General features: G+C 38.0%; 1 protein-coding gene across 1 annotated transcript; it reads left to right on the top strand.

Annotated features, from left to right (window-relative positions):
- The first annotated feature begins 15010 nt into the window (after positions 1-15010).
- Positions 15011-59048, top strand: LOC100927735. Its single transcript, XM_031949251.1, has 11 exons — positions 15011-15047; positions 35267-35589; positions 36321-36357; positions 41348-44062; positions 45211-46932; positions 51341-51406; positions 52501-52601; positions 54095-54159; positions 54726-54913; positions 55463-55615; positions 57939-59048. The coding sequence occupies exons 1-11, from the start codon at positions 15011-15013 to the stop codon at positions 58277-58279; spliced, it is 5748 nt and encodes a 1915-aa protein (XP_031805111.1). The 3' UTR covers positions 58280-59048.
- The last annotated feature ends 13041 nt before the right edge of the window (positions 59049-72089 follow it).

Consider the following 72089-nt stretch of genomic DNA (forward strand, 5'->3'; position numbering starts at 1 on the left):
CAATCCAACAATTGTTTAAGCATTTATTAAATACCTATCATGTGTGAAGCATTGTGCTAGGTGCTGAAAAGCCAAAGACTAAAATGAAACAGACCCTGACCCAAAAGAACTTATGTTCTGCTAAAAGATTCATAATTTAAATAGATAAAATAATACAATATAATTAGAGAAGGAAGAAGCTGTTGACAAATAGAGGGTTAAGAAAGTTTTTTGTAGGATCCTAGATATAAACTGAACCTTGAAAGCAGTTCAAGGACCTTAATTAACTTTTCTGAATGATTCTAAGAGACAAAAGTGAGAACAAGCATATAGGGCATCTTGTCTAAAAGCAAAGAGGTAAAAGATGGCATACTAAATCTGGAAAATAGAAAGTAGGCTGATTTGGCTAGAATATACCATGTATGGAGGCGTGTATGGAGGCTGGAGACAGACTGTGTAATGCGTTAAACTTTAAGTTAAGGAATATGTATTTCATAAGGTGGGAAATTTGTATTTTAGAAGCAACAGTGAGCCAGTGAGGATTACTGAGTAGGAAAATGGGTATTGTCAGTAACCAAAGGAGTAATATGGTCAGTCTTGTGCTTTGGGAAGATTATTTTGGCACATAGGTGGAGGATATATTGGAGAAGGGATAGTCTAAAAGCTGGAAATACAATTATTTCTCACAATAGTTCAAATGTGAGATGATGAAAAACTGAATTAGAATGGTGGCTGTAAAAGTGGCAGGAAGAATACAGAAGGGAGAAATATTGTGGAATTTTTATCAATAAAACTTGGCAACTTCTTGGATATAGCAAGTGAGGCAGGAGAGAAAAGGTGACCAGATTTGCACCTATGGGTACTCAAACTAGAAGAGAAGTTAGAGGAAGTTTAAGATTGGGTGAATGAGTTCTGTTTTTGGAACTCTTGAGTTTGAGTTGCCAATAGAAAATTCAGTTAGAGATGATCGACAAGTGAGTTCTTTATTTAGACATAAAGAGTGGTATTATAAGCAAATTAGGAGAACATAGGATAGTTTATCTCTCAGATTTGTGGAGGAGAAAGGTATTTGTGACCAAAGAAGAAATGGAGATCATTATTGATCACAAAATAGATAATTTTGATTATATTAAGTTAAAAAGTTTTGTACAAACAAAACTAATGCAGACAAGATTAGAAGGGAAGCAACAAACTGGGAAGACATTTTTACATTCAAGGGTTCTGATAAAGGCCTCATTTCCAAAATCTAGAGAACTGACTCACATTTATAAGAATTCAAGCCATTCTCCAATTGATAAATGGTCAAAGGATATGGACAATTTTTAGATGAAGAAATTCAAACCCTTTCTAGTCATATGAAAAGGTGTTCTAAATCACTACTGATTTGAAACAGGACAGAGATAAGGGCTGGATATACATCTGGGAACCATTTGCTAAGAGTTGTCCATTGAACCCATAGAAGATGATGAAACTACCAAAAGTGGGTATAAAGACAGAAAAAAAAAAGACATGGATTACAATTCAGAAAATGTATCTTTAAAGAGACCATCCAGGTAGGATAAGAATCAGGGGGAAAAGTACTGTCAAGAAACTTGAGGGAAGAAAGTATCTAGTAGGAGGGAGCTGACATCAGTGCAGAAAGCTGTAGAGAGGACAAGGAGAAAGAATGAGAAAAGGCTATTGTAGTAAACAGCAAAAAGCTATTTTTCTTAATAACTTTATAGAGCAGTTCTTTTGAATAATAAAGTTTTAAGCCAGATTGCAAAAGATGTGGGAAGAAATAAAAGAGGAGGCAAGGAATATAAAATGCTTTTTTTGGGGTGGAGAGTTTGGTTATGAGAGGGAAGAGATATATGGGCCAATAGAGTGCTATTTTAAATAGTTATTCTTGTTAAGTTGTTGCTAGTTAGGACATGGGCTTGACTGACAAATGGGAACAGGATGCAGGACAATCTAGATACCCTTTTTTGCCTCCAATGACACTGTCTCTGACAACATCTAGCCTCTATCCTTTTTGCCTCTGAGATGGTAGTGGGTAAGATTCAGCAGAGGAGTTCTCTTGGTATCCTGACCCTGACAGAACCCCTCTGGGGTCTCATACTGGGAAGGAGCACATTGTAGAGGGATATGTGGGATCCCCCAGCACCTGTTCTGGCCCAAGCACAATAGTAATCCCCATTCTTGGGGAGGTTCAAGTAAGGGGAAGAATTCAAACTACAGATAGATGTTACAATACTTCTGGAGGCATCTATTGCCATCTCCCCAGCCATGGTCCAGGATTCCCAGAACCCAATGCAGGGATGGTGGGAAGAGGAATGTGGATAATCTGCCTGGACTCATATAAGAAAGAAATCTTGATAATAGGTGATGAAAGGCAGAGGGTACAATAGGCCTGTAACTGGAAGGTGGGTTTAATCCCTTGATTTCTCATTCTCTTCTTCCTGTGTCAACCACCTAGCTGGGCCTCAGAAGGAAAGTTTTGATTTTTTAAAATAATAATTGATTTTTATTTTTCAAAATACATGCAAAGAGTTTTCAACATTCACCCTTGCAAAACCTTGTGTTCCAAATTTTTCTCCTTCCCACTCCACCTCCTCCCTCCCCTAGACAGCAAGTAATCCAATATTGGTTAAACACGTGCGATTCTTCTAAACCTTAACAAAAAATCAGATCAAAGGGGGGGGGGGAATGAGAAAAAAACAAACAAACAAGCAAATGACAACACCAAAAAAGATGAGGTCCACATTCAGTCCCCTCTCTGGATGCAGATGAATCTCTCCAGAACAAGTCTATTGGAATTGCCTTAATAATCACCTCATTGTTGAAAAGTACCAAGTGCATCCCACAATTGATCGCCACATAATCTTGTTGTTCCCAACCGGGAAACATTTTGGAGACCACCTGGTCAGTTCCCTCATCCCACTTGGACTTAAGGCTACCTAGAGGAAAAGAGACTTCCTTTGAAGGCGGGTGAAGAGGAGCAGCTTTAATTCTCTTTGCTCCTCCTGATATTAGATTTAGGGACTGCAGCTGCTCCAGATTATGTGATGATCAACTGTGACACACTTGTCTCTTTTCAACAATGAGGTGATTCAAAGCAATTCCAATAGATTTGTGATGGAGAGAGCCATCTGCATCCAGAGAGGGGGCTGAATGTAGAGCTCACCGTTTTTGTTGTCGTTTGCTTGCTTGTTTTTTTATTTCTCATTTTTCCCTCTTTTGATCTGATTTTTCTTGTGCAGCATGATAGATGGAGAAATATGTTTGGAAGAATCGCACATGTTTAACCTATATTGGATTACTTGCTGTCTAGGGGAGGGAGGAGGTGGAGTGGGAAGGAGAAAATTTTGGAACACAAGGTTTTGCAAGGGTGAATGTTGAAAACTATCTTGCATGTATTTTGAAAAATAAAAAGCTATCATTATAAAAAACCAAAACTTTCCTTCTGGGGCCCAGCTAGGTGGTTGACACAGGAAGAGGAGAATGAGAAATCAAGGGATTGTCCCCACCTTCCAGCTATAGGCCTATTGTACCCTCTGCCTTTCATCATCTTTTATCAAGCTTTCAAGCTTTCTTTCCTTGTATGATGAATCAATTGTTTTGAAAAACTTAAGAGTACTATATAAGTGATAGTTATTACTGTTCTGAGGTATAACTCTAGTCATGAGGTCATATATTGATAGGTATTTGGTAGATGCCAAAGTTTTACAGTTTTAATTCAAATTTTAAAATTTTGTTAAACAAATACCATTTAAAAATTATTATTATCATTATCTAATTCTCTTTTTTGTTTGGATTCAGATAGAAACAGTCCTGGGGAAGTCACAATCTGATATTATTTTATAGATTATTGTGCAGGTTGATAGAGTTTAAGTATTTTGGGTAGCCTAATTAAAGTGTTCCAATAAGTATAAGTACAAGTTCATCTTTTGGAGACTCGTTGAATGTCTTCTTTGGTAAAACTCCAGTAGTATATTGGGCAGTTCATCTTATTCCCATACAATTTTGACCTTCTCTGTGAGATCTCTCTATTTGGAAAGTTTTCCAATCCATGGAGTAGGAGGAGGAAGAGGAAGATTTAATCTAGCAATATTTATTTAAAGCATTATTCTTAAATTTTCATGGATCAATATTAGATTCAGGTGATTATAGGCAACAATTGATTCTGACAATGGTCCAATCCCTGTAGTTTGTTGGCTAAATTCTCCAAAAGGTCGATTTTTATAGGATGAAAGAGGAGATTTCTGATACACCATTCTTCCCATTGTTCGTATTTTCTGAAATGCTACAATTTTATGTTTTGAAATTATGGGTTGCATGGTTCCTTCCATTTCCTTAAATAAACAACATTATTCACTAAATTTGGGCTGTCCAAGGTTAACCCTTCTATAGTTTCTGGTGGTGATGACTTGCAAATGTTGCACTATAAAATATTCTGTTTCCACAAACAAAGCTTCATGAGTTAACCATTTGTTGAACACTCCTTTGTTGACTGAGTTCATATGGTTGCCACTCCCAGAGGACCTTTTGATTTATTCTTAGATCTTAACCATTTCATAGGCTCCATCCAGAGGCATACCACATTTGGTTACATTCAACAAATCTAAGGGTGTGTACCTGCTATTATCATCAATTATCACTTCAATTAAAGTGATGTCTTCTTGTTCCAAAAGCATTTCTGTAAGTTTTTTTTTAAACCTGATTATCATGTCCTTGTATCCATCAACCATTTCCTCCCTCCATTTTGATGAAAAAGTATTTATCTTTCTTGAGCTTCATTATGGAGACAGACCTTATTTTTCATTATTATAATACAGATTTTTGTGAGTTTACTTTCTGAGATTGCTATGGTTCATTTTACAATTCTGAAAGTAAATACCATCAAATAATAACCTTTAAATAGTGCTTACTATGTGTAAGACACCATGTTATACAGCTAATGTCTGATTTAAATTCAGAAAGATGAATCTTTCTGACTCCAGGCTTGGCACTCTATTTACTGACCACATAGCTGTTTATGATTACTATTAATATTATTTGCTATCCCCTCTTCCTTATTGACTTGTTCTCATAAGATTATAAAGTTAGGGTGCTAGTTCCCCCTACCCTCCTATATTGGAGGCACTTGGCCTGCCCTGTTGCATTGGATTCATATCCTGGGACTTTGAGCCCTGATTTCACTTTATCTTGACTGGATTCAGATCACCTTGCCTCTTCCTGGCTATTTCTAAACCCTTTTATCTCCCAGTAAGGGTTTGCTGAAGGATTTTTAGGGCTGAGCTTCTACCTTTGGTGTTCTCCTAATTCACCCAACTCTCAGCTATGGCTCCAAAAAGCCATAGTACCCTACTAAGACCTTTTTGGCAGATGGGCTAATGTTACCACATTGAGTGTAAACTATAGGCTTTAAACTATCCGTGACTTAGTGGGGTGTCTACCCCAAGACTTCCTCCAAGGAAGGATAGATGGGAACAATTTGTTCCAGTAGCCATGAAAGCAGCTGAAGCAAGTGCTGTGGGGCACCCAAAGTTTGGTGGGACATCAAAGAAACAAGGTCATTCACTGTGTCCTGTACCTGACTTTTGTCCTGTATCTCAGCTTCCATGACTCAGGAAGATAAAGGGAGATTGGCTTGACTTTGTACAGCTCTATCTCACTTAAATCCAATTCACACACAAGTCAAGACATCACCCCGGGATGTCATCATTCCTTTTCTAAAACTAAGGACAAACAACAACAACAAAGTGACTATGGGCAAGTCCCTACATCTCTCTAGGCATCCACATCTCCACATGAAAGATGAGGGGGTTGGTTTCGTAGGCTTCTTGAGTCAATAAGATCACATTAAATGCTTTGGGAGAATTAGCTAATTACAGGGAATCCTTTTATAATTAGAAACATCTTTTTTGTAAGATAACTAATAATTTTATAATTTATAATATTTCTAAGGCCCTACAGGAGCTAAATCTTTGACCTTTTGTGTAAATATGAATTTCATATATCAAATTTGCTTAAAGTAAGGTATTCATGTACAGGGGTATTGTAGGAATGAAGTAATAATAGACAATGTGTGTGTGTGTGTGTGTGTGTGTGAACTTTGAGGCTTACAGTATACTTTACATCCATTATCATGTTATCTCACAACTACCCTGTGAAATAAATTATATTATTATACATATTTTACAGATGAGGAAATAAAGTAAGCACCACCCTACTTGTGTTGATATGAATCCAGCCCTTGCAGGATACCAAATCCAGAGTTCTATATCCATTATACTTAGTAATTTAATCTGGGGAGAGGGTGTAGTTTGTGTCCCTTTAAGGCAAATGTAAGGGGGAAAATGGCTCTGCAGTGATTCAATGATTCAAAGAAATAACAAATCCCGTTTTTTTTTTTTTTAACATTTTAACAGTTAAAACTTAAATACTATACTTAAAATACAGTGCAAAGACTCAGAGACAAGTTTTGTGCCACATCCATAAATGCTTTTGTAGGTCTCTGAAGTATTTTAATTTTTTAAAAGATATTGGTGATATAGTTTGACCCACTAATATCACTACTAGGTTTATAACCCAAAGACATCAAAGAAAGAGGAAAAGAATTCATGTGTACAAAAAATATTTACCATAGCTCTTTTTGTAGTAGCAGAAAACAGGAATGTAAGAAGATGCCTATTTGTTGCTATTGAGTCATTTTCATATATGTTCAACTCTTTGGGATTTCCTTGGCAAAGATAGTAGAGTGATTTGCCATTTCCTTCCATAGCTCATTTTATAGATGAGGAAATGGACAAAGGATGCTAAATGATTTATTTAGGGTCACACAGCTAGTAATATCTGAGGTCAGATTTAAACTCAGGAAACAGTCTTGTTGACCACAGGCATGACATTCTATCCATTTCATCACTTGCCTTTCCATCTATTGGAGAATAGCTAATTATGGTATATGGATGTAATGGAATATTGTTGTACCATAAGAAATGATGAAATAAAGAATTTTAGAGCAAACTGGGGAAGCCTGTATAAACTGATGCGAAGTAAAGTGATCAGAACCAAGAGAACTATTTATACAACATTAATAGAAAAGTAATTTGAAAAACGTGGAGTTTGATCCATGCAATGACAAATCATGATTCTAGCAAACTGAAGATGAAATAAGCTACCCACAACCTGACAGAGATGATGACTCAAGATGCAAAATGAGACATTCATGGCCAATGAAGGAATTTGCTTTGCTAGACTATATGTTTTTTACAATGGTTTTCTTTTTCTTTCTTTTAAAAAAAACAAAAAAGCTGTAAAAATGGAAGGAGGGAGAGAAAATAAGAATTTGTTAAGCATTTAAAAAAATTATGTTGGTAAATTCAATCTATCATCCTTTGATAGGCTGCCTTACCCTTCACTTTGATGTAGGCTTTTCTCTTTACTGAAAATTCTGTTGTAATCTTTTCTGATAATGATGTATTATTAAAGATAGGCTGTTGATAATCTAGTTAAGGCTAGGAGCTTGTTCTTCTGAAGTTATGAATAATTACCTCAGTATTTCACCAGGTTTTAGATGTTTAGATTGTTAGGCTCTCTATGAGTCATTGTGATATGATTTAATGGCAAGTTCCCTCCAGTTGTATTCTCTTTATCTCTAACTTATCCCCATCAAACAAATCAGGACTGGCAGTGTGGTGTTTTCCACCACAAAGTTGATGCAATGTAACACAATATACCTTTGGGCATCTTCTGAAATGAAATTTTTTGAATCCAAACTTTTTTTTTTTTTTTTTTTGCTGAGGCAGTTGGGGTTAAGTGACTTGCCCAGGGTCACACAGCTAAGCAGTGTTAAGTGTCTGAGATCAGATTTGAACTCAGATTCTCTTGACTTTAGGGCTGGTGCTCTATTCACTGTACCAAAAGCTGCCCTACCCAAACACAATATTTAAAAAGTCAGATGTCCTCTTTTTAGAGTTTTCTTTAGACATGCAAGGTTCTAATTCTAAGGTCCCAGAACTTATTTAAAAAATTATTTGATATCAGCTTTTCTAGGTAATAGGTTCCCTTCATAATTTTATCTATTTAATTTTGTTCATTTATTTACATTATTTCAAGAAGGGAACCATAGATTTCACCAGATTGTCCAAGGGATCCATAAGCAATGATTTTTTTCTTTCTCTTTTACATTTTCTAAACTCCTTTTTAAGAGGGAAATTTTTAGTCATGATCTGTAGAAGCTGACAACAAATTTTTATATTCCTAGGTTGTTCCACATCAAATACAATACTGATGTTCTTTTCTTAAATATTTTGCTAGAATTTGTAATTTCTCCAATACAAAATTCTTCACCATCATATTGATTTTCTTCCTGTTTTTTTCTCTCCTTGATCTTCTTATTCCTCTTTTTTCTTGCATGAACCAGTACCATGATTCCCTAGTTCTTTTTGAATATCCTTTTCTGTATCTGTGATATCAGGCTCTGACTTCTTTTAAGACCACCCTTTAACTTAAGTTCTTTTTAACTTTTAAGTTGCAATGATGGGGGTGAACCCTGAAACTGTTCTCTTTGACTTGGGGTGAGCTCTGAAACTCTCCTCTGACAGGGCAATTAACTGGTTTCATTAAGATTAGTCCAGGACCACTCCCTACTTAGCTGGAAATTAAGTGGTCTCATTCAGCTGGAGATCTGGACATGATACAACTTAAGTGGTCTCATTCAATTGGAAATCTAGGCCGGGGGGGCAGTGACAACATTGAAGGGATCTCATTCAATAGAAACCTCAGTGTCAGATCTCTTATAAAAACACAATTTTAAACTCATATCTTTGCAGAAGTCCGAAGTAGAATTATGCTTTGCCATGGGACCTCTCCTCTTGGCACAGCTGCCCACCAGGATCCCTGCCCACTGTGAAGAGACCCTCTTCTCAGTGATAACTTTTTGTTATTTCTCTTCCAGGACCTTATCACTAAAAAGTCTGCCTTCCTAGCAAATCTGGCTTCTCAGTGCCAACAGAATAAAACTTTCCTTTTGCCATTCAAACTTTTTGGGTTCATGAATTCTTTCACATTGGATCTGTGTCGACCAGAAGGGGTTCCCACAACTCTCTGCACTGCCACTAAGTGCATCAACAATAAAAACTGATCTGCAGTGTTTTCTTCATTTTAGCTTCCCCAATGAATTTTTCTTTGGTAATTTTTCAATTCTTCCTCTGTTTTCCATTTTATTAATGCCTCATGATTAGTGCTACTTCTTCCTGTTTTGATGTTCAGAGAAATGGCCACTCTTGCCAGGAGCCTATTCATTTTTTGGAAGCAAAGCAGATTCCTTGTTTTCAATACCCAAAGTACTCTTCAAAACACCATCATGGGTAAACTGGAAATATGTTTAGAAGAATTGCACGTGTTTAACCTGTATTGGATTGCTTGCCATCTAGGGGAGGAAAAGAAATTTGAAGCACAAGGTTGAGGGCTATCTTTGATGTATTTTGAAAAATAAAAAGCTTTTATCACTTTAAAAAGTTATTATGTTTGTTTTTTCTCTTCTTGTAAACTTTTTGTCTACTTTAAAAATATATATATTTGCTTCCCAATACATTTCTTCTTTTTAATGAACATCTCTAATTCACCTCAACAGGGTCAATATACAGGTCTGATGTCCTCTTTCACATGGTTTAATAACCAGCATTCCAGGGGGAAAAAATGTTCCCAGGACACACTTGTAAATTTAATTTTTATTAATATTTTCTCATTACTTTCTTAAGTCTAGACAATCAACACAATAAGAAAGTTCTCATTTTTAGCATTTGATTTTGGAGGTATAAATGTTCACACTGAAAGTTTCATAATCAGCTCAAATGAGCTGGTGGGAACTGGCTCCAGCACACCCTTATGATATGACATACAAAAAGGTTCTGGACCTTAATCAGCTGGAGCTCTCCAGCCTGATCGCTCATATCTGGCTGTTTTCAGAGGAATAAATGGTCTTTTTAAGGCCATACTTTAAATTCACAGGTCTTGAGAGAAAATAGTTTTAAAGTTCTTTCTCTGAGTATGGTTTAGCCTTACATGGGGCCAGGAATAGGTTCCAAAAGAAACTCAAAATAGATATGGTACTTTGAGGAACCAACTTCTCTGTCTGATCCCTGCTGTAGGCTAAGCCCACCTGGATAGGACAGAGGGCTCTGAATTTGCAGGGATATCATAGCCTTAAACATTCAAATCTCCCAAGTGAAAGGAGAAATGGATAAGTGTCAAGACCAAGGGTCTACAACCTGGATGGCTTAATACAATGAACAGAACATGTTTTTATAACACATACTATGTATCAGACACTGTGCTAAGTGTTTACAAATATGTTCTTATTTGATCCTTAAAAATTTTGACACATACTAGTTAATAATAATTATCTCATGCAATTTCAGAATCAGAATTCCAATTTAAATACACAGTCCCAAAATTTAAGGTGGCAGAAAACTACCTTTTCAAGTCTTTAAGTCTACAGGACTTTAAGAAAGTGTTGAGCTTTAGGATCCTGGGGGAGAGGTTTGGAGAAATTTGGATCCAAATGTCCTGCTGCAGGCCTGTGGCCCAGTTTCTAGCCCACCCTTCGTGCCAGAAATGCTGGGCGACCACATCAAAAGATATTGGGGCACCAGCACAAACCCCAAAAGAATCCAGACCAGCCAGAGACACCAGCCTAGCCAGGAAAAATTCCACAGATCTCTCCAAGGAAAATCCTGGAAAAGGCAGGGTTTCTTTCTTTCTTTTTTTTTTTCTTTTGCATTTTTTTCCTGTAAACTGGCCCTCAGAATACTTAAATTAGGCCTACTTAAAATTACAATAGAATAACTCAATATAGCCGACGGAAACAATGCCAAGCAATTTAAAACCTAGTCTCAAAAAACCCAGAATCTGCCAAAATGTTTTAGCAGTTCTATAACTTTAACCTTTCTGCAGACCCAAATTGGCCAATTCTAGGTCCACAGAAAGGTCAGTTTTTTATCTTTTTTTGGTGTGACAGTTAAAAACTTTCCCCATCTCAGAACAAGTCCTTCTCTCTAGCTAAAAGCTATTTGCATAAGTCTGATTATATACAAAACAAGTACTTTTAAAACCCAAATGGCTAGATCTTTTCTGCTGACTGAAACAGATGACAAAACAGATGCGCAGACAGACACACAAACTGCTTTTCTAAATCAATCAAGCTCCTATTCTAAGCCCCACTTTGGGTGAGAGAGAGGAGAGGAGAGTTCTTCTGGAGCAGAAACCCTGAGAGCTGGTATTAGTAGTGAAGGCTCCTTTGAATTTATACCCAGTCCTGGGGAGGGTAGGGAAGGGGAAGGGCAGCTTCTCTCTGGGGGCCTTTTAGTCCCTATTTTTAATCCCTATACATTTTGATATTTCATCCCAATTCTTTCTAAAGAGCCATCTTCCCAGGACACTAGATAGAGCCAGCTAGATTCTTCCTTTCCCAAGGTTCACAGTATCTTGTCCTCTGTAATAGAGGATTTACCCAATTTTGTCAGAGGAAAATGGGAGAATCCTTACAGAATCAAACTATTTAGAATTTCCCTAATATCAAGGGAAATGGGAGCTTTCTCCCAATCCCAATCCCAGTCACCCAGGCGGCTCACCAATTCTTGTTAGAGGAAAAGTATGGAGGACTCCTCCAATCTTACCAAGAGAAATGGACCTTTCCCAAGGTTCACAGTATCTTATCTTCTTTTTTAATCTCTCCCTCCTCGCCAGTTTCTCACCCAATTTATGTGACCAATTCAAAACTTTTTCTGCTGGCTTGTCTCCTGAGCTGAATTAATCCCTTATCTTTTCTAGCCCACTTCCATTTTTGCTTTCTCAGAGTGTCTCTCTTTGGGAGTGTGTCCAGTTGCAGTGGGAGTTCTGAAGCCAAGTCCAATGACCACCAGAGAACTTTCTGGGAAGGTACCTATTCAAGTATTCAGTATAGGAGAGACCCCTTACAAAGAGGAAATATTCCAGAACAAGCCCCCAAACTATGTGGGATTGTAGTTAGTGTCCATAAAAACAATTAGAGACTCTGGAGCTAAGAAAAAGCAAAAATGGACTTATTACCATCTTAGAAGAAAGAGCAACTCTTAACAAATAAGTTGTCTTCAGTAAAGGAAGTCAAAGCACAAACTGCAAAACACAAGATTTTATAGACCAGAAGCCCCCATCATCTTTTCCCCCACACATACCTTTACTCCCATTGGCTGGCTAGTTCTACACAGAGACTAAATATTGACCCCAGAATGTACTTTACCTGTTAAGTACTTAAATGCCAGTGAAAAGAGGGGGAGGGAGCAGGAGGGAAGAGAGACAGCAAGGAAATATTTGTTTATCTAAGATAATCAAACACTTGCAGCTTTCTAGCTCTAGCTCAATTTATCGATGCAGAGTCTCAAGGTCATATTCCCATGAGAGTCTTCACTTGGACTATCCCATACAAGCTCATTTTACAGATGAGGAAACTGAGGCAAACAAGGTTAAGTGACTTGCTTAGGGTCCCACAGCTAGTAAGTATTTGAGATTTGAGTTGAACTCGGGTCCTCCTGATTTCAGGCAGTAGTTGCCTTCACATGTATTTATTGTGTGCCTATTATATGGAATGAAGGATGCTTATTTAATGATTGATGGATCTATGAGTTCACAGAACCGAACTCATCCCTTCCCATCCTCAGAATTTTTGGTTATGTTGTTATTCAGTCATTTTTCAGTCATGTCTGACTCTTCACAATGCCTTTTGAGTTTTTGTTGTTGTTGTTGTTGTTGTTTTTTAGCAAAGATACTGGGCTGATTTGACATTTCTTTCTCCAGATCATTTTGCAGATGAGAAAACTGAGGCAAAGTGCTCCAGCCATGAAGGAACTAAACTGGGTCCCTCCCTCCAGGGGCCTTAAAAAAACAACCCAGAAACTGAACGACATTGACTTTGTCATTTGTTGGCAAGTGTCAGACTCCTGAAAGAACCTTTTGTATTCCATGCCTCCTCTTTATTTCTTCCCACTCACCAGGTTTGTGCAATCTGGCTTCCAACTCATTACTCAACCCAAGCTTCTCCCTTAAGTTGTCCAGGATGGCTTAGCTGTCTTCTCTCTGCACATTCTGACACTGGTGATCGCTCCTTCCTCCTGGACACTTTTTCCTCCCTCAATTTTCTCAACATTACTCTTTATTGGCTCTCCTTCTCTCTGTCTGATCACTTCCCAATTATCTTTTCTGGATTTCAATCAATGTCTTCTCTTCTGTTTGCAGTGAGAGACAGGCTGTATCTTGCACTATCCTTCTCTTTTGGTCTTAACATATTCAATTGAATAGCTCAAAACCTCAGTCTTACCTCCTAGAAATGGGATTCTTCATTGATACTAAAATGGACACTTTTATACTCACAGCCTTGGTATTTGCCCCTTCAGACCCTCATCTTTGTAGAAGTCTAAAATAGATAAGGTACATGCTTACCTTCCAAATAGCAAAAGGAGATAAATACATCCTAATGAATGGAATGCTGACTTAGCTTCAAATGCCACTTCTGGCATTTATTGTGTGATCATAGGCAAACTACTTGTCTAAGATAAATTACAAAAGGAGTTATGATACCATAAAAAAATCAATAGTTCAGTAAACATTTATTAGTCCTAGGTACAAAATGAAACTACTCAATCTAGTGAAATATAAAAAGAAACTGTTGTTTGTTAATGTGAATGGAGTTTTTAAAGTTTGCAATATGTTTTCCTGCCTTATTTCACTTTATTCTTTTTTTTTTTTTTTTTTTTTGAGGCTCATATCTCATCAACCTTAATTGCTTTTTTCTTTCCCTCTAAATGGAGGGCTGGTGGGCAAAGCAAGACTCCTCCCTTCCCTTTCCTCTATAAAGGACTCAAAATCCTGGGAATCTCTTCATTTACTACAAGCTCCTCAGCTTGCCTTTGATTCCATTATCATCATCATGCCTTTAAAGCTAGGTACCCACTAATATCATACCCCCCAGATTTTAATCTCTTTAAGGACAAAGATTCTTTTATTTTAAGCACAGTGCCAGGCATATAGTAAGTATTTAATAAATGTTTATTGCATCCAATGGCTGCATTGTGCAAAGTAATTTTTTCTTGAGCATCTCCCAGAGGGTTGTGCTGAATTTTCTTTGAAGAAGTTTAAAATTAAATTTCCAAACTAGAGAAAGAAATGGGGTAAATAAAATCCTTATAAGCTTCTTATTTTGAAACACCTATCTGAACAGAGGCCTCTGGGGGAAAGAATAAGGATTCCAGTCTCACCCCAAATTAACTAACTATTCACATTAGCTAAGGTGAGACTGGGGAGTAAAATTAGATAGGGTAGCTAAATGACTGAGGCCCCTTACAGGATAAATTTGTGATAATTTTCTGACCATTTGGTATCCTGAGAGCTTTTCTTGTCCTAGGAATGTAGAATGTAGAATTTGTGTGCAAGGGCTGTAGGTATGGGGGTAGAGGGTCAAATTTAATTCAGGCCTTCTTTCTTGTTCTTCTCAGGACAAAGTTCAGAGCTCTGGGAAATGGAAAGTGGGACCTTTCTGTATCCTATTAACCTACTGGGCTGAGATCCCAGGTATGCAAAGCTGCTTCCTATTACAACTGACTGGTACTGGATTCCCTCAAGCAGACCTTCAGGGCAGAATGTGGAAGTGTGGAATGTCGTTGGGGGTATTCCAGTCCTTAGTCCTTATCAGAGGAAGATAAAAATCTACAGTATTTCAAAAAGTCTTTTGCGAAAAACTGCTGGTATTCCAAGAAACCTAGTTCTGCTGGTTAGCAAATGGTAAATCTTTTGCCCCATCCCAGTCTACCAAATGAAAACAAGTACCTGATGTTTTGTACTTTTAATGCAGATCTTATAGAGGAAGCAGGAATGTGGGCAATGGAGGGTTCTGGCTGTTGTCCAGGGATCAAGTAGCTTAAAAAAAACATATTTCTCGTAACATGAATACTTGAATACTGGCATAGCTAAATGCCAAAGTCAACAAAAAAAGGTACAGGTGATAAGCGACACCATGGCAATGGATGGACACGAGGCCATTCTTAAGCAGGGTACAGAGAAAAGCAGAATGATTCAGGGAAATGAGTGCTTGATTTAGAGTCAGGAATTTTTGTTGTTCAGTCATTTTCAATTGTGTTCAATTCTTCAGTGATCCCATTTGGGATTTCCTTGGCAAAGATCCATGAGTGGTTTGCCATTTCCTTCTCCAGCTCATTTTACAGATGAGGAAACTGAGGCAAACAGGGGTAAGTGACTTGCCCAGGGTCACACAGCTAGTATCTGAGACCAGATTTGAGATCATGAAGATGAGACTTCCTAATTCCTGGCCCTGGGTTCAAATCCCAGCTCTATTCCTAAATACTTGTGTGATCATGGCCAAGGCACCTGACTTCTCCAGTCTTGGGATTCCTCTTTCATAAAATTTGGGGGTTGGGTGACAATAATAGCTCTCACATAGACAGATCTTTTGCAAAACACATTGCAGACAACAATCTCATTTTATCCTCACAATAATACTATGGTGCAGCTGCTGTTCTTGTCCCCATTTTACAAATAAGACATCTGATTGTTCAATTTACCCAGAATCACCCAGCTACTAAGTGTCTGAAGTGGACTTACCTGACCTAAAGTCCAGCACTCTTTCCACTTCACTCCTAGATAACCTCAAAAGTACCATCTAGATATGAATCTGTGATTTTTGGCCGGTTATTACAACTATGTTTTTAAACCAAAAGTTAGATGTAAGTAAATATGTAGAAGTCAGGGGAGCTCAGAGAAGGGATATGATGACTTTCCATTTGGGAACCATAGAAGGCAAAAGTTGATGCTGAAAATTGTGAATTCTCATTTGGAATTTACAAAAAATGATGGCCTTTGAGGTTTCTCATAGGTTAATCTGGGAAATTATTGAGGTCCTATTGAGGGTGTTTTATTATTTTGAAGGTAGAAGTTGGTTCAGTAGATAGAATGCTGGACCTGGAGTCAGGAAAACTTATCTTCCTGAATTTAAATCTGTCTCAGACACTTTCTAGTTGTGTGACCCTGGGCAAGGCACTTCACCCTGTTTTCCTCAGTTTCCTCATCTGTAAAAGGATCTAGGGAAGGAAATGGCCAACCACTCTGGTATCTTTGTCAAGAAAATTCCTAATGGGGTCACAAAGAGTCAGACATGACTAAACAATGACACTTTTGAGGCAGGGACCTGGTCCCCTGCTTATCATATAATCTCTTCAGGCACAAAAATTTGTAGGGAATAAATGAAACCTCTCTTCATTTTCTAAGTAGGAGTTGTCATACCAGAGTGATAATTTGTGTGAAAATCCAAATTGAAGAGGGTTGTTGACAGGTATGGTGGGAGGAAACAGGGACTCATACATAATTCTGTGTCTTTTTGAAAAGTTTAACTCTGTTACCTGATCAGAAGTAACATTTGCACTGATGTTTCTCTAGTAATTCCTGTTTCTGACTTCTCTGGAAACCTTACCAGGTTTAAAAAATGCTTCATCTAAATTCTCCTGATGTCATCTGATGTAGCAGATTCTTAAAAATAAAAGCAAGAAAAAGTTAATTCAGAAACAGGCTGTCTTGCTTGGTTCAGGGGTAGAGTAAAGAACTGGGAGGGGAGATTTTTCTCATTTCTTCCTGATGGGCCAGGTCATTACAAGAAATAGAAACCAAAGCAATGAAGGGAGGGGAGGGGAAAAGGAAAGGAACCATTATTGCAGAGAGAAAACATTACAAGGCTTAGTTCAGAATTAGCCCATTTTAGGATTTTAAAGATTCTTCTATCAAAAAGGCTTTACCCTGTATTCCTCTTGAGATCCAAAGATCTCTCTTCAGTCATAAACTATATTTCCCTTCCATCTATTAGAATATTTTGGCAAAAGCTCAAATTCCCCAAAATGTAGTTAGTATCTTATATCAGTCCTCTAATTTTCAATGTCATTTCAACTTTATGCAATTGAACATCCGGTTTTCTCTCTTGAATGTGATCAGAAAGTCATTTCTTAAGTGTCTATTATAGTTGGGCACAGTGTTGGGGGGCGGTGTTGGAAAGGGGGAGTCTCCTATTGGACACGAAAGCACAGAATAAGCAGACATTTGCCTTTTTCCAATTAAATTCAGCATTTATTATTGTGCTAGCCTAGGAATACAGAGAAGGAGAAGAGTTCTTGATCACTTGGGGAGAGAAATTAATACAAAGCATGTATAAAATAATGCAAAGTAATTTTACTGGGGAGGAAGAATTTACATCTAGGGGAGAGTGGGAAAGGTCTTAGACAGAAGACTGCACCTGAGCTGAGTTCTGAGGGAAACTAGGGGTTCCTCCAGAATACTCTCTAACCAGACCTTTCATTTCTCACCAGCCTGATATGAGAATTTGTTATGCTGGACTATACTGTATGATGAAGCATTTCTCCCTCCCTCCTTCCTTCCTTCCCTCCTTCCTTCCCTTCCCTTCCTTCCTTCCTTCCTTCCTTCCTTCCTTCCTTCCTTCCTTCCTTCCTTCCCTCCTTCCTTCCCTTCCTTCCCTTCCTTCCCTCCTTCCTTCCTTCCTTCCCTTACTTCCCTCCTTCCTTCCTTCCTTCCCTTCTTCCCTCCTTCCTTCCTTCCCTCCTTCCCTTCCTTCCCTCCTTCCCTCCTTCCCTTCCTTCCCTCCTTCCCTCCTTCCTTCCTTCCTTCCTTCCTTTCTTCCTTCCTTCCTTCCTTCCTTCCTTCCTTCCCTCCTTCCCTCCTTCCCTTCCTTCCCTCCTTCCCTTCCTTCCCTTCCTTCCCTCCTTCCTTCCCTTCCCTTCCTTCCTTCCTTCCTTCCTTCCTTCCTTCCTTCCTTCCTTCCTTCCTTCCCTCCTTCCTTCCCTTCCTTCCCTTCCTTCCCTCCTTCCTTCCTTCCTTCCCTTACTTCCCTCCTTCCTTCCTTCCTTCCCTTCTTCCCTCCTTCCTTCCTTCCCTCCTTCCCTTCCTTCCCTCCTTCCCTCCTTCCCTTCCTTCCCTCCTTCCCTCCTTCCTTCCTTCCTTCCTTCCTTTCTTCCTTCCTTCCTTCCTTCCTTCCTTCCTTCCGGCAGAAGGCCACAAATTCTGCCTAACTGGCAAAATTGTTGGACTGATTAAGCTGTTCTAATCTGGGCTTCACCCTGATAGCCACAGTGATCAGAGAGTGTACTTTGGCCTATAGGTGGATCTGCCTATCCAGCTCATTTTACAGATGAGGAAACTGAGGTAAACAGGGGTAAGTGACTTGCCCAGGGTCACACAGCTAGTATCTGAGACCAGATTTGAGATCATGAAGATGAGACTTCCTAATTCCTGGCCCTGGGTTCAAATCCCAGCTCTATTCCTAAATACTTGTGTGATCTTGGCCAAGGCACCTGACTTCTCCAGTCTTGGGATTCCTCTTTCATAAAATTTGGGGGTTGGGTGACAATAATAGCTCTCACATAGACAGATCTTTTGCATCACCAGGTGCTACTGCCTGCACCTGCCCTAAATTATCTTGATCTTATTTTGTGTATACTTACATATTTTCTCCCCTGACCTTATAGAATGCAGCTACGTTCAGTGGAGAGAACACTGCCCCTGGGGTCAGAAAAACAAGTTCAAATCTGACCTAAGACATTCACTAGCTGTATGACCCTAGGTAAGTGTCTTAAACCTTGCCTTAAACTGGAGAAGAAAATGGCAAACCGCTCTGGAATCTTTGCCAAGAAAACTTTTTGGACAATTGATCCTTGAAGTCATGAAGAGTCAGACACGACTGAACAACAACAACAAATAGAATGTCATCTCCTTGAGGGCAGGAACTGTTTCATTTTTGTCTTTGTTGCTTAGTACCTAACAAAGTACCTTGCGCATAAGAGGAATTTAATAAGAGGAATAATAATAGCTTTTTAAAATTGAATTCTTGGCTTCTAGAAACTGACCAGCAGTCTGCTGCCACAATAATTTCCTAAGTCCAGGGTTACCTTCCTATAGCTTTTCCTTTGTATTTTGATTTATAATTCCCTGAAAAATGACTAGTGCTTGTCTTAGGAACGACATTTTAATCTTTGTGAAGACAGTCAGTCCTACCTTAGGATCATAAATATAGACCTTATTAGTCATCAAGTTCAGCTCCCTCTTTTATAGGGAAAGAAACGGGGGCAAGGAAAATTAATTGACTTGTTCAGAGTCCCACAGGTGGTAAGTGACTGAACTAGGATTTCAAATTCAGGTCTTTTGACTCAGATCCATTGTTCTGTCCACAGGATCCCTAATAAGAGTTTTTGTTCCCACTTTAACTTGAGGTCAAAAGAACACTTTTTTCTGGATAGCTCAACCGGCCATTCTCTCTAGGGAGCCAGGGCCTACCTAAGACACCTGGGAACTGCTTACGTTGCCAGACCCATAGTAGGGTGGATGGGGGGACTAAGGCAAGGTTGGTGGACATTAATGCTGCCCGCTATTCTCCAGGCCTTTAATCAGTGGGCGAGGGAGGCTCAGCCAATGGCTTCTCAACTTTGGTCTTCAATTTTCTCATTGTTTAAATGGGAAAATTAATCTAGATGCTGACGGTTCCTTTACAGCTCCTCAGATTTCTTGAAAATTAATCCAAGTTTAACGTAGACCTAGATCAGCACCGACTCACAATTATAGGGAAGGGAGAAAGAAAACAGGCATTTATGAAGTCCCTACTATATGCTGGGCGTCGTGCTAAGTGATTTACAGACCAGCTCGTCAGGTAATTGTTATGATTCTCATTTCATATTTGAGGAAACAGGCAGAGGTTAAGGAGCTTGCCGAGGGTCTCCCCGTCAGTGAGGGTCTAACACAAGTTGAATTCCCAGCTGCCTTCTTCCAGTCCTAGCTCCCTGTCTACACATCAAACAAGCAAAGGAGGACATTAATTCAAAGCAAAAGGCATTAACTCAATAGCATAGCGAAGGGGGGGAGTTTCCCGTACACGCAGCTAGAGGAAATGCATATGACTAAAAATGCATAATGGGAAACTTGTGAAAACCTGCATGGAAAAACATATTTGGGGAATATATACAGGAAAGGATGCGAATGACAAAGAAAGATCCTCGGGCAATTTTCCTGCTGGAACAACTATCTGATGTTACTTCCCATCACAGCTAAAGACGTCATCCACTACACTGATTACATCATCGAGTAGGCGAGAACCAGCCTCAGCCAGGTGAGCTATTATACCTACTGCTGCCATTTACCGGTGCCTGATGATCGGCTGATGCTTCCGCCGAGCTGCTCTCTGCTGCCACCCGATGGTCTTCTGATGAAATGTAGCTGCTCCGTGACTTCTTCCCTAATGGGGAAAAAATCTATAAATTCTTTTATATCACAGGAACGATTTTACTTTTTTTTGTGATTCAGACCTAGTCCGCCAAAGAACTCGTTAGGGATTGCGTTTGCATTTTGAACTCCTTTGTTTCTGCTTGAGCTGTCATCCACTGAATGCAGTCGACTATTTCATTTAGGATGTGTCAAGATACTAGCAGGAGAACCCAGGTTTTCAGAGTTAAGCCCCGAGTGTGATGTTAACAACAATATTTTACACTCATCCTCTGGCTGAATACCGCTGCAGAATGGGCCAGATAGATCGAGCAGTCCTTGCTCTCTTTTCCTGCCATTAATGAAAATTAACATTTTCTGAATTTATTAATCAGTAATGATTCTTTAGTGACTAAGATATCCCATTTGGGAACGCAAGGGAGAGGAAATAATTTATTATATATATGTTCTCAGTTTTCCTACCAATATACTTTTTTCCAAACTTTCTTTGGCCCACCTCAAATGCCCTGCCTTTATTTATTATTATTATTATTATAGCTTTTTATTTACAAGATATATGCATGGGTAATTTTACAGCATTGACAATTACAAAATCTTTTGTTCCAACTTTTTCCCTCCTTCCTCCCACCCCCTCCCCCAGATGGCAGGTTGACCAATACATGTTAAATATGTTAAAGTATAAATTAAATACAATATAAGTATACATATCCATACAGTTATTTTGCTGTACAAAAAGAATCGGACTTTGAAATAGTGTACTATTAGCCTGTGAAGGAAATCAAAAATACACTGCCTTTATTTTTTGGTTATCTCAAATTATTTGGGATGGAGATGGGGGGTGGAATCTAGATCTGAAATTTCATTGGTGTAAGAAACTGTCAGTAAGGAAACTTCTATCAATGCATATGAGGATCTGTTTTGCAATTTAATTCAAGAGAGTTTTCTGGAAACACTCAGAAGTTAAATGACTTGCCCAGATTTTATAACCAATGTAACTTGAACGTAAGCCTGATTTCAAGGTCAGCTCTCTATCTATGATGCTTTATTGATTTCCATATAAATCCTGTTAATTCTTTAAGATCTGCTTCTGTGAAACCTTTACCTACCATCCCCAACCAATCCCAATGTTCTTTTTTTCCTTCTTTCCTTTTGCAAATATTTATTCTATGACTTGTAGAATAATGTATACATTAATGTAGAATAATGTATACATTAAGATCATAAATTCAAAGCTGGAAGAGACCTTGGAAGCCATCTACTCCAATTCCTTAATTTCATAGATGAGAAAATAATGAAATGATTTTCCTTTTTATTCTGGGTCACTGCTAGATTCCAGATTCAATCTGTGGGTTCCAGATTGAATACCTGGAAAATACTCAAGTTCCTAATGTATGTATTCCATTGTTTCAATAAATATTGATGGAGAATCCACTATGTATGAGGTACTGTGCTAGGCCCTTAATTCCTACCTATGTTTCCTGTTCCACTTTGTGCTTAGTCTTTGTTGTTTAGTTGAATTTGACTCTTCATAACATCATTTGGGTTTTCTTGGCAGAGATACTAAAGTGACTTGCCATTTCTTTTCCCAGCTCATCTTATAGATGAGAAAACTGAGGTGAATAGGATTTAATGAGTTACCCAGAGTCACACAGCTAATAAGTATCTAGGACTGAATTTGAACTCAGGTCTGCCTGACTTCAGACCTGGCACTCTATCTAATATTATTTTCACTTAGGCCTGTTCTTATAATTTTATAAGCTTAAGCTTTATTGAGTATAATAATAATACTAGCCAACATTCATGGAACACTTATACTATGCTAAGAACTTTACAATTATTATTTCATTTGATCCTCACAACAACCATGGAAGGTAGGTATGATTATTATCTCTATTTAACAAATGAGGAAACTGAGGCAAGACAGAGATTAAGTGACTTATCCAGCATCATATAAATGGGGACTAGGTCCATCACTTTGTGTACTATTTGTTGAAAAAACCACCCCACTTCACTCATAATGGGCCCTTATGTTGATATTCTTTCACAAGATGGCCACGCTGATGCCCTTTGACAATCTTCCCTGACTGCCCTTTAATTTTATTAGTATCTCCTCTTAATATCCTTGCTTCCCTTTATCTTTGCTTCTGTCTCATGCTGCATTTTGACTTTTGGTACTCCATTTCTCAGAATTTAGCATAGTGCTTGACACATAATAGGTGTTAATTACGTGCAAATTGACTGACTCCTAGTCACAATTTTCATCCTAAATCTTTGACTTAGGGAATATAGAATATGAGGAATGGATCCAGAACCATGTCCTTGAGAGTCAGGAATCTTCTTCTTCTCTCCAACATCAAGGGCTCTGACCCCTTGGACTTTTCCTCTGGACAAAGGAGAGTGCTTCCTTCCTCTGCTCTGGACTTTGGTATTCTGAATCTTCCTAAATCTACATTAAAACACTGGTCAGAGGTCTGCAGAAGCAATAGGGGCTGGCTATGACTAGGTATTCCACTTTTTTCCCCCATTCATAAAATGGTATAGCTTGCTTATTTTCAGCTGACTCTATTCTTGTAAAGATTAAGTTGGAACTTGGTTTAAATTATCATTTGGTTATTATTTTATGAAATTAATAGAGGTGTAGGTGATAAAGAGCTAGTCTCGGAGATAAGAAGCCATGGGTTCAAATCCCATCTTGAATGGTTGTGCAACTCTGGGCTAATTTTATTAGCAAGGTCCCCTTGCCCTCAAAATGCACCACCATGTAGGCTCATTATCTACCTCAAAGTGCTCTATAGCCCAGCTTCTTAAACTATGCTTCATGATCTCATATGCAATCTTGAAACTGAATGTAAGAGTTGCAAAATTATGATTTGTTACCATTAAATGTTTGATTTATATGCTTATTTTATTTATCTTGATACCCTGGATCATGTAAAAATTTCTTAGGTGAAAGGGAGAGTGAGTAGAAAAAGTTTAAGAAGCCCAGCACTTAACAACAACTCTTAAAGATTAGAGAATGTAGAGGAGTTGTCAACCTGGAGGGATAGAGGGTGTTTTCTCATCTGGAGTTCCTTATACTGATGAGACCAAATGTGCAGCCCCTTTCTCTATCCTTTGGGATTAGAAAATTTCTCATTAACTAGGGGCTGTTAGAGTTGAGTTGTTTGGTAAGAGCTATAAAGGATCCAACATGGTGGCCACAGAGAATATGCAGGAGGGATGGGGGAACATATCTTTACTCAGCATTAGTTAATCATCTGGTTGGTCTAAACTGAATTTATCAAGCTCTCTTCCCTTTCTGGTCAGCTTCAGCTGTAGTTTCCCTCCAGAACTGGGTCTGCAGGCCTTGGAGAGAACAATATATGGGAACGAGCCCTTCCGTTTTAGCCTTGATGTGCTGACAAGGTTCCTCATCCACCTCAAATAATCCAGATCTGAAACCTGAGTCTTTTCTGCTCTTTCACAATATCCTTGTGACTACCAGTTTGGGGAGGTGCTTTGGGTTCCAGTAATAACCCATTCAAATACAGAAATCTAACACCTCATTGAGAAGTTAATCTTCCCTTAACTGTCACAGAAGACTGCTGATTGGCTGTGTACACTAAACAAGCCTGAAAAGATACATAAACTGAGTCTGTACACTGGGAAAGGGATACCACTATCAGCTCCCTTTCATGCTGGCCATTTGCTGTATTTGACCTCTTCTAGTGGACCTGCTAATAAGAGAGAGTCTCTCTGGGCTCTCTCGGAAATCAGGGTGAGAAAATTCCCTAGCAAGCTTCCTTATCCCCAGACCTACTGCCTTAATGCACTCTTTGCAGACCCTCCCCTCAGAGGAGAGGAATCACACTAGAAGCTCTGTATCACTGAGTCTACCCAAGAAGACAACATCACTTTAGCCTCCATAACCCCAAAGAACCATGTGTGGAACAAAGGCTTCTCTACTCTGTACCCACCATTATTAGAAGAAAAAAAACCCAGTGCTTTTGCCCAACATGACCAATTTTCCAGGTGGGGAGATATTTTGACCCATCAGCCATAACTGGACCCAAAGTGTAGGGACTCTAACTGTAAGCTCCTTACAGAAACTGAATTTGAAGGTCCCCTTGCCCTCAAAATGCACCACCATGTAGGCTCATTATCTACCACTGCTGCTCTTTATTATCTAAGAAAAATAACAACTCTGCCTTCTGTAATTTCTGAGTGTTCAGACATTGAGTTTCTCATCACAGGAGCCTATCAGAGACCATGACCTGAAATTCATTTATACAGTGGAAGGGAGCGAAGGAAAAAGGAAAGGATTCCCTATAGGGCAATATTCTGGGCATCCTTCCTACCTTGAGGAAATTGTACAGTTAATCAGAATTTCTGTGTACCAGGCCCTGGCTAGGAGCTAGTGAGACAAGTAAAGAGAATGAAACAATCCTACTCACAAAACACTTATGTCCTAATGGGCTTGTTATAAGAATGAGATGAAATAATATATGTAAAATATATATAATAAAAGGTAGTACAACAGCCTATGAGTGCTAGTGATTAATACCTGACCTTAGTAGATAGTAAGGAGCATATTTGATCGATTCAAAAGATATGCATCCATTCATATATGTACCTAGAGTGGGGAAATGAAAATTTTAATGCAGTTTCTTAGCTGTTTAGCTGTCTATTTCTCTACCCTTAACCCTATTGATTTGAAATTTTTTATGGGTTTCCCAATCTGACCTTATTGTCCCACACCCCACTTTACCTTCTTACTAGGAAAATTCTTCCTTTCATCTTATTCTTCACTGTTTCTGAATTGCTCAACCTCCATGCCATGGTTGGAATGAATTTTTAATTGAAGTAATAAAAACATGTAAATAAACCAAAGAATCAATGTAAGTCAGTACTAATTCACCTTGCTTATAGTTTCACACATAAACGTTAACTTTCCAACTCCAAACCACCTCATTCCACCCCGAAGCAGGGATGGGTAGTGAGGATCCTGTTGAGGCTCAGAATAGGACTTAAACTTTTTCTACTAGGGACCTTTTTTTGTCTGAGGAATTTTTGTGTGAACCTGGGTATATAGGCATGTAAAGTAGATAGACAAATCAATCATTTGCTGGAAATAAATCATAATTTCACAATATTCACATTCAGTTATGAGACTTCATATAGGGTCACAAACCAGTTTAAGAAGCTGCGGCTTAGAAGACCCACTTTCTCTCATTGCAAAATACATAGCATGTGCCCAGTCTGGGAGGGGAGTCTAAAAAGATTAAAAAAAACTACCTCTCAAAAGGAAAAAAAAAAGAATCTGAGTTTAGTTTCAAATCAAATTCTGATAACTTCTCTCCCAACAAATGGAGAGGAATTTTTTTAGGGAGCTTCCTTCCGTGAGTTTGCCTGCGATTGTATTAAGGTATATATTCTTTGAGAGAAGAGTAAGCTTGAGGAAACAGATCATTGGTTCTCAGAGTTAATACTGGAGAGACTTTGAAATCACCTTACATTTTACAGATGAAGAAACAAACAAAGAGATTAAGTGACATAGATAAGATAGCACAGAATCCAGAATTTGACTCTAAATCTGTGTTGCCTCCAGCATCATTCCCTTAATGTTTACTCTTTTTAAAAGAATAATTTAAAAATTTCATTTTTGAAGTAGTTTTAGTAAAAAAAAAAAAAAAAAAAAATCTCAGGAAGAGTGTTCTGGGATTTTTGCCTGAGCTTTTGAAAGCTCAAATATATAACAAAGAGACCATCTGATAATTCAAGTAGGATGTTTCCTTTTATTAATGCTTTGATATCCTGGAATCTCTAGAACAAGAATAGCGATAGGTATTAAGCCTTCTTAAAATGGTGTCTGCTTGGGGCCAGAACTAGATATGAGAAATGCTTTTGGGGATAACCTTTGTCTTACTATGAAAAACTAGTAATATGATGGTTATCACCTAATAGACAGCTGTTTTTGTGTAACCTAAATTAGGCACATTATTTATCAAGGTTCTCGGACTAGTCTTTCCTATGGACATTCACAGTTTAGTAGATGATTAATACACCAGCAGAGAAAGAGGTGGATGACAGGAAGGAATCATCGGCCATCTAGGGGAAAAAAAAAATTCTAATTTTTAGAAATACAACCTATAACCAATAGCGACATCTTGTGCCCGGGATTGGAAAATACACTTAGGACAAGTAGCCTTTTCCTCCAAGATGGTTTCAGTGGTTTATTGTTCATTGTTGTATTTCTAAAAATTCCTTAATGTCAGTGATAATGATGAATTTGGTTCATTGTATCACACATCAGAATAGGTTTTCCAGGAGATAAGGAAAGGAATAACTTCCCTCTCCAGATTTAAAGAATAATCAGTAATAGTCAGTGAACATTTATTGAGCGCCTAATGATGAGGTCCTGAATGTTGTGTTGTTCAGAGACAAACTAATGAATTGATCCCTGAGGCAAATGGGGATTAGGTACTGACAGAGAGCAGTATAACTCCATGGTCCCACCTTCTGGTGAGGTTGTCCAATCTGTAACCCAAGTTAAATTAAATCCTTGAGATGCACCTTCTGTAGAGGTCTCCAGCAGTCTCACCTTGCTGTGTTCTGTCAGAAATCCTAGTCATATCCCTGAGGTTAAATTTTCCTTATCAATCTCCCTAGGGTCATCTCATGGTTGCTACCTTCCTTTGGGTCAGGCCATCAAGGCACTCTGTAAGGGCTTGCCCCTTCTTCTTCCCCCATGTCTTGTGGTATTTCTCCTAACTCCACTATGCTTTCCTCATCTGTAAAATAAGCTGGAAAAGAAATAGTAAACTGGTAAACCATTCATTTATCTTTGCTAAGAAAAACCCAAATGAAGTTAGGCAGAATCAAGAAAACAATATATTCAATGATTAAATAATGTAAATAGAAAGAAAAACTACAGGACAATCAAAAATGAATATTGAAAAGTTGCAAAAAACAATCTTGATGCCAAGGAAAAGACATTCCCATTCCCTTGTAGACATGGGAAGTCCATGAGTGTGGCCCCTTGCATATAATTTCAGGATTTTTTGATGCATTGATCAAGTTTTCCTGATTTTTTTTCCCTTCTTTTCCCTTTCCTTTAAAATATTATCTTTTATATAAGGTGATTTTCTAAGAGGGATAGGAAAGAGATGTCAGGAGAAATTCTCATGACATAAAAATTTTATCAATAAAATTTTATTGTTGATAGTTTATAGTTGATAGATTTTTTGAAACGAGTTTCCAGTTGCAATTACACAGATTGTTTCCTGGAATTTATCTAGGGTCAAACTGTCCCATGGGGCATGCAAACATTTGCCTAGAAGTACATGGAAGAACTTAATTATACTTGACAGAATTTCAGAGTTGGAAAGAGCTTTATCAGCCACTTGTGGTGACCATTACAGTGACATTTTCTTTACAGATACAAGTTGATTTCAATGGCCACTTAAATTCCTTCAAACTCTGAAGTTCTATGATAATAACTTGTCATATCTAGCTAGTCAGTGTATGAGTCCCACATTTTATCTCAGATCTTCCTAATTCCAGGTCCAGAGATATATTTACCGAACTACCGAGCTGTCTCATACTGGGGAGAAAAAAAGTTCATGTTGAATATTTTCAATTTTCGTAGTAAAATAAAAGACCAAATTTTCAGGTAAAAGAGAGGGATTAAGGAAATTCAGGAGAATTGAAGTGGGAAAGAAAGATTTCTCATCTCATGTCCCATAGCTTCTGTGGGGACTAAGATGAGAACATTAGAGAATTAGGGGCTGGCCTTGTTGCAATGAAGACCCTAATAAAGTAGGATGACTTACATTCAGGCCAGCTGGATGATAAAATGGATCACACTAATTCTAGAATCAAAAAAACCTGAGTTCAAATCCAGTCTCAGCTACTTACTAGTGACCCTGGGCAAATAACTGAACCCAGTATTCTCATCTGTAAAATGAGTTGGACAAGGAAATGGAGAACCAGTACAGTATCTCTGCCAAGAAAACCCCACAAGGGGTCACAAAGAGTCAGACAAGACTGAAAAACAACTAAAAAACAAATATATATTCATAGTGTACTCAGGCAACATAGTTTTGTGACTCACTCAAGCTTGTTTTTGTAGTCCAGTATTAGAACTAGATGAGGTCAATTAAATGATGAAATGGATAGAGCACAAGCCTTGGAGTTAGGAAGAGTTTAGTTAAAAATCTTTTTTTATTCCTTTTTTTTTCATCTATAGCTTTTTATTTTTCCAAATATACATGGAGATAGTTTTCAGCATTCACTAATGTTGCAAAATTTTGCATTCCAAATTTTTCTCTCTCCCTTTCTTATTCCCCCCTTCCCTAAACAGCAGGCAATCAGATAAAGATTAAACATGTACAATTCTTCTAAACATATTTCCACATTTGTCATGCTGCATAAGAAAAATCTGATCAAAAGGGGGAAAAAACACAAGAAAAAAACAAGCCAACAACAACAACAAAAGATGAAAACACTATACTTTGATCCACATTCAGTTTTCATATTTTTTGTCTCTGGTTGCAAATGGAGCTTTCCAATCACAATTTTTATTGGAATTGTCTTGAATCCTGGGTTCAAATTTTGACTCAGACACTTGACAATTACTAGCTAGGCAAGTCACCTAACCCCATGGAAAGCATTTATTAAGCCCCTACTGTGTTCTAGACACTGTGCTCAGCACTTTACAAATATAGTCCCATTTGATCCTCTCAATAATCCTGTGCTTTATTTATTGATTTATAGTACTCCTCCCACATGACCTGATACCAATTTGTCATTTTTTTTGCCAATTTGCAGAATATGAGGTGGAAACTCTGGGCTGTTTTGATTTGTGTTTCTCTTATTATTAGTAGTATTTGGAGCATTTCTTTCTATGGTTGTGAATTCTTTGCAGTTTCTTTTTTTGAGAATTGTTTGTTCATCTCCTTTGATATTATCTATTGGGAAATGACTATTAGTTTTATATATATATATATGCATATACATATATTTGTGTATATATATCTAATTATTCCAAACACTTATTATATATATCTACAGAAAAATTTCATGCAAATTTTTTTTTTCTTGTTTGGTTATTTCCCTTTTTATGTTTTCTGTGCAGAAGCTCATCACTTTCAAGTAATCAAAGTTGACTATTTCATCATTTGTGATTGTCACTATTCCTTGTATCCTTAGGAGAAGAATGTTTCTCCTAGTCACAGAGAGGCATGTAATGTTTCTTTTCTAATTTTTGAGAATGATCTTTAATATTTAGTTTTAATAATTATTAATTAGTTGTTAATCTAATAACCAATTTTAGTGAATTAATATTTAATATTAAGGTCACATGCCCATTTAGAATATATTATGTGTATGTCTGTTATATGTGTCTCTGTGTAGTGTACATATTGGTCTAAATCTAATTTCTGCCAGATTAATTCCCAGTTTTCTGAATAGATTTTTCAGTCATATAGGGAGTTGCTTTTTGTTTTACTAAGAAATTCATGTTTTCTACTTTACCAAACACTGGATTATTGAGTTTTTGAATTTTCCTTTTCTAGTCTGGTCCATTAATCTATTTCTGTTCTTTAAGCAATACCAGATGGTTTTGATGACTACTGCTTTATAATAAAGTTTAAGGTCTAGAACTGCTATCCCCCCTTGTCTCAGGGCAGTTTTACACTATTAAAAGGGCACTTAAGGTTGGTGCTCATAGGTTGCTTGCCTCCTGCTCAGCCTGGACTTATGTTGTAGAAGCCTCTCAGAGACATATAGTAAGTAAAGCATAGGTAGCTAACCCCAGGAGACCCCTATCTAAGGGCCTGTTGGAAGAGCATGGAAGATTCCAGGGTAGTCCCAAAATAAAATAAAAGCAACCCGTAAATACCATAGTTACAGAAATACATGAAGACAGAGAGATTTAAATAAGACTGAAGTCTCTATGACAGAGCTTGAAGATGTAGTCTACCCTCCTTCTATTGGAGGAAACTGAGGTCAGGAGAGATTAAGAATTTGCCCAAAGTCACATGGCTAATTAGGGCAACATCTGGCCTAGAGCTTTGGTTCTTTAGCTCATTACACCATCCACTATATCACAGTACTTTGAAAGTTTTCAAAGATAGTAGTTTCTGTAATCTTCCTAATTGCACACTCAGTAGTTGAAAATTTCTTTGGGTCCATTCACTCAAAGGAAGCTCTATTTTATTTGCTTCTCTTTCAACTGTGAGCCAGCCCATAATCTTTCAACAGTTACTGACATTTATAGAGCTGTCTATAAACCTGAAGCTTCATATTCCTTTGTTCTGTCCAAGCTTTTCATTGCTGTCAATCCCTTTCTTGTCTCATGTTGTCTTCTAATAGGCTCCATTGATCGTCTTCTCCCATAGTGAAACCCAAATTCATTACTCACCAATGTTTAAATTATCCTAAAAACCCTCTTCTCATTTTCCTCCTTCTTCCCTCATTGTCTTGTTTAACATTACCTCAGACATGGAGAAAAAAGATAATGGAAATGATAGAGGGTAGGAAAGTGAAAGGAGAGCCAGTGTAAGCGATAATCTAGTATATCTGCTTTTATGAACTGAGTAGCCACATGGGGTTGAATATGGTCCACCCAACCAGGGGTACAGGACCAACAGATGTCTCAAAGAATAGCATTGGCAATAGTAGAATTATCATTTCTGATATTAACCATAAAGATTAATTATATTCAATTTTGTAGTCATATATGATTTAGTTATAAATTTATCCAAATGCTTTTATATCTAATTATAGTTCTTGCCTATTTAGTTTTTTAGGATAACACACTATACACATTTATTACCTTTTACTAATGTTTAAAAGAAAAAAAAAAGATGGGTTTTAGTTTTTGCAAAAAACTTGGAATCACTAAAAAGATTCCCAAAGATAATACTGTTGTATTCTACTACTGTAGTTATGGAATAATTTTCAGTAATGTCCAACTCTTGGTAACCCCATTTGAGATTTTTTTTTTAGCAAAGACAATAGAGTGATTTGTCATTTCCTTTTACAGCTCATTTTATAGATGATGAAACTGAAGCAAATAGGATTAAGTGACTTGACCAGGATCACACGAGCTACTAAGTGTCTGAAACCAAATTTGAACTCAAGAAGATGACTTGTATATTGAAAGTACATTGATTGATTTATAAGAACTTCCCCATATCTCCTCCTCTACTGCCCCTGGTTCTCTGTACTGGAAAAGTTTTGATTGGCTGAATGGGCCCTTCTCAGCCTGTGGGTCCCAGGTAAAAGTGGGTGGAATGGAATGGCAGTAGCTGCTACAGTAGTACAGTGCTACAGTACAGAAGCCTTCCTGACTCCATGTCCAGTGCTATATCTGATTCACCTCTTAGCTACTTTTGTAAGACTTAAAGTATCATAAATCTCCAAGTACACTTTTTTGCTGTTATTATTGGCTTTTAGGCAGCATAATGTTTAAAAATCTTTGAAGTCACTCAACATACTTTTAAGTGTAATCTGCATTATTAACATTTTCACTTTTATGATAAATCTAGGCAATCCACAAAACAAGTCCTGATTGGAATATTTGCTATTTGCTGAAGTATAAATGGTCCCACTGAAAATTTAACTGTCCACTACAGCATACCTTTGCATTTTTAGAGGAAGAATCCTGGGGTGACTATTGGACTCGGAGTTATAAAGACCTAGATCTAGTTCTTGCATCTGATATTTACTGATGTCTCTTGGCAAGATGAGCCATCATCTTAAACAACTACAACTAGAATCATAATAGCAGCTGATTTTTTTTATTCTTGTTTTTGTAGCAAAATGACTTAGATGGACTAGAAAGTGACTTCAGACCCAGGGCTTTATCCACTATACAACCTAGCTACCTGAGAATATCTGGAAAGGGCATTTTGGGAAAGCTCTGTCATACTTGACCCCTTGGTGTGCAATTATTGCAACCCAGTCCCAGTTCGTTAATTCCTGGTTCTTGTATTCCAGAATTTAGAAAGGTGTCTAGCACATCTAAAGGACTTAATATCTGTAGACCAACTGACTTCATTTACTTCAGAAGCTGATAACTCTTCTGGCCCTTCAGCTAAACAACCCACATTCCTGGTTACCTTTCTTAGCTTATTCATGGGTAGAATCTGCCTCCCTAACTGTGTGTAGGCTCCTGGCTGTTCCACAAACAAAACACTCCATTTCTTGATCCCTGGCATTTTCTCTGAATGTTTCCCCTGCCTGGAAGGCTCTTTCTCCTCAACTCTCCCAACTGACCTCTCCAGCTTCCTCTAAGTCCCACCTGAAATGTCATCTTTCATGGAATACCTTCCCCAAATCCTCTTAATTTCAGTTCCTCCTCTCTGTTAATGATTTTTTATTTACTCTGTGTATAGTATATATTTGTATATATTTGTTTGCATTCCTACCTTCTCCCTACTTCCTCATTTTTAGATTGTGAACTTTAAAAGGAAGGGACAATCTTTTTTGTATCCTGAGCACTCAGGTATGGCACATAATAGGCACTTAATAAAAGCATATTGACTGATTTTAAGATTTTATAAGATTATAAGAACTTCCCCATGTCTCCTCCTCTACTGCCCCTGGTTCTCCATACTGGAAAGGTTCTGGTTGGCTGAACGGGCCCTACTCAGCTTGTGAGTCCCAGGCAAAAGTGGGTGGAATGGAATGGCAGTAGCTGCTACAGTAGTACAGTGCTACAGTACAGAAGCCAAGCTTCTCCCAAAACATGGGCAGACAGGCTGAAATGTGTGTCTTTGGCTGCTATTTAGCATTTCAGAGCTCTCAAACCTGCTATGCTCAGCTCCTAAGCAATGGGTCTGGGGAGAAATAATTAATTCTGGTAGTGACTGCCAGGATGAAGTGATTATGAGAACATGTCTGGAATTCCCAGTTGTATAAAAATCCTGGCAGTATTTGGACCATCAATCATAGCTGTCATAGACTGAAAGCAGCTATCTGGGTGGTTCTGGAATGGGCGAAGGGGAAATTTTCTTCTCTTACAGGTGAGAGGGATTCCCTGGCAAAGACATTAAATAAATCTTCTTGAGTGTTATGTAGAAAGTAAGAACACAGGCAGTATTCTGGGTCTTCATTGCTATCCCTTGATAAGGACATGAATCTAGTATTGATGTTTCCTCCCTAAGCAAAGTGTAAAAGTTTCCATGGCTACCCACTAGATGTTTGTCCAAGGACTGAAGATGTCTCCCTAGAAAGTATTTAAACATTTCTATTAGCATCATCTTTGAGGGTTGTTGATTGAGTCCTTGCCAGTCCTATCCCTGAGCTGAGGGACTGAATTTTTGGAATGGAAAGCAAAGGCAGAGTGAGTCCCAGAGCTCAGATGGCCAGAGAAGAACTGGTCAGACACAGAGAGAAGCTTGCACAGCCCTTCAAGGAGCCATATCCATGAGAGGATACCCTCTTCTGGAATCATTCAGTTCCCTAGGGAGACTACAGAAGTGCTGACCAAACTTGTATCCAGGAAACCGACTCCACTTCTTTCTATTTATTTCTATGGGTCTTTCCCCATGTTTTGAAAATCCTGATCAATGAGCATATGACTCCATCAGAACTCTTTTTGCTGCATCCCAATCTAAGAACTCTACTGGCTCCAAATCTATGACTCCATAAATGATCTCTGAAATCCCTTCTAGATTAAAGACTAATGTTAGTCTCCAAGCTCTGATAAGTGAATTTTTGTCATGTCCTGTCTGGAATAGGACCTCCACACCACCTCCAGCCATATTCCTGCTATTCCACCCATATTCTTCCCCTTCCAATCTTCCTTTATGCTTTGTATTTATATCCCCATCAATTAGCATAATACTTGGCACATAGTTAGGTGCTGAATAAATCTATACATATCTAGTTGTCTATCTAGATTGCTATTGTATTTGGATTCAGGAAGAAGGCTTATCCTTGAGAAATGCTCCTCTTCCATCTGGATGTTAGCTTCAGAGGAGAAATATGTGGAGAAGGCTTTCTATTCTCTCAGGTTTTAAGTGTCATCTGGCTAGAGAAGTTAATAGAAGGCTAAATAGAAATGGGTCTAGCAAGTAAAATGATTTTTAAAAAGGTAACAGATCCAAGAAAGTTCTGAATGGGGCTGAATCAGGGTGGAAAGGTGGGGAGTTGTTTGGATTTCCCTCTAGTAGGCAATAATCATTAGGAAGAGTGAGTTATCATTATCTCTAAGTATAGAGACAAGTGTATGAGAAACATTAGTCTAAGAACTAATCTCTCACACAGACTATGGTCCTTAGGGAAATTGAGTTATTTGGGGTTAGTTGCTTAAGTTGAGATAAAGTCTACACTTGGAGTTTTCTCTATTTCAAATAGAGTAAGGCAAGAATAGGAATAATGAAGATCACATATATGATATAATTGTGTGTGTAGGATATATAAGGGTAGTAATAATAGAACATTTAATATAGCATACATGTGAAATGAGTGTATGTGAAAGTGTGTAGTCTATCTATATGTGTATATATAGATACATAAATCTTTTTATGCATTAGAAAGTATGATTTCAGAAGCACAAGAAGTTCTTTTTTAAAAGTCTTCTTTCATTTTACTTAGAATCTTTTTGACAAGAGATAAAGTCTTTATTCCCCAAATAAGAAATGAAACTTAAAATGCAACTACTCTTAGAAGAAAAGAACTATTGATTTATATATCAATAAGCCTCAAAGAAAGAGTTCTCTGAGTTAGAGAACTCTGTTTCTCCTTCTCTCTCCTTCCTACTTCTCTCAAGGAAGAAGTAATCAGGAATGGAGAAAAAGAAAAAAAGAAAGAATGAAAGAAAAGGGGATGGAGATGGGATAGGGAGTCACTGGGTCTAGCCCCAGAGAAGTTTTGAGGCTTTCTTAGTATTTTATCTACAGTTAGGGAAGGAAGAAAATCTCTGAGAAAGAATTATGATAACCACATTCCCCATCCCCTTTTGTCTGCAAGGCCCCATGCTGTTATGCTTAATTAGACCAAGAGGTAACAGGTGAAGGGATAAGCTTATCAATTAATTACCTTCCATCTTCACCTCCTTACTCAGTATCAGGGCAACTCCAAAGACTGCTGGGTAGAGAGGGGTTGGCTATTAGCAGAAGGAAGTATGACTGCTTGAGAGCTGGGCTTCTAGGGGAGCTAATTCTTGGACTTGTCAGGATGCAACCCTTGCTCTTCCAGGCCCATATTTTCTTAGTCTGCCTTTCTCACTTGCTGACTGGAGTGATAGCTCAGAGAGGAGCTGGCTTAGGCTCAGGCTCAAGTTCAGGGCTGACTCACAGTTCCCAAAGAAATAAAATGGTGAGTTCTCAAGGGCATGGTTGTGAAGCTTACTGGTTTCCACCAGTAATTATGAAGGGGAAGCTGGAGATGGGGAGCTTTCTGCCTTCATTGAGTATGGGGATAAATACAAGGGGCTGAAGAAACTAGAGTTCTTTATTCTGGAAAAAAGAACACTGGAGGGGAAAGTGGGGGAGGAAGATGACTATTCTGTTCAAGTGTTTAATGTTCTGTCTTGTGGAAGAAAGATTAGGCTTTTTCTGCTTGGTCTTAGAGGGCAGAATGGGATCAATGACTGGGAATTATAATGGGAAAATTGGAAAAGCTCCTTAATTAGAGCTGTCCTAAAGTAGAATAAGTTCTTTTGAGAAATAGTGGGTTCCCCTCAGTGAAGTCCTTGAGCAAACGTTTAATAATTAACTATCAGCAGTTGTAGTGGGGAGGAGGATGTCCCTTTTATGTCCTGAGGTCCCTTCCATCTCTAAAACTTGGTGATTATCTCTAGGCTCTAAAAATGGTAGCAAAGATCTAGTGTTAAGACTTAAATTGAAAGTGCTTTTAAATGGTTTCCAAAATATAAGAGCAAAGGAGCAAAAGGTAGTAATGAAGACAGGAATATAGGTGTTCCAGTTTACTGTTTTCATCATGGATTTGGGAATAGTCCAGGGAACAACCACTTCTTCCACTAATAACTCTCTTCCCCCTTCCTCCCCTCTCCTCTTCTCCCCCTTCCCCCCTTTTCTTTCCCACAGGCAAAAGAGCTTAAGGAAATCGAGCATGCTGAACCTAGTGAGTATGATTCCCTTAGACTGAGATTTCTTAAACTGGATTCCATGAATAGATTTTAGGGTGAATTTAGATGGGAAAAATGCGTCTTTATTTCAATATATTTGGTTTCCTTTGTAATTCTATTGAATTACATTTTATTTTGGCTCTGATTGTGAGTACTTCATTTGTGAGTACTTCATTTATCTTGCCTGGTCTCAGGCCCACCAAGCCATTTCTGGGCATCTCTCTGCCATGTTGCTAAATCTCCCTTCCTCTTTCGACAATAATTCTAAGAAAAGTTAACAGTACATCAACTGTACCATTCCCTGTGAGTACTTGTCAATGAATTGCCCTTTTACTCCATTCACCATTCCCACCTTTATGTGCCACATTAAAATGTAATCACTATGAGTGAAGAAGCTAGCTTGCTTGTTTTTTATTCTCAGCATTTAAAGCAGTTCCTGGAATATAGTAAGTGCTTAATATATTTTTATTCACTCATAATAAATGCTAAAAAAAAAAAAAAAAAAAAAAAGTTCTGGTAAAGGGCCCATGACGCACACAAAAGCAAAACCCAGATTTTCTTAACTCTTCTGTATCTCTATATAGATGCTGCCTCTTTTTTCGCATAGGAAATGGATATAAGCAGCGCAAAATAGAATTATGAATGGCTAAGTCCGAGGTACATACCAAGTTCTGTGAGAGTTTAGAGAAGCTTGAAGAAACAGCAATCCTATTTCTAACTCTTGTGAATCTTGGGCTTTGAGAAAACAAAGAAGTAAATGAAACCAAATTGCAAGCCCTTCCAGGGCTGGAATTATATAATTCTCTTATACCACCCATAATATTTACACTATAAGTTTTTTGTAAATGTTTGAGTTCATGGAATTCTCTGCATGGCTTTGTGTACCTGCAGAGCCTTGAGGGGTAATAAAATTCTCTCTGCCTAAAAGATGACAGTATTAATTATGAACTTAGGATTTGAAGATCTTTTCTATCTAGATATCAGGGAGCCATAGACTCCTCCATGACTGCTTTAAGATTTATTAGCAGTGTCAGTTAATTAAATACTATTTCCTTATTTCTCCCACCACTTAGTAGGTTAGCTGAGCCAAGGAACATAGAAATCCAGACCGGGTCTTCAGAGTAAGTAGTGCCAGAGGGAAAAAAATACATTGGAAAGAAATCTTGCGTGTCTGGCTGATACAGGCCAGGTCGCCAGAGCTCATTCATAATCCTTCGTAGAAGGAGAAAGCTCTGCAAGTGGGCATTGTCTGTGGTCCAGAGATCTACCAGATCAAAAACTATCTTTGATCTCCTCATTTAAAATTATTAATTTTTAATAGATGAAGAACTGATGCTTAGAGAATTGTGTTTTACCAAAGAGCTAGAGGGTAGTAAACTTCAGGTCATGTATTTGCTTATGCTCTTCCAAGGTTAATCCCTGTCAATCAAACTTACAGAATTACCTTCCTGTTTATAGGCTACTATGTTAAAAGCCAAGGAGATTGGGGAAAGGAGTATAAACCCTTCAAAAGATGGATGCTCTGTTCTTGGGACTAATTTTACAAAGCTTTTCTTATTTCAGGGCAGTTAGATGGCACAGTGGATAGAGCACTATGCTTAGAATCAGGGAAAACTCACTTTCCTGAGTTCAAATCTGCCCTCAGACACTAGTCGTGAGACTCTGGGTAAGTCACTTAACCTTGTTTGCCTTAGTTTCCTCATCTGTAAAATGAGCTAGAGAAGGAAATGGCAAAAACCCACTTCAATGTTTTTGCCAAAAAAAGCCTCAAATTGGGTCACAAAGGCTTGGACATGACTGAAAAATGACTGAACTTCTTGTTTCAGATATAGTAGGAACAAAGCGATTAGGAAGGATATCTATTGAGTTCCTTAGTTGCTTCAGTCCCTATGTGTCATCTGTACCCTTTACATGGAGTAATTAAAATAGGAAATGTAGCTATTGTAAATCTTCAAAGCTGGAACAGCAAAGGTAATTATATCTAGAAAAGCCAAAGCTCAGCACTATATAGTCGGAGAACTAGCTATCTAGGGTCTGTCTCCTTCAGTATTTTAGCCTGAAAGTTACTAGTGCTCTCAATGCTTTTAACACACTCTGGTTTTTTGAATGGAACAAAATTTTGTTTTTTTTTCTTTGAGAGAAAATAAATTAATTCTTAATTAACCATTAGTCCCAAGGATGTATATGAGTGTCTCACTGTCTTAAGAATGAAGATGATTGTGATGGCTCGGCCTCCCAAGTTCTTCCTGGATCCTGAACTCCCTGCTAAAGTGTGTGAATGGAAGTATCCTGTTATTTCCCCTCCTTTTACCATATTGCCCCCTTTACCATTGCCTTTTTATCAATCCATTTTAAGGTAGAGTAGGGAGTTGAGAGAAGCTATGAGAGAAGCATTCATTACCTTCATAAAGGTGATAGGAGTATACTCTGATGACAATATTTTTGTTTCTCCATAAGGAAGTCTTCACTCAAGTGTTCTCTATCATGTTGATTACCTCCTCCCTCATATTCAACACAAATGCCTTTTCACAGGTGGATATGATTTTTTTAATATACAGTACTATTTAACTTCTCTTTTTGCCTATCCTGTATCTTTTAAATAAGATATTCCTCTAAAACAGGTGTTAGTAACCCCAGAGTCTATGAACATTTTTTGAAATTTGTTTTGAAATCTCATTTCAGCATAATTTTGGGGGGGGTAATCCTATGTATTTTATGAAAATGAAAACATCATTTTGTGGAGTCCTTAGACTTTACCAGCCTGCCATAAGGATCCATCACATACACAAAACCAGTTTAAAAGCCCTGTTTTAAAAATCACATTTTTGTCTTCCATCAAGTCTCAATGATATTGCATAAAATTAAATTTGTCTCTTCATGTTGGGATATTTGGTTCTTTTTGCTTGTTATCCATATATCATATTTATAGACTTATGAGATCATGGATTTTATTGCCTGCTCTTTCCATGGATTTTGTCTCTCTCGGGATTTAAACAATAAAAAAGATAGCAGGATAGATTGCCTCTGGGAAATGGCACATTGTTTTTAATTGACCTAAGGCTTCTCCCTGAAACAAAAGCTCATTATAAAAATATTCTTTCAGTGACTTATGGCAGTACAGCCTTGAATATCACAGTCTACGAAGAATTATTGAAGGTCAACCAAAGGACAGAAGTCCCCAAAGAATAACTGCTTCTTTACTCCAGGAAACCATGTTTTAGGAAGGAAATATATATGTGTATATATGTATATAACTGAAAAGAGAAAGCTTGGCTCACAGGGAGGGAGAACATGATAGCAATCTTCTATTATGTTGAGTCTTTATTGTAGAAGAGATCATATTTGTTCTGTTTGGCCCCAGAAGATGGAACCTACAGCAATGGATCACAGAGAAAGAGGTTTAGATTTGATATAAGGAAAACTTCCCAACAATGAACTACATTGGGATATAATAAATCTCCAGCCATGGGAGGTCATCAAGCAAAAGCTGAATGACTACTTTTTTTAAAAAAATATTCTGATGGCTTTTTATTTCATTAATATGGTTATTCCTCTCAGTGATACATATCATAACCCATTCATCTCTGAGTATTCTTTTTAAAAAATTTTAAATAATGGCTTTTTATTTTCAAAATATATGCAAAGATAATTTTCAAAATTACCCTTGCAAAACCTTGTTTCAATTTTTTTCCCTCCCTTCCCCACACCCCCTACCTTAGACTACAAGTAATCCAATGTAGGTTAAATGTATAATTCTTCTATACATATTTCTTCAATTAGCATGCTATATAAGAAAAATCAGATCAAAAAGAAAAAAAGAAAACAAAAAGCAGACAAACAAAAAATGTGAAAATATGATGTTGTGATCCATCTTTAGTTCCCACAAACCTGTCTTTGGGTGCAGATGGCTCTCTCCATCCTAAATCCTTTGGAATTGGCCTGACTCACCTCATTGTTGAAAAAAGCCACATCCTTCAGAACTGATTGTCACATAATTTTGTTGCTGTGTACAATGGTCTCCTGGTTTTGCTCATTTCACTTGGCATCAGTTCATGCGAGTCTCTTTCTCTCTAAGGCTTTCTGAAATCATCCTGCTAATTATAGAATAATAATATTTCATAACATTCACATACCATAACTTATTCAGCCATTCCCCAACTGATGGGTACTCACTCCATTTCCAGTTCCTTGCTACTACAAAGGGCTGTTACAAACATTTTTGCACATGTGAGTCCTTTTCCCTTTTTAATGAGCTCTTTGGGATACAGTCCCACTAGAGATAGACGCTGCTGGATCAAAGGGTCCTTTGGGCACAGTTCCAAATTACTCTCCAGAATGGTTGGATCAGTTCACAACTCCACCAACAATGTATGTGTTTCAGCTTTCCCACATCCCCTCCAACATTTGTCATTATCTTTTTCCCATCATCTTAGCCAATCTGAGAAGTATGTAGTGTACTTCCAGAGTGGTCTTGGTTTGCACTTCTGATAGAGATTTAGAGCATTTTTTTCATATGACTAGAAATGGGTTTAATTTCTTCATCTGAAAATTGTGAATGACCACTTATTAAGAATGTTATAGAAGCTTATTCATTTATGGGTTTAGAGATGCTCCTTTGGTCATTTGGTAAGAGTTTTATTCAGTGTTCACTTATTCTGTCCCACCTTGTCTTCCTTATCTCATTTTCTTATTTCTCTGCTGGGCCACACATGAAATGATCATAGGCTTATAGATTTAGAACTTAGCCTTCAAGGTCATCTAGTCTAGCATTCTTATTTTATGGATGAAGAAACTGAGGCTGGAGAAATGAAGGTGACATAGGCAATGTGTCAAAAGTAGGTTTTTTTTACCCAAATTCTTTGACTGCAATTTTGGGGCTCTTTACTTTATACCAACCTGCTTCCCAATGCAAGAGCTTGTTCGTTTGGAACATTAATATCTAATTGTTTCTTCTCATTATCTCTATCTTACCTCTTTTCCTTGCAGAGAAATTATTTTGGACTGAAATGTATGTTCCTGTGAGACGTTGCCATGTCACCTTGAAGAACAAGATGGGGGAATTTTCCATTCCAGTCACTCGGAAACACCATTTTAAGAATATCTGGTGTAACTGGACTATCTGGGCAGGTCCCAGAAACCACATTATCATCTATATCCAAGGGTTTAGGGGAAGCAAGGACTGTGAAGAAAATACAGATAAAATTATATTTCAGGGAATCGCCTCTGTTGTAGAAAGCACCATAATCTATGCTTGTTGGAATAAGAGACTGCACGTCTACGCCACTCAGGCCTTAGGTGTAAATGTGGCCTTGCTGTCAAAGAATTATGCTTGGAGTCGCCAATACAAACATTTTAGAGGGAAATATTATATCTTCAGAGATCCCAGGGCAAAAGTTTCAGAGAAAGAGGTCCTGACCTTTCAAGGCCCTTTTCAAAGGCCTTCCAACAAGCTTCCCTCCAGTACTGGACTAAAGGTTGAATTCCCTGCTGGGATGTCTCACATAGTTCTAGAGATGACCTCTTCTGATCTAATGCCATCAAAAGCTCTTCAGCCAGGGAGATCTCTCACCTGGGGAAAAGAGAAGGTGGAATTTTCTGGGACTTCTTTGCCCTGTTCTGAGAGGCTATTTGATAAATCCTTTGCTGATAGCATCATGGTTACAAAAACACTAGGTATGGGCCAGATAAGCCTTGGGGATGGATTGCTTTCCAACGTTCTAGGGAAAACTTCAGCCCTTGAAACTAAATGGTCGAACATCATAGAAGAAAAGAGCATTCCTTCCCCTGGGTTTTCTATGGATGGCTCAGCAATTGATGGAAACATCCTTTATGAAAATATTCCTTCCCGTGTGAGTCCTGAGCAATCAACTATAATGGAAGATTGGCCGGTAAGTTTTGAATTAGGAAGAGCAGATAATCATACTGACTACTTAATTCCTACTTCAGAGGGTGTTCCAGTAAACATTAAGCCCACTCCCAGAAGCCATTCGCTTTTTATTCTTCTCTCAGATTCAGAATTCCTTGAAAAAACAGAATGCTCTAAAAATGAGAAGCTTCAGATCAGCCCCTCCCAGATATGGAGCAGCCTGGCTGGAAGTGAACAGCAGCCCTTTCTTCAGACTGAAGTCCTGACTCATGATTTAGGGACTTTATCTACTGATTCTAGGGGGAATCACATGTCTGGTATCTCCCTGATTAGTGACACTCAGTTGCCCCTTGAAGGCTCCTTGCATTTGATCCCTGTGGTTCCAACAATTCATACTGCTGTGGATTTTTCTTCTAAGTCTTTTAAAGATGGTGACTTACCGTCTGACCCCCATTTCCTTGAAATCATACAAACTCCTGGCGATGGGATGATTTGGCTGAACTCTCGAGAAGTGTCCAGTGAAGCAGGGTTCACTCTGAGAGTGGAATCTCCTGATGGAATAGGATTAGTCCCTGAACTGCCTTCCACCATCTTCCCTAGATCCGCATTTGAGGGTGAGCCAGAGCAGCTTCTCCAAGCACCCAGATCACTTCCAGGGCCAGTAGAGATAGGAAGCTTGGTCAGCAATGTCTCCTCTGAAGAGGTCCTCAGTAGGAATCAAATGAATCTTGCTGAAACAGTTATAAAGTTTGTACTCGGTCAAGAAAGGTCTCTCCCCTTTACCATTTATCAGGAGAGTCTATCTGATAATGAGTTGACTCCAACCCCTTCCCAAGTGGCTGTGTCTGAAACTGTTCCTGAATGGGTTCTCCAAAATATTTCAGTGTCCATTCCCTGGTCTTACCACAATGAGCAAGTGACAACTGAGCAGCCTTTGGAAGTCCCTTTGGCCTTAACCCCAGAAACCTTGCTAAAAGCCAAAGGGCCTTCTATGACCCGAATTGAGACTAGAGCTGAGATAGACTCCATGCTTATTGTTCAAAGTATAAACACACCTTTTGCTTCAGTGAATGATGAAGAGCACAGGATGGCTTCTGTATTCTCTCTTGAAATCCCCTTGAGCCATGATACACACTTTTCTAAGGACAACATGGAATATCATTTCTTCAGTCCAACAGCAATGTCTCTTGCCTTCCTGCCCACTCCTACACTGAACATAAATGAAGATGAGCTTATTCTTAGTATGTCAAGTAACTCCTGTGCTAATTCAGAGGAAATGTTTACAAACATGGGAAAAACTGAACCTCTTCCCCTTTTTACTTCAAGAAATGTGGATCTTCCTACCTCTGTGTCAAGTCCTATAAGACTTGCTCTTAGCTTAGAAAATCTCTTTGATTTATCAGAAAGTAAACATTTTATTGAAAAAGAAACACGGAGTGTCTCTCAACTAGTTCCTAAGAGCAAGCTTTCACAAGGTAGGGATGCTTCTTCAGGAAGTCGAATTCCCTTGGGAACAAAGACTTATTATGAAATGACTCCCTTGTCAACTCTGCAATGGACCTCTGGTGTGACTCCATCTTGGGAGCTTGATGAAATTCAGAATGAAGTGACTGTTCAGTCCTCAAAGAAAGATGCTATGGTGAATGAGCCTTGGGAATCCTCCAACTCCCTCAAAAAGGACCAGAAATTCACCCAGTTAAACTTTACAGCTTTGCTCCCTAGTGTTCCAATAATGTCCTTAGGTAAGCAGGACCTTTCAACAGTCTCCACATCCCTGCCTCTCTGGTTTAAAGAAACAAATCTTTTGGAGGCCAAAAAGCTTCAAGACTCCTCTGGTAAGCTTTTGATTTTGTTTTTGTCTTGTATCCAGTTAAACTTGGTCATTCTTCTAATCTTCCAGGAGTTTCAACAAACAGCCATTTTTAAGATAGCTAAGCCCTATCCAGGTGCTCTTGTAGTATTCGATTGAGCACCAAGTACAAGACTTTACTCTTAAAGAGAAAATATAACACCTGCTTCTGTTCTTAGCATTTTCGCCTTAATCTTCCTACTAAATCAGGGATTCTTCACTCTGATTTCATGGACTTCTTGTTTATGGATAGATTTCAGAAGATCTGTAAATCTTTATAGGAAACAAAAAAATCACATCTTTGTTTTCACTAGCCCTAATTAAAATTTAGCATTTCTTAAATTAGCTAAAAACATGATTCTGAAAAGGGGTTCATATATGTTAACAAATGAAACACATACACACACACACACACACACACACACACACACACACAAATAGATTAAGTAACTCACAATTTCAAGGGCAACCAGGTGGTGCAGTGGATAGAGCATGAGTCCTCAAGTCAAGAGTACCTGAGTTCAAATCTGGCCTCAGGCACAAAACACTTCCTAGCTGTGTGACTCTGGGCAAATCACTTAACCCAATTATCTCAGCAGAAAAATTTAAAAAATAAAAAGAAAGAAGTTCTAATTTCAACGATCTTTGGTATCAGAAAGTATTTATGTTTAAAATAGATTTTAAACTGAGTTTACTGGTACTTTGCAGACTTCCAATTTTCATCAGACTAATCATGTGGGAAAGAGAGGAAGGCTGGTTTTTTAAGACTATGGAGCCCAGATAGTGAGATCCTAGAAACAAATGGAATGAAGGATGAGTGGTTGAGGGAAATAGAGAATTTTTATTTGGTAGAAGAAATAAAGATAAGGAGAACAGAAAAAGATGCTGAGCCCGGGGAGGAATTTTTTTTTTTTAGGAGAATTGCATCATCCCAATTTAACTCCAATGCTCCTAATTAGAATACTATGCCATTATGGTTCCAAGGTTAACCAAGAACTGTCTGCTATAAGAAGTCATATAGATCCCCTCATTTTAAATTAACAGGTAGCTTTTTAGAAAGTCTTTATTACCTGCCTCTTCACTGACTGGGTTTTAAATTTTTTCACCCTTGCTCTCTCCCTCAAATCCCAACAGAGGTTTTCATCTCAACCAGGATGGTAGCCTGTATTCCCATAAGAAGGTGCCATGTGGTTTTCAAAGATGCCTTTGGAACTTTTTCATTGCCAGAGAACTTAAACAGTTCTTGGTCAAACATCTGTTGTAACTGGACTATCTGGGTAGGATCCAAGAAACATATTGTTGTTTATATCAAAGGATTTGAGGGGCCTGAGAACTGTGACCAAAGTCAAGATAGAATTATTTTTCAAGGCATCTCATCAAGTGTGGAAACGAAAACCTTCTATGCATGTGGAAGGCAAAGTACTTTGATTTTTGCTGCTCAAGCCCTGGCTGTCCATATAGTATTTCTCTCAGTGAGATCTTATCCTAAACACATCCCATCTTTTGAAGGCCAGTATTTTGTCTTCACAAACCCAGAAAAACAAGTCCCTCCTAAACTTGCTGTTGGTTCTTCCTTAGCAACTTCCCAGAGACTCGGAGAGAGGACCCTAAATAGCATGGACTCTAGTCCTGAGGTAGTGTCAATAACACAGTCTGGCAACTTTCTAAGCCTGAATACCATCTCTCTGGGTCTGGAGAAGAGCCAAATGGTGACTGAGACAGTGATGCTGAAGAATAAGGAGCTAGTAGAGGGAGAAGGAAAGACTCTTGGTTGGAAGCATCTTCATGGCTTCTTTCCTCTGATCCCTACTAAAGGGCCATTGATAAGGTACAAAACTCCATCACCCACCTTGCTTATGCAGGAGCTCGGCAGCCCAACAGAGACCATAAAAAATTCAGCTGGAAGGGATGGTGTGATGGCACTCAGGATGACTTCAATCCCAATTACTTCCTATGGGAACAAACCAGAAAATAAAGCTTCTGAAAAAAACTTGTCCTTGTCAGGACTTCTTGATTCATTGATTCATCACCTTAATTGGCCTTCTAAGACTTTTCCCTGGACAGAGCTACTTCCAAAATCTGTGGGCATTTCTGACAGGCTTCTTCCATCGGCCAGAGTTGGAGAAGAAAATCTGCCCGGGAACACCACTAAAACAGAAAAGCTTATACAGCAAGAGGACCTTGTTATCACCAAGCCTTCCAACCTTTATTCACACTTGACTGTTCAGACTATAAGGAAACCCCAAGATGTGGTGAATAATCACAATCTCTACCAGAGTTCCAGTCATGTGATGCTGGTTAAAGGAAAGAATTTTTTAGAAATAAGGCCTAGAGTTGATGAGTCTAACACAGAGCCTTCAAATATTCCCAAAGAAGATTTGTTTTCAAATCTTCAATTTAATGATGAATACTTAGCACCAGAATCCAGTGCCACTGGCAAAGAGAGAGGTGAGGAAATTTTCCCAACAAGGGATGAGGTGAGCAAGGGAATCAGTTTGGATCCAGCTCAGTCCATTTCTTTGGAAAATATTAAACATCTCAATGGAGATCTCCCAGATCTGGGAAGTTCTAGAAAAGTGACAACCTCCAGTGAATTTGTTTGGGATTCTGTATCTCCTGGCACCCTGACTGAGCTCTCTCCTTCCTTGAAGACCCCTTGTACTGACCAGAACTTCCTCAAAAAAGTTGTAAGTGGTGTCCATCCAATCCTTGATGCTGCCCACTCAAGTGCTCCAACACCTAACTTCACATCCAAGCAGGATTGGCAAGCCAAGGCCATGGGGTCTTTGATACCTGATCAAGCATGGAATAACATCACTGCTGATGAAGTCTTGGTTTTGACCCCAGAATATACTGGTACGGTGAATATACTATGTGTTAATTTATTTTTATTTGGGGAGCAGAAAGGTAGGACGATAAATTGCTATTTCATAGAGAACGCAAGTTCTTCGAGATATAGGTAAATATCTATAGAATCTTTAAACTTAATAGTTTATTTGCATTATCCTTTCATCTTTAAAACATTCAGGCCCAATGGTTTGGACATGTATACTTATTTGGTATTTAATTTATACTTTAACATATTTAACATGTATTGGTCATCCTGCCATCTGGGGGAGAGGGTGGGGGGGAAGGAGGGGAAAAATTGGAACAAAAGGTTTGGCAGTTGTCAATGCTGAAAAATTACCCATGCATATAATTTGTAAATAAAAAGCTATTAATTGAAAAAAACATTCAGGCCCAACCCATAGACAGAACTCACTCTAAAATTTCTTAGGAGCTTTGTTCTTTCTGTTAGTATCTCATCTGTTCTACATATAGTGATCCATCATACATAAGTCATACTTTTTGCCTCCTGGTCCTACCTTCATCAAAATTTATCTATTTTCTGTACTTTTTCCTTTAGGGCCCCTTCTCTTCAGATAAACTGATAAAGAAATCTCTTAGTGTTTTTGGCACTTTGTTACTCTGCTACCCTCCCCACCCTTGGAGAGCATTTATGTTTTAATAGGCACCTTCTGGAGGGAAGCCATAATCCAATGGAGCCCAGCCATATCTGGACAACTTTGCCCTGATCGATGTTGTTGTTACAACTGTAATGACATTAAGACATTTATAACCAAACTGTAGTTTGGTTCCATCCCTACTATCAGGCTGGTAACCTGAGATAAACCCAATTTACCTCAGCCTGCTTCTATCTTCCATCTAACTCCCAAGATATGTTTGGCTCCAACTCGCTTCTTTCCTCATGGGACTAAGCTTCTCTACCCCCAAACAGTTTCACCTGATATTGTGCCTTTTTTGTACAACAAGGATGCTCTTTGGAGTATCCCTAGGGGTCTGTTGGAGTTAGCTTATACTGGCTTGGTGTTCTTGTATTTGTTCAGTCACGTCCAATTCTACATGAACCTGTGGACTTTTTCTTTCTTGGCAAAGACACTGGAGTAGTTGGCCATTTCCTCTTCCAGTGTGTCCCCATTTTACAGGGGGATACTTTTTTGAGGCAAAAGAGTGACTTGCTCAGGGTCACAAAACTAGCAAGTACCTGAGGCTGGATTTGAACTCCAGTCTTCCTGACTCCAGGCCTGGTATTCTATCCATTGTGCTGCTTACCTCCTACTTGCTGTTATTGAGCAATTTTCAGTTATGTCCAATTTTTTTGCAATGCTCATTGGGTTTTTTGGTTTGTTTGTTTTCAAGATACCATAGTAGTTTGCTATTTCTTTCTCCAGTTCATTTGACAAATGAGGAAACTGAGATAAACAGATTTAAATGACTTGCCCAGAGTCACACAGCTAATAAGTGTCTAAAGCCAGATTTGAACTCTTGAAGATGAGTCGTTCTGACTCCTGACTTGGTGTTCTATCTTTTGTACTAGCTAGCTAGAGATCCAATGGTTAAATTTTCAGTGTGAGCATTTATGCCTTGAAAATCAGTAGATGCTATATTCAGGACTTGATTTATTGTTTTATTAATTGTCTGCACTTTGAAGAATATTTCAGTGATTTAGATTAAAATGAAAAGTCTACACGGAATATATATATATATTTTTGGCAGACAGCTGGATTTAAGCTAGTGGGGAGAGTTTTGTTTATTTGCTTTTTAAAAGGGACAGTATCTGAGGACCTGATGTTACGCTTTCATATTTATTCTCTAAGCAATAACGCCCTTTAAAAAACACTGGATTTAACATCCTGCTTGCCTAAAATTAGACACTTCTTGAACAAACAAAACTTGTCCCATCCTTTGTAGGGAATGGATTAAGGACAGGAAGAGAATGGTGGGACTGCAGATAACTTACTTTGGGAATTTCATTTTTAAACTGAACCTTTATAGATGTAGAAGAGGAGAAGGAAATTTCCTCTCTTTGCTTAGCAATAGTTTGGCAAATGGGAAACAGAACTTGGTAAGCTATCTTGACTACTCCTAGAAGCAACTATACCAGTTGTGCCTGCTCTGTGGGTGTTATTTTCCCACACTTGACATAGTGAGGGAACTGAATTACAGGAACTTGGTAATTTTTTAAATAAGTAATGCCTATTCATGGCTTGGCTGGCCTGGGAACCATGACCACCTTTGGCTACAGAATGGCTGTTCTGATGAGAGACTATTTATGGGATTCTGTAAGTGCACAACCCTCCTATATACCTCAGCAGGCTGGGACCAGTTATACCAAATTAATGAAGGCTTTTTCTCTACTTCTGATGTGATTAATAGTAGGGCTGTGCCAAAAACCACTACCACCATCACTGCCACCCTTCCCATACTCCCACATTCTCCCTGGGCAGGGTTAATGACCAGTAGTTGTGGTAATGTTAGCAGGCTATTTCTCCCCTCCTCTTCTACCCGATCAAGGGTTTGATGGGATTTATTATCACTTTTTCCATACTCCCTTTCAGACAGCCATAGTTTTAGCAGAGATCAAGTGCTGGGATTGTGCCATACCTTTTGCAGAGTGGAAATATAATAGGTTTATCTCTAGAAATTATCATGCTCTTCGGACCTTGTTGGGTAGTAGATCTGAACTGAAACCTATAGAGCTCTAAAAGCTTCCCCCCCCCTTTTCTCCTTTCCTTCTTTCCTTTTCTTTCCTTCTTTCTTTCTTCTTCTTTAGGGAGTTGCTTGAAGTTCAGAGAAGCTAATTAACTTGACCTTGATCACATAGCTATTAAGTGTCAGAGACAGAATTTGAACCTAACTCTTCTAGTCCTCAAGTTGAGCATTCTGTCCAACTAGCCATGTTATACCTCTTCTTCCAATAAATCTAATTAAAATTTAATTGGATATTTGAGTGGCAGGGTAGGGGGAATCAATGATTACATTAGGTGGATCACTGGAATGTGCTGGATCCAGATGGAGAATCTCATTATTAAATATTCAGGTTGAGTATTTACACCTCCAAAATTGGAAAACATTACAAATCATGGCTTGATTTGTTGTTCATTATCTAGATGTTTGAAAGAAATGATGAAAAGGCTGATAATTCAGACTTAATTTTGTGTTGTGATTTCTTTCTTTCTCTCTCATTCTTTTTCTTTCCTTCTTTGTTGTATGTGTGTGTGGGTGGGTGGACTGGTTCTTAAATATTTACCACTACACAGTTGATCTACAATCCATGAACCTCAATGTATTTGATTTCCTTTGTAATCTTATGTCACTTTATTTTAAAGCATTATTCTAAGAAGAAGTCCTTGAATCAAGAAAAGTTAAGAATTCCTAGTTTAGGGAGAAAAGGAGAAAAAAATGCTAAAATAGATATTAAGTTATCTATAGATACATATATATGTTTGCCTCATAGGGAAGTATGCAAATCAAATAAGTTTTGGATGACCAGGTGATTTCATACTCAGAGTCAGAAAGAATAAGTTTCAAATCTTGTTTCAGATATTACTGTGTCTATGATCTTGGGCAAGTCACTTTACTGCCTTCAGCCTCAAGTTCCTCATCTGTAAAATGAGGATAATATCAGCATCTACCTTCCAGGGGTATCGTAAGGATCCAATGAATTATCAAGTACTTTGTGAACCTTACATTGCTACATAAGTGCTATAGAGGTGCTGCTGCTAATGCTATATGTAAAAATGCTTTGAATTGGCTCCAGTAAGTATTTTGTAAAAGGACTGCCACAATGCAAGCACTATAGTAGGTGCTGGCAAAAAACTCTAGGTAAGAGAGGAAGCATTTATATGTTTATATACACACATGTATGTATATGTACACAATATACACCATACATCTAAACATACATGTATACACGTGTACAACATATATATTATGCACTGATATATACATCATGTATTATGTGGATTTCCTTATACACATGTGAGGATATATATGTGTATACACATACATATAAAACACTTTCCGAACTTTAAAATATTCCATATATGTTAGCTGTTTTTATGCCTGCATAGGTCCAAATAAACTGTTATGTGAAATCTAAAAAGAGAAAGGCTTTATATTAGGGTTTCCAGCAAAGTATGACACAAATGTGCATTGTTAGTACACAGTCACGTTTGAAAAGGAAATTCAATATATTCCTTAGCTAGCGGGCTGGTGAGAGGATTGATAGAGGGGAGTGAGAAGTATGGTAGGAATTATTCCCAGCAGGCATAAAGTATCCTTCATTCTAATGTGTGATTAATGGAAAACAGGTGTGCTAAGCCCGTCTTTGCTTGTAGAACAAGAATATAAAACTAATGTTACTCCTATTGTTCATTTTTTTTTTTTTTTTTTAACTCTCTATCCTTGTCACTTAATGTAGATGCAAGACCAACCTCCCCATCTTTTGGAAATGAATCTGTCTTAGAGTTCCAACATCATCCAGGAGGTAAGAGTTCAAAGGCAAGGACACTTAAGTCATATTAAAGATCTAATTGGGATTGAAACTCCAAGTTGTTATATTCCTATAGAACAAAGTAGTCTTAACTGGGGCGGAGTGATTGGGCAGTTGCCCCTGTGGTATTGAAATTTAGAGGATACTAACAAATCTGCATTATTAAGATTTTTTTCAAATCTAGACAATCGATAAAACAAGCTTTGATTGGTAGGATTGATAATTCTGATATATAAAAGCCCACATTGATATTTTAACAATTCAAAAGCAAAGATACTCGGACACTTGTGTTTCTTTAGCAGAAATATAAAAATTTAGCATCTCGTTATCAGGAATAGCTATTTAATATAGGAAGCTTCCAACTTCTTCCCTCTGATAGTAGCATAGCAAGTGCATTCATGTCTAAGCCTGCCAGCTTGCTCTTCCCACCCCCCTACCTACCTCAAGACAGCAGCCTCTGGTATCCGTATGTTTCTGTGTCCCCCCCAGTGAACAATATACTATATTCCCTCCCAATTAAAGGGAATCCTTGTCCCGAGGTCTTTCCCCCTCATTTTCTCTCAACATAAAGGTGATTATTGTTCTGGTATAAAGTAATCTTAAATTGGTTACTCCATCAATGAACACTCTCCAGGTAATATACTACATTTATTTCGGATTTTTAAAATCTAAGTTCTCTATAATTTCTTAATAATCATGCCTAACGTTTTATTTTTCACACTTAGATTGAATAACTATAAATGTAAAGTCACCAGTTTTACACATGCCCAAAGTGTTTTCTTATATGAAATATACATCTGATCACAGGTTCCCCTAAAGCAATGGTTCTCAAACTCTTTTTCTCAGTATCTTTATGGTATTAACAACTATTGAGAATATGTCCAAAGAGTTTTTGTTTATATGGGTTACATAATAGATATTTATCATAAATGGAAAAAAAACTAATTTTGCATTTGTAGACCCTCTGAAAGGATTTCAGAGACCCTCCAGGATTCACTGCACCACACTTTGAGAACCACTACTCTAAAGGGCTTAAGAAGAAGGGGGAGGCAATTAAGACTAAATGAGGCATTCTTTATGTCTGGCAGATATCCTATATGAAGTAACTGTTGAAATGGAACGCCAGGTAGAGGCTGCATACGATGCCTCTGAAGTGGAGAAAGTCTTGGTAGATTCATTTAACCAAGAGGTAAGATGTGTGGTGGGGCTAGGTAGATGTTCCAATGCTTGTCAGATTACAACATAGACAGACAAACAAATAAAAAACCCACTTTTTGTTGTTGTTTAATTGTCTGTCATGTCCTACTTTTTATTGGCCCCAAAGGGGGTTTTCTTGGTCAAGATACTAAAGTGATTTGTTCTTTCCTTCCCCACATCATTTTACAGATAAGGAAACTGAGGCAAACAACTTAAGCGACTTGTCCACACATATATACATATATACACACACATCTCCATGTAGATATGGATTCTTTAATGTTCTTCCTTTATAGTCATGGGAAATAGCATTAGTAGAGGAGTAAGGAGGAGCTATATTCCAGCTGGGAAGAACATAAAGATACAGGGATTTAAGTTTTGCAAAACACAAAAATACTATCTTATTAAAGCCTCATTATCTCATTTGATCTTCACAACAATCTTGGGAGGGGAGATGTTATTATTAGCCTCATTTTACAGTTGAGGAAACTGAGGCTGACAGAGATTAAGTGATTTACTCATGGTCACACATCTAGTAAGGATCAGATATGAATCCAGATCTAGGGTTCTATTACCTGTGCCACCTTCTTACCTCAGTGGGAAAACTGATAAAACAGATATATTATTTGGCCCATAAAACACATCAAGAATGGATTAGAGATCTTAGGGAAAAGAGCTTGAAAACATACTTTTTTTTTTCTTTTTAAGAAGGAAATTCTGATATGAATATTCCTTTTTTAAAAAAATAATAATTTTTTATCTTTCAAAATACATGCAAAAATAGTTTTCAACATTCACCTTTGCAAAGTCTTTTGTTTCAAAATTTTCTCCCTCCCTCTCCCTTTTACAGCAAGTAATCCAATATAGGTTAAGCATGTGTAATTCTTCTAAACCTATTTCCATATTTATCATGTTGCACAAGAAAAATCGGATCAAAATGGAAAAGAATGAGAGAAAAAAAAAACAAGCAAGCAAACAACAACAAAGGTGAAAATACTATGCTGTGATCCACATTCGATGAATATTTCAAATGTGATGAAATAAACCTACTAAAGTATTATAAAAAGCTGAGACAATTATGTTACTCTTTCATGTCAAAGTTCTGAATCATCAAATTACTAAGATTTTAGGTGAAAGCATGTTAATTAAAATTATTTAGATAACTGCTTAGAATCTCCAATTAGCCATCATAGCCTCTGGGATTGATTGACTTAATGACCACTTTTTTGAATAGGCAGTATTGTCCCAACAAGATTAACCATAAGTATTAAAAAAAAATAATAATCTGGAGGAAAGTAGCTACTTTCATCCCTTTAAGGATGTTATAGAGAGACACTACTTTGTGACAATTTCATGCCCTTGGGATCCCTGAATATAGAATCTATAAGTGGATGTTTTTTTGGCCTAGAATAAGCAGCTGTGAAATGGAACAAGACTTTGGGTAAAGATGAATTCATTAAGTGCATCTTTGGTTCCTCCCTGCAGATTGGAGAAAATCTAGGCCATTTTTCACCTGAAGCAGATGCATTCAAACTAACTAGAATTAAAAGGTGAGCGTAGGGGACTGGTTCTCCAACATTGTTAGTCATGGATTTATTCAAGATGGTATTACCATAATGATTTTCTTCTTTGGGAAAAAAAATGAGGCGTTATTTGCTGTTGTAATGCATGATTATTGTTTACCTGCAATAAAAGTAAACTCATAAAAACTAGCTCTGAAAACTAGACAGGATCAGGCAGGAGCTAAGTTTCTGATAACTTTCCTCCTGCCTTGTGTGAGTAGAGAGAAAGAACTGAGAATAAATTAAATGAGCCTGAGGCAAGGAGATATGCTACTACTAAAGTCCTAAGTAAAGCATGTTAACTTTTTTTTTGGCATTCCAGTATGAATGATAAAAATAAAATTATTATGTAGAAATCACAGAATTTAACATACTTTTCCATGCTGCTTACTAGAAAAGTAGAATTAAATCTACAATGGCCAAAATAAGAGATTCCCAAAAATATCATATATAGATGTATTGAATTTAGTATGGTTTTTTGTTTGTTTTTCCTTTATCATAAAACTTTATTCTATAACTAGAGGGTTTTTTTTCTTCCTCCATCATACTTGTAGAAAAGATACCTCAAACGTCACATTCATTTTCTGGCTGTTTCTGAGATCTAGTGGAAAAAATATGTCAGACAACTTGATGTCTCAATTTGGAGGATCTGAGAATAGTGCTCTGCAACTTCAAATAAGAACTTTCATCAGAAATACAGTAAAAGCTCTCCAGCTTCATCTGAAATCTGTCTCCATTCATGGTATGGGCCTGTGGGTACCAGTGATGGCTTCATTTAAAAAAAAAAAAAAGAATTGTATCAATATCTTTTGTTTTTACATTAACTAGATTTCTTCCTGTATCCCTCATCTCATGCCCAGAGCCATCCCTCATCACAAAGGATTCTTTTATGAAAGAAAAAGGAAAAAAAAAAAAAAAGGAAGAAGATAAAAATTCAGAAAAAATTATCAATACATCAAAAAAAAATCTGTTAGAAACAGTATTTTACATCTATGTCCACTCTCCCCTCCCCTTCCTGCCCAACCTCTGGAAAGGTGGGATTGGAAGGGTGATCATTTAATTTTAATAGTGTTTATTAAAGTAGACGATCTAGTAGCAGGTGCTTTGTCACTTCTGGGCAGATTCCCTTGGTATCAGGGCCACCGAGTATTGCAGGATATCTGATGAACCCTTTATACTCCTTTTTGTCTCTTTAATTATGGGGAGAGTGAGGTGACAAAGTGTATCTAGCCCATTAGACAGATTACAAGCTGTCTTCTGGTGTGATATGACCCCGATTTTTTTCTCTTAGATGTGAATGAATGTGAAATTGGCCTACAACAATGTGGTGAAGGGGCTGAGTGCTTCAATGGAGTTGGTACTTACTTATGTCATTGCAAAGAAGACTATGAAGACCATTCCCCCAAGCAGACTGGTATCCTATGTATCCATGTCCCTCCTTCAGGTATTGGAAAATCAGCACTTTTCATGGTGCATACTACTTGTATGGAAACCAGAGACCAAAGATGAATTGACTGTAAATCCTAGGATCATAAATTGAGAACCTATTCACACTTTCATTTATTTTTTTAATCTTTAAAAAATTAGTCAATCAGCAAACATGTATTAAACACTTGCTATGTAGTAGGCATAATTTTTTTTCCTGAGGCAATTGGGGTTAAGTGACTTGCCCAGGGTCACACAGCTAGGAAGTGTTAAATGTCTGAACCCAGATTTGAACTCTGGTCCTCCTGACTTCAACAGCTGATACTCTATCCACTGTGTTACCTAGCTGCCCCTCATAATTTTTAAAAATTAAATTATACTATGCGACCCTGGACAAGTCACTTAACCATAATTACTTCAAAAAAACCCCCATAAGCACTAAAAAATTAAATTACAGGTACTTCAACACCATAAAAACATTTCTTACAATATAATTAAATAAAATAAGTTAATGTATTGATCATTTTGAATAATACATGTCTTATTCTTTACCTTATAGCCCAGTGGCTATCATTGGAATCATGCTTTTTAGTCTGTCCTCTCAGATCATGGTTGGTCCTTGCATTAATAAGAGCTTTGAAGTATTTCAATGTTTTCCTTTATTGTAGTCCCTATAGTAGTTTATAGATGAAAGAACTGAAAGAAAGGCAAACTTTTTTTTTCTTTTTTTAAATAGCAAGTAACAACCACAAAAAACAAAACAAAAAAAAAGCTGAAGATACTATGCTTTGGTCCACATTCAGTCTCCATAGTTCTCTCTTTGGATGTGGATGGCTCTTTCCAACACAAGTCTATTAGAATTAGGCAAATTTCCAAAGGGTAGCAGAGTCAGTATTGAACCCACATTTTCTGGTCCCATTGAGCCATGTTGCTACTGATCATAAAAGTACTTTGTAATATAAATGGTGAAAATCTTTCATTTTTCACTTGTTTATTCTAATTCTGGATTTATCCTTAAGTGCTCATGGGATCATAGTTGGTTCTGAGCCAGTTTTCTAAAAATTCTTTCTCCTCCATAATATTGCTCTGTTTAGGAAGGAAACAATATTAGTCTTTTTCCACCTTCTCCCTCCGTTTTGAAAATTGAGTTTATGGTTTTCATATAGCTCTGATGTTCCTATGGCTGTAGCAGCACAGGCCAGAGGGAACTCTGAGTAATAAGCAACTTTCTCTAAATTTCTCTGAAGTATGGTAATTATGGACTCAGTAACTACCTGTCTCAGTCTAAGTTGGAATATTTTACAAGCTAATGATTGATCTAATTAGTATAGCCATGTCTTTTATCTGCCATGTTGCCTATGAGAGATTTCATTCTATCCATCCCAGTGAGATGTCGAACTTAGAAACCCAGATTTGAAGTATGTCCACAGGGAATGATAATCTTAATTTTAATGAGAGTTCATGAAAGCATCTGTTAGCTTGAGCATTAGACTGTTCACCACCTGTTATATATCTCTCTACAAAGGATTATCATTTTAAACCTTGATAACTAGATATGTCCTTTCCAAATATGGACTATCAAAGCCAATGCTGGATGACATCCCTCAGGTGGAAATGTAATCTAGTCATCCAAGAAATTTTAAAGTACCATAAATAAGCAAGCATTAAGAGCAGAATCTTGAATCAATGAATAAAAGAATATAAATTAAGTGTCTAGAATAAATATTGGGATCTGAGCTAGAAGCTAGAAGTACAAAGACAAAAAGTAGTAGTCTCTCCTTCCAGAATCTTATGTTCTGGAGGGATAGACATAGTAGTTGAACTTTAACAGGTACCTAGGTTAAGCTTTAATAAATTGTTTCAGATGTTATTATGATGGTGAAGATCAGATTTCTTGATGAATGTGGTGATAGTTTCCATTCCTTATTGACTATAGTGGTTTAGGCTCTGAATGAGAAAGGGTGCTGAGTGGATTACCTGGATATCACATTACTGTGTAGCCCTGGCCAAAAGCCATCTTGAAAAAGACCATTTCATCACTGGATGTGAGGGGAGCCAGGGATTACTTTTCATTTTTTGTTTTGATTTTTAGGGAGGAGGTAGCAATATGCTGACCTCAGATATCAGCTCAGGAAAACCAAATCTTATTCTCTAATTCATTCCTTACTTAAAATGTAAGGCCTGGAGAACTCAAATATGTGTCTAAATTCTCTTCTGCTACCTGATGAATTGTGTATAACTCATATCCAAGGGATGACCCTTCTCCCCATTAAAAACGTATTTTGTTTTGTCTCATCTGATTTTAATTTCAGTCTTGAATCATCATTTCTTCCCTCTTTCAGGAGTTGGATTTTATTTCAATTATCTGGATCTTCTCATCAGTGCCACTGTTTTTGCCACCATCCTCCTCATGCTGATAATAAGTTTTGTGTGGCTGGCAAGCAGAACAACCCAAAAGAAGAGAGATTTTTGCCTTCAGGAGACAATGTCCTTGGAGGGTTTGTCTGCATTACCACAGACCCAAACCAGATCTCACTCTAAACTGAGGAAATTCACTAAATATGCCCTCTACAATCCCTATGAATCCAAGCCCCAAGCCAGAGTCATGGATGGCTCCCTGGAACAAATACCTTACCTAAGCAAAGACTCTCATGTGTGTATGGAACAGTCTGAAAGTCTCTAATAATGAGTTAAGGAAAATTTATCCATTGTTCCTCTGGTCTCCTTTGAGTCAGGTGGAGGAAGGAGGTAACTTGTCTGTCAATGGTTGTAGGTGACTAATACTCTTTTCTCCAGCACAACAAAAAAAGACACTGAACATTTTTGAGGAAAGAGGGGAAGTCTTTCCAATGAGAATTTCTGATTGTAATTCAGCTTGTCTTTTTTATTCCTTCCTACCTGATTTATACTTTTTTGGCTCTAGATTCCAGCCTCTCTAGGTGAAGGAATTCACATATTTGTGTCTTAGCATCAAGACTTTCACACTAATTCCTGTAATGAGCAAAAGCACAAAGCTAATGATCTGGAAACTTTTGTGCCATTTGACTGAAGTCTGTAGGAAACACCTAGGGTTCCAGGAAATGGAAGGTCTACTATACCTATTTCCAAAGCTGATGAATGAGTCCTGTGACTTCTGAGGTTGCCCAGGTTAAAGTGATGTTAATTTAGCACAGTTTGGAAATTCTTATTTGACCAGAGTACATTTTTATATGATGAATTAAAAAATAATTCCCCACTGGGAATGGGGAAAGAAAAAAGCCTTGGTATTCAAGAATAATTCTCTTTGTATCCATCATCTTTTTTTTGTGAAGTTAGAAATATATGTATGTGTAGAAAATTTCTTAATTCTTAGTCTGATTGATTTGATTTTTTTGTCTTAAATTCTCTGTTTCAAGAGATAAATTGTGTGTTTTCCATTAAAAAGCACTGTACTGTTAGTTTTTTTGTTTGGGGTGGGTTTTTTTTTTTTTTTTTTTTTTTGGTTTTGTTATTGTTTTTTGGCTATGGTTACTTGTACAGAGAAGCTGCTTTGTCTGATTTAGTAGTTTCCTTGTAAGGTGATGTTCAAATAAAATATACTTTTTTGGTAAAAGATTTTTTTTTCTTCTAAAACTTTATAACATGGTCACATTTTTTATCAGGTTGCAATGTAGGCACAGAGAATGCTTACACAAGCTGTTGAGAGGACACTCTATAATACAAGGGGCATCATAAGCATTTGAGATATTATGCAGAATACAGAAGAAGACCTGAACTTATACTCATTTTGGCTTTGAGTGAGCTTATACTGATGGTTGTTTCTCTCTGTTTTATAAAACAAGGATGAAAGTAAGTAACTTTCAATATGACAAATATGGAAATATGTTTGAAAATATTAATCATGTATAACCTATATAGGATTGCTTACTATCTTGAGGAAGAGGGAGGTAAGGAATGAAGGGAAAATTTTTTTAAACTCAAAATATTACAAAAATGAATGTTAAACTATCTTTACATGTAATTGGAAAAAATAAAATACTATTGGGGAGAGGGAGAAGAAAGTGATCCTGGCTATGTCCAGTGGGAGCTTCATAGGAAATTAAAGTTATCTGAGGCCCCTGAGGATGAGAAGAATTTAGAATACTTTTTTCCCAGGACAGATGAGAGGAAGGAAGGAGGAGAGTTGGGGGAGAAAACATGAGTAAAACCACATATATAGTGCTAATGTACACTTTTAGAAATAAGTAAACAAGAGGAGATGGCAATCCACTCCTCATTGCCCTACTCCAGCTGTGTTCCTGTGCATGAGATTTTCAAAGATACAAAGAAGAGGTAACTAATACTTTTTCCCCCCTCTTCTCCCCTTTTCTCCTCTCCTCTGTTATAAACCTAAATGACCCTTCTGAAGAAGTATTCCAGTAGCCAAGGTGAAGGTATTGTACACACTGGCTCTTCTTGACAGATGGGCACGCCACAGGTTCTAAAGCAGGACTAACAGCTGGAGGAGTGAAGCAAGTTTTGCCTTCTCTTTATATTCCATTTCACTTTGTATTCCACTCACAACAAGTCTATGATCAGAAGAGAAAGCTGTGGTCAAGACAGCAGTGTTGGTTAACGTGATGGGCATTTGTAATCAGTTGTAGGAAGCAGAAAGACTATTTCGCTATGTATGTGGGAGAAGTTTTTTGAGGAGGAGTATTATAGGTACACAGAATAGCTCTTTAAAGCACACGGTGTATCCAGTCATCACTTTTGAAGAGCAGAATTGGTGAAAGAGGGGGTGGGATGGGAAATTACTCCACTGTCATTAACCATACCAACCACTTGTTAAGATTTAATTTCTCTGAGTCTTTGAAAACTTCTCAGGAGGAGTCTTCCTCCATTAAACACTCAAATATCCAGTCTAATCAGTGCCTTGCTTGACATCTAGAAAAAAAAAAAAAAAGTCCTAGTCCGGGGAAAAGGGATTTTGATGGAGAGAAAGATAGGGGGAGGGAATGAGAGACAAACTCTGCCAGTTTGGAGGGATTCCGTTGCTGAAGGGTTCATTCAGATGGACAGCCAAACTTTATATCATTAAAAAATTCTATGTAGAAATTAGTGCATGACAAGCCAAGAGGGGAATTTCAAATCTGCTAATCCTATGATAATGAGGCCACAGATCAGGGACAATTTTTCACTCATCATTCCAGGAAATATACTTCTTTTCTTTTCCTTCTGTCTTACTGTGTACTCCCATTCACCTCTGCTCTTCCTTTAACCTCCATTTGGTAACCTGGCATCTGAGAAACTTGGTTTTTAAATACTTTTATAACTTTATTTTAATATATTTCCTTTGATCCCATGTGTTTTATTCCATAAGCTTAAAAACATTATTCTGAGAAGAGATCCATAGGTATCACTGTACTGCCAAAGGGGTCTATGACTCAAAAGAGATTAGGGACTCCTGTCTAAAGTGAAAGAGTATCATTCACTGGAATTTAGGAGGTGGAAGAGAATTTGGAGTTCATCTAATCTAGCTCCTTCATTTTACAAATGGCAAACAGGCTGTGGGGTAGTGACTTGTCTAAGAGCATTTACAAAGTGGCCCAAATAGGACAAAATGCCAATTTCCTCCCCCTAGCCCTCCTTTAGTCTCTTGACTGCTTTTATGGATAGTTGGGTACCAATCATGATCTGAATCAGGATCCAATTCTTTTGGGGGGCTTTTAGCATTTGGCTGCACATTACTTAACTCTGAGCACATGCTGCCGCCTTTTTAATCAAGGCGTGTGCTTAAATACTCCTATTAGCCTTCTCGGAGAATAATCCCCTACTTCAAATTCCCGAAGGCCACTTTTCTGTGTAGTGATAGAGGGCTGAACCTGAAGTCAGGAAGAGCCGAGTTCAATCTTGGTTTAGACACTTGCTGGTTGTGTGACCCTGGACAAGTCACTTAATCCTGTTTGCTTCAGTTTCCTCATCTGTAAAACGAACTGAAGGAAGATAGAGCAAACTACTTCAGTATCTTTGCCAAAACACCCCAAATGGGGTTGAAAAGAGTCGGACACAGCTGAAAATGTCTGAACAACCACAGATACTTATTAGGTATATGATGCTTTAACTCTATTGTTAAATACTGCGGTTTCATTAAATGTATGACATCTGATCCTTTTGTAATAGATTTAGCATATTAACTAAATCATGCCATAGTAAGAGCACATTGACTCAAGGACAAAAATTTCATGTAGCTAGTGTACTTCTTTTGTAAAATTAAAAGTGTAAACTGTATACTTTTAAGGGACATAGGTGTGTGACTTTGGGCAAGCAGGCAAGTCATTTAACTTTTGCCTTAGTTTCTTTAATTGTAAAATGAGGATAAAAGAGCATCTATGTACTTCTCAAGGATGTGGTAAGACTCAGATAAAAGAGGATTTTTAAAGCATTTAGCACAATGTACAATACACAGTAGATGCTTACTAAATATTCCTCTCCATCTCTCCTCCCTCATCTTCCTTCTTTCCTTTCTTCCCTCCTTCCCTCCTTCCCTCTTTCCTTTCTTCTTCCCTTCCTTTCCCATTCCCTCTTCTCCCTTCTCTCCTTCTTCTCCCTTCCCTCCTTCTTTCTTCTTTCCCTCTTTTACTCTTTCATCTTTCCCCCCTTCTTCCCTTCCCTCTCCAAATCCACATTTTACTGTGGAATAACTGCAATCTGCCAAGAGTCCAGCAGAGGTCAGCATCCCCCACAGAAAGAGCCGCTGACCTGTTGCTGGCTTCCAGAATTGGGCTACTCCAACCTTGGCTGTTTTCCCACCTGCATCTCCCTGCCACGACTTGGGCTTCACCGCTAGATCTCCCCGCTGCTTTGTTTACTGAAGAGCAGCCCGGAGTTTCCGCTTCTAACCTCAGTAGCTCAATTTTCTCATTTCTCTCTAACTCCACAGGTCAGTATTTTTCCATCTACCCAACAGGAAAAGCAACTCCAGCCAATCCTATTTTAAACACTTGGGAACAGAGACTCGGGGGAACAAGCCAACGCAGATGAAGTCCCGTGGTGCTTTTATAGGGGAGCAGCGGGTGGTGCCATGAGGAACATGTATAAAAGAGGAAACTGAGTTAAAAAAAATATTAAATGACTCATCCGAGCCAGCTTCCACATTAAGTGATAAAACTGAGATTCAAGCTAGGTCCTCTGACTCCCAAGACCTCTTTCTTCCCACTGGAAGCTGTAGAGAGTTCTTGTTTGGGTACAGGTTGAATCAGTTCTTACCTCTTATTGTGTCGTGGACCCCTCAGGCAGTGTGGTGAAGCGTAAATTGTTTTTAATACATAAAAGAAAGTACATAGTATATAACAAAGAAAACTAATTATATTTAACCGATGATGTCTTTTTTTTTTTTCCCCATCCAAGTTCACACACCCTCTGACTCCTTGGGAGTCCATGGACCGCATGTTATGATCACCCAGATTAGAAAGACACAGATTCCTTTCAATTTTGTGATTTTTTGAAAAGGAAGTGTTGGGTGCTTTGAGGTGAGAGAAAAACAGACAGCCAGGGGAATAGAGCCTTATGAATCCCTTCATAGCAAGAAGTCCACAGAAAGAGCCAGGGAGGGGTCCCTCCATTATGGAATCACCCATAGAATGACCAAACAAATAGGATGGACTTTTTTCCCTCTCTTTATTCCTCCCTCCTTCATCTTTCCCCTCCTCCCTCCCTCCCTCCCCCCCCTCTCTCTTCCTTCCTCCTTCTCTTCTTCTTCCCTCTCCTCTTCTTCTCTCCCCCTTTTCCTTTCTCTTCTTCCTTCTCTTCCCTACATCCTTCTTCTCTCTCCCCCTCCTCCTCTTTCTTCTCCCTAAAGACTGCTAGGAAGCAAAGCTAAATACTATGTGAAAGTGACTTTTGTCGAAAATTTAGGTATAGGAAGTACCTGACAGAAAATTGAGTCGAGTGTGGAGAGTAAAATTCTAGGCAGTTTCATGGGTGAAGTTAATTAGTAATCTACTTATATTTGTCTATATTTGGTCTGAAGTCCCTGCTTCTTTGGGGAAGAAGGAATTTGCTCCCTCACTTTCCCATAATTATTTGTTCTCTTTTTTTGTGTTACTTCCCTCCACTAATTACATCCTTCTTGGTCTATTGAAGGGATGTTAGCATGTTGATGGTGATAAGTGAATCTGTGAAAATAGGCACTGTTTGATTTAGTGGGAAATCCCTTTGCCATTTTCCCATAACCTCAGCATCTCATAACCTGAAAACATCCCCTTTTGTACAGGAAGTTGGGTATGAGAAGTATGTCTGCTGCTTCTATCATTGGATGACCTTGGACAAGTCATTTGATCAATCCCATAAATCATTTAACTTCCTGCAATCTTTCCCAGGGAAAGATCATCTGTCTTGTCTCATCTGTCAAATGGGAGACTGGAGGGGGAAAGGATTGCATTAGATCAAAGCTTTATTTATAGGTAATTATCCTTATGTTGCTCCTAAATGATATTTTCTTTACATTAGTGGCTCAAGCCATGGTCACTTTCCATTCCTAAGATTTTAAGAACCTATGAACCTAGGATGGGCCTTCTTCCAATAGAGCCTTTGGAGGCTGTTGGGCCATCTGTTCCTCTCTATTATCTGGGACAACTACTGCCAAAGGGCCTGTGGGGATTTGGATCCCACAAGTCACTGCTGGTGACTTGCTATTTCTTTGCTCCTGGGAAAGTCCATATTTTAGTCTTTGTCTTCAGCACTAATTGATGATTTGCTTTCCTTCTGCTATTTTGTTAGTAATTTGTTCTATCTTGTTTGCTTGCGTGACCTCCCATAAATTATTTAATATCTGATTCCTTCCCTAGGCAAGCCCTCTGGTGAAAATTCAGCAATTCCCTTTTTGTTGTGATAGTTAGGGTGTGGCAGTGGTGAGTCACAGATGACTGAAGGTTGTGGGGTGGCTCTCTGAGCTTAAAAAATATTACGGGCCAAATGTTCTCAGATAATGTACTCTCAAGAGGGCCAGATGGTGGGGCCCTTGAGCTGTCCTCCCCATTTGTGAACATACAGGTCTCTGACTCCTCACTGTATGTATGATTGGCAGATGGATAGCTTATTTGGCAGCATTCTGAGCCTGGAGTCAGAATGAGTTCAGTTCAAATCCAGCCTGATACTTGCTGTATGACCCTGGGCAGGTCACATCTGTTTGCCTCAGTTTTCTCAGCTGTGAAATGGGGATAATATAGCCCTTTTTTTCTCAGAGTTATTGTAAGGATAAAATGAGATAATAATTCTAAAGCACTTAGCACAGTGACTAGCACATAGTAAATCTTATATACATGTTAGTTATTACTATTTTTTAAGTTCCTAGACTCTGTAAGTTAGAGAGTGTTCATTATGGGAAAACGTGTCTTTACTGATTCATACACACCCATATGTGAGTGTGTATATATACTTAAGTGACCTTAGCATGATATATATGTGTGTATATGTATATATACACAATATTTAGTTGCCCTTAGCATGACATACACATTTTTGCATATATGTATATGTGTACATATACACTTAGGTGCCCTTAGCATCATATATACACATACAATGTATATGTATGTATGCATGTATGTATGTGTATATAGGTATACACTTAGGTGCCCTTAGCATGGTATGTACATGTATGTATATGTGTGTGCACTTAGGTGCCCTTATCATTATGCACCTATACATTTGTATATATGTATGTACATATGTGTGTATACACACACACACATACTCAGGTGCCCTAAGCATGATATTTCACTTAATACAAATGAGCCTGGGAGAGCTCTGTGTCTAAGTTAAAGAGGGTTACAAGGGGTTAAGTGGACAATGCTGACTTTGGAGTCTGGAGACTTGGTTTGAATCCCAGCTAAAACCCCTTCCATCTGGGTGACCTTGGGCAAGTAACTGAAGCTTTCTGAGGCTTAATTTTCTCATACATAACATAAAAGGGCCCGTCTATGACTACAAGTTCTCTGATCCCAGAAGGTTACAGCACCCAATCTCCAGAAGCCAAGACAGAAAAGAAGCTGCCACCCACGTGGCTATTTCTCCCCTTGCCTTTATGAAAGTTCTCCTTCAATTCACTACTGGCTTGGCTCTGTTGGCAGAGCTTCCCGGGGCCTGGAACTCCATGTGATCCAGCTGAGGCAGTTCCAGCGCAACCACCTACTTGGTTTGCTCTTTAAAGAGGCTGTTGTTGGGATGTGAACCCACAGGCAAGAGAAGGCTGATTGTACTTCACTGGGCTTAGGGGGATCAGAGGAGTATTCGTCAGCACATTGCAGGACCTGCCCCCGCTACTGAATGTGCTGATTGATGCTCTTGGGGGGAAAAAAAGCATAGCAGTTCTTAACAAAAGAAAAAGTTACAGACCTAGACCACAGACCCAGTGCTTCCACATGGCACTTGACTTGAGTCAACTCAAGAAATGTTACATTTATCATCTAAAAATGTTAGCTGCAGTAGCGGATAAGTGATGCAGTGGAGAAAGAGCACAGTAGTGGGGAGGACCGGAGTTCAAATGTGGCTTCAGATATTTGATACTTAGAAGCTGCTTGATTCTAAGCAAGTTACTTAACCTACTTATCTCACCAGGAAAAAAAAAAAAAAAGTTAGTTACTGTGATTTCTAACCTGATTAGGTTATCTTGGTAGTGTATACTGAGTCATCCACTTGATGAGATGTATGTCTGGCAGTCTGTGTGACAGTGAGAGACAATCCACTGACAAAGTATAGAATCTCTACTATGTGCAGAGCACAGTACAAAGAGAGAAAATCGGAGGCTTTGACTGCTAGTTAGCAGCATACTAGGTAGAAGGCTAGGACTGACATCAGGAAGATCTGAGTTAAAATCCAGCTTCGTAATCTTCTGACCCACATCAAAACTGTTTGGTAAGTTTGCAACCCCATAGAGCATCGCATGACTGAATATAAGGGTCACAAAATTATTATTTATTTATTATCAGTAAATATTTGATTTGAATATCTTTTTTGATATAACTATATACCCAGGGTTGCATAAAAATTTCTCAGGTGAAAAGGGGTATCAAGTGAAAAAATTTAAGAAGCTCATAAGTAATTTATCTTCTGCCTCAGTTTCTTACAATCAAATTAGATCATATTTGTAAATCACTTAGCAAAGTGCCTGGCACATAGTAGGTACTTAATAAATGCTTGTTCCTTTCTCCTTCCTTTTCTTACAGTCTTATGGATTATTGAAGACATATAACCATATACAAGTTTTGAAAACACCTTTAAAAACCACAATATCTACAAGTACAAATTAATACAGAGTACGCTGAACCTTTACTTGAGAGGTCAGAAGGGCCTTGTTTTTCTTTGTTTTTTCCCCAAGGTAGAGGGAGGGAAGAAGAGAAGAATCAGAGGAAAAGAAAATAGATTTTGTTACTTGAAAAATAAAATTTAATTTTAAAATTATTTTAAATAATATATTTGATTATTCTTTTGCATACAATTGTTTGTGTCTTGATAGTCATTTAATAAATATTTATTGTGTCTACTACTTACAAGATACTATGCTATTGGGGTACAAAACTAAGTGTATCAGTCTTTGAATAGAAATAACAATAGTTGGACTGTATCATTCTCTCTGAGATAGAGGATGAAATAATAGTAGTTCACATTTATATAATGCCTTATAAGGATCTTTTCTCACAGCAACTTTGTGTGATATATGGTGTTGTGCTCATTTTACAGATAAGAAAACTGAGTCAGAGAAGTTTGTTAATATAGTGACAGACCTAGGAAATGAAGTCAAATCTTCTCATTACAAAATCAATATTCTTCACCATACAATGTGATGAACTTAATGTGGATGGTTTAAAGTGTATCACTCCTGTTCTAAGACCATCCCAACAAGAGCTCCACTAAGGCTCCAATTCTACCTATAGATACCCAAGTCAGACTATAGACTAATTAGTGAGAAATCTCTCCTCCTGACTTTCATTCATACTTTCTAAATACAGCTTAATTCTGCTCAATACCCTTGTTTCCACAAAAAACAAACAAAACAGAACAAGTTAAATAATGTCATAGGGGATAGATAATTTCAGAGAAAGATGATAGATATCCCACACAAATCTGTAATCACATCACCTCTCAGCGAGGTGTTCTCTGGTCTACCCAAACCCTCCATAAGACAATACAGCCAGTTTCAAACAACCAGATTGATTAGGGAATTAAGGAAGAAACTTGAGAAGAAATCTAACTTTCTGGAAACTAAATCCATTTTTTCCTCCTTGTTTGTCATCTCAACTCGAGTCAGTGAGTATTTATTAAGCATCTACTATGTACTAAGTCATGGTGCTAAATTCTGGGGTTGCAAAAAAAAAGGCAAAAACAGTACTTAAGGAATTTACATTCTAATGAAGGAGACAACACATGGCCAGCACTGCTGCAATGCTTTAAGATTTGCACAGCACTTTTACAAATATCTTATTTGCTCCTCAAAAAATCCTGGGAGATAGATGCTATTTACCCTTCTTTTACAGATGAGGAAAGAGACTGAAAGAGGTTAAGTACCTACCCAGGATAATGCAGCTGGTAAGTCTTTAAAGCCAAAAGAATGAATGAATGAAAACAAAAGAGAATGAGTCAGAGAAAATAGTAGAAACTGACAGACCTTTTTGTTAATGCCTCCAAAGCTAACCAGAGAACCTCTCTTTCACCAGCAGAACCAGTTTTGAAATGTCCTCCCATGCCCCCTATTCTGTCCATATCCCTTCCTTTCTCGGAAGCAAGTTCCTAATTTTCTTCCATATATGTACAGGTTATATCAGCTAAATTAGTTAATGGGGTCCAGCAAGTGTGCAGAACTCCCCCTCCCCGCCCATTACATTTGTTTTCAAAGAAGAAGTGTCAATCATTCAATTAAACAGGAGGATTTAAAAAATTTTTATGAGAAAGATGAATTTTTCATAGTATAGAAATCAGCCAGATTTCATAGTAGCATTTAGCTTCTGTAGCATCCTGTCCTTTCAATAGTAGTAATCTCTGGGGCATGAACCATGTTGACTTCTTGTTGTTGGGAAAGATCTACAAGTTAGTAAATAATAAATTTAAACTGGTTTGGGTTCTGTGGGGAGTGACAGAGGTGGGTCTAACTCTGGCTCCTTGATAGTGCAGTTTCAATACTGGGTCAAAATGAAGCATTCATAGTTAACAAAGGAAGCTTTATTTAATCCCAACATAGTAACTACATGGAACATTGGCACCTAACTTTTATAGAGATTCCCCCTCATCTCCACATGGAAGTTCGTTCACCAGATAATGCTGACTCATATGGTCTTCAACCATCCACCAGGTTGGAAGGGCACAACTCCTGATCAGTGGAATCTTTTATGGCTCTGGGTGATAAGGAGGTCATTCATCAAACCCAGAGACCACCAGGAAATTATATCCGAGGAGGCACAATTTGAGCATTACCCCAACTCTATGTCATTGGGGTCCTTTGTCACTTTTTTTCCCCATTTTTGGGGGGGGGGTAGAGAAAAGGTAAAATCTTGGGAAAGATTCCCTCTTATCTCTGGAGGATGCAAAGAAATATATTTTCTGCTCTCAAAGTGTACAATCTAGCTGTAGAGGCATAACTAAGACATATTAAAATTCTTAGGACATTAAGGGTCCCACAAGAGTACAGAGAAGGGGTAAAGCAGCAAGGCTTGGCTATTAAAAGAGAGGGCCCCTGGCAGGGGTGAGGCTTGAAGGATAGGTAGCCTAAGAATGAGCAGAGGAGAGAGGAAGGCATTCCAGGCAGGAGGAACAGCAGTATGAGCAAAGGAGCCAACCTGGGAATGAGCTGGCATATGTGGGAAACAGTGAATCATCCATTATGTTTTTGCTTTGAGGACTTGTGCCAGTCAAACCATTTGTTTTTTGAGTTCCTCTCTCAGTACTGCTGACTACAGAAATCTTAGGAGACCACCTGGCATGAAGACTACTGGATCCATTAAGCTGTCTTTTTTTTGTCTCATAGCAGACTGATAACCCAGCCACTGGGATGTGGTTGGGAATGCTCACGTATGAGTCCGTTAGGTCCAACAGCAGGCCTCTTTTTTCCAGCTGCTATATAGAGCTTCCGCCTGAGTCACTAGGTACTTTGAATGCCTGTGAGTATGCATCATAATCCAGATATTTTGCATAAGAAAAATTTTTTCAAACCAAAGCTTGCTTGTTTCTGCCAGTTCTTCCCTGACTTAGACACCAAAGTCTTTGATTCTGAGGTTCATTCTGTCCCTAAATGCCTTGTGTATATATAGATTTTAGGATCACAGATCTAAAGTGAGAAGGGACATCGAAGGATATATATCTTAAAACTTTTATTTTACAAATAGGGAAACTTGAGGGTCAGAGAAGCAGATCGCTCAAGATCACTCAGCTAGTAAGTGTCTGAGGCTGGTTTTAAACTCAGATTCTCTAATTCTAGAGTCCTAAATTCTGCACTGTACCATCTTTGAGGCAGCTAGGTCAGTGAACAGATTTTGGCCCTGGAATCCAGCCTCAGACACTCCCTCACTGTGTTATCCTATACAAGTCCTTCACCTCTGTTTGCCTCAGTTTCTTCGACTATAAAAATGGGAATGATAAATAATAGCATCTATCTCTTAAGGTATTGTGAAGACCAAATGAGATAATATTTGTAAAAGGTTTAGCACAATGCCTGGCAGAGTAGGTGCTATCTAAATGCTTACATCCTTTCTTTGTATCACATAGTAAATTATAAGATCTAAAAATGGGGTGAGGGAGATATCTGTAAAGGTGCCTTATCATTCAGTTATTCTTGCTACAGACTTATAGAAAACCATAAATATACATCTGAATGATTTTTCTTAAAAAGAATCTCAGGTCCCTAAAGGACCCAGTTAAGAGATCACAAATCTTATAGCCATGGAATGATTAAACACCATTTTTCCATTTTTAAAAGTAGGTGATAATACAGAGCCACATTTGGGATATTTGGCATCCGCTTAACCTGGTGTCATAATGGGCCATGTTTATTTCATTGCTAAAGATTCTAGATCCAGAATAAAGAAATATAACCAAACTTCAAAAAATCATGATACTGACCTTGGTTGGTGTCCTCACTATCAATTTATAATCCTCTTTAGATTTACTACTATTCTAGCAAGACCTCACTGTTGTTACTGCTGATCATTGTACCATTTGCACAAATGACCATTTCACCATTGAGTGAAATCCAAGACAAAATGATTTTGCTCTTCTGTCTGTTCCAGAGCTATATACTCAAGGTTATAGTGGCTCCATTAGCATGACTATTTTTGCTCTCATCAGAATGCTGTGTAATGGGAATAATGAATTATATTATACAAGACAGAGATATAGATGAAAGTACTTGGAAATCAATCAATCAATATTTATTGGGCACTTACTACTGCCAGACACTTCCATCCCTGCATGAAAAAAAAAAGTGAAGTTTTTCAAATTTTAACCCATTAAAGGACTTCTGGAGTTGGTAATCTCTCATAAAAGACAAAGATGAGAGATCTCACCTCATGTAAATATGGAGAGAAGGAAGAAATTACAATGATTTACAATGAGCATGTAATTGATGGGAGTACTATTTTAAGCTCTGTAGAAAAAAATTTTTTTTTAAAGGCAGGATATTATAATCTCTGTGAAGAAACAAGACTAACATAGATGCAACAATCAACATACATTACAAGGCTGCTTATACCTAAGTGCTAAAATGTGTTGGTATAGTGGAAAATATGGTTAGATAGTTGGTACGGGGCCAGATTGTGGAAAAACTGAACACCAGGCTTCAGAAAGCCTAAAGATATAAAAGGAAAAACATAAACTACAGAAACAAATTTCTCCCTGAAACTAAAGTTTATCTAAAGAGAAAAGTGTTCTGAGTCCTAGTTTTTGTGTTATGGTTTTTTTGTATAGGAAAAATTATTCTGACACTGCCCATTTTTCAGTCTTACTACTTTGGGGCATTGTGGGCATTGTGCAGAGAGGATAGATAATAGGCTCAAAGTGAAAATATCTTCATATGCTTACTTTATTCTAGCCACATTGCTTTGAGTAATTCAGGCATGCAAATATTTCTTTTCCCAAAAACTCGGTCTGCAAACCTGCCATTTCTATCCCTATCTAACCTAAAGCTGATTTTACTTTCAGAACAAACAACTCTGTGTCTCCCCTCTCTTCCACAAAAGCACCAGCATACTAATCCTTATTCTAAGTATCAGCAGCCAAAGCCTCCTTGCCTAGAATTTGATGGAGGTAAGCTTAAAAAAAATTAAAAGGAATCTAGACCTATATATTTACCATTTCAGCTACATTTTAAACGGTCAGCATTGTGTTTTTGAAGCCAGAATGTAATATCTCTGCCCACTTGCTTTCTTTTTTTTAAAATAGATTTTTATTGACAACTTATTTTTATATCTTCTAGATTTCCTCATACGCCTCCCTTCCTTTCCCAGAGAGCCATCCTTTATAACAAGTCATTTTTATTTCAAAAAGAA

This window comes from Sarcophilus harrisii, chromosome 2, assembly GCF_902635505.1.
Source record: "Sarcophilus harrisii chromosome 2, mSarHar1.11, whole genome shotgun sequence".
Taxonomy (NCBI): Eukaryota; Metazoa; Chordata; class Mammalia; order Dasyuromorphia; family Dasyuridae; genus Sarcophilus; species Sarcophilus harrisii.

Coding starts and splice junctions, on each gene's coding strand:
- LOC100927735 (XM_031949251.1), top strand. CDS start 15,011: ATGGCAATGGATGGACACGAGGCCATTCTTAAGCAGG. Junction 44,063..45,210: donor AAAGCTTCAAGACTCCTCTG/GTAAGCTTTTGA, acceptor AAATCCCAACAG/AGGTTTTCATCTCAACCAGG. Junction 55,616..57,938: donor TATCCATGTCCCTCCTTCAG/GTATTGGAAAAT, acceptor TCCCTCTTTCAG/GAGTTGGATTTTATTTCAAT.